This window comes from Mytilus californianus, unplaced genomic scaffold, assembly GCF_021869535.1.
Source record: "Mytilus californianus isolate M0D057914Y unplaced genomic scaffold, xbMytCali1.0.p SCAF_8, whole genome shotgun sequence".
Classification (NCBI taxonomy): Eukaryota; Metazoa; Mollusca; class Bivalvia; order Mytilida; family Mytilidae; genus Mytilus; species Mytilus californianus.
Genome location: NW_026262734.1, coordinates 22,876,672 through 22,937,619, shown reverse-complemented (window position 1 = coordinate 22,937,619; position 60,948 = coordinate 22,876,672). Strand labels below are relative to the sequence as shown.

The 60,948-nt window shown below is 32.1% G+C and overlaps 2 protein-coding genes across 2 annotated transcripts; one reads left to right on the top strand and one right to left on the bottom strand.

Moving 5' to 3' along the window:
• Positions 1-384: 384 nt before the first annotated feature.
• LOC127711537 (putative zinc finger protein 727) lies at positions 385-13,883 on the bottom strand. Its single transcript, XM_052217617.1, has 7 exons — positions 12,372-13,883; positions 11,398-11,610; positions 7,483-7,616; positions 6,863-6,936; positions 6,612-6,698; positions 5,403-5,479; positions 385-3,264 (listed from the first exon to the last, which is right to left on the bottom strand). The coding sequence occupies exons 1-7, from the start codon at positions 13,812-13,814 to the stop codon at positions 3,076-3,078; spliced, it is 2,217 nt and encodes a 738-aa protein (XP_052073577.1). The 5' UTR covers positions 13,815-13,883; the 3' UTR covers positions 385-3,075.
• Positions 13,884-23,351: 9,468 nt separating this feature from the next.
• LOC127711538 (cytochrome P450 2B4-like) lies at positions 23,352-30,652 on the top strand. Its single transcript, XM_052217618.1, has 4 exons — positions 23,352-23,754; positions 26,559-27,068; positions 27,745-28,182; positions 29,247-30,652. Exons 1-4 carry the CDS (start codon positions 23,421-23,423, stop codon positions 29,429-29,431), a joined length of 1,467 nt encoding a protein of 488 aa, XP_052073578.1. The 5' UTR covers positions 23,352-23,420; the 3' UTR covers positions 29,432-30,652.
• The last annotated feature ends 30,296 nt before the right edge of the window (positions 30,653-60,948 follow it).

Below are 60,948 nucleotides of genomic sequence, written 5' to 3'. Positions count from 1 at the left end.
CATTTGTATACCATAATACGTCCCGTCAAAATTTTGACGAGCGTATAAAAAGTTGTTAAGGAATGTGAGAATCAATTACACAGTATATCATGTGTCCATGAATCCAAATAAAAAAATTCAGGAATCTCTTTGTGGCACTTGAGAAAAATGTGACGAAAATTTCATAAATATAAAAATAAGAAGATGTGGTATGATTGCCAATGAGATGACTCTCCACCAGATAGAAGTCAACAACTATAGGTCACTGTACAGCATTTAACCATGAGCAAACCCATACTGAATAGTCAGCTATAATTTAAGGCCATTTATATGTTTTAAATATACAATGTATAAGCATTCTGTTTACAGGATGTTGATGAAGGATGAATTTTTCTGATAAACAAATAAGAGTCATAATCTTTCTCTGCAATAGATTACATTTTATTTAACTACACATTGCTCAACATCATACATAACATAAGAAAATAAAAATATATGTATAAATAAGAAAATAAACATATACATATAAATATTAAATAAATAAAATTTTCAAGCAAATGGTATGCATTATAGTACATATAATTCTAAATAAATAAAATTATTCATAAACATAAATGATCAATACTACTCATTCATACATCCCATCAACTGTTTAATCCTTGGGATATTACAACACATAAAAGTATTCAAATAGATCTTACATTAGGAGCACATGGAGTACACCAACAAATATTTAAAATGCATATTACATTCCACTTAAAATTACTACTCTCATGCATATTTGATCCACTGTATGGAAGCCAGAAACTAAGAAAAAGAATTAACAAATATGCTCTACAGAGTAAATAACTGATAAACATTAATTTGTCCTTTCAATTTTTTGGGAAGACTACCAGATTGCAGATGTTTCATTACACATGTATTAGGAACATACACCCTAAATGTTATTCTAATTTCTAGCTTGTAATTATTGAACTGGAGATTTATACATTTTTAACAGCAATGAAGTGATCCAGATTATGATGAAATCTATTCTACAGTCTTAGAGAAGTGATTGCAAATATTAATAAATATAATTATGACCAATTTTTTAAGCACTTCTCAGGAACCAAAATTGCAGACAAAAATTGTATTTGCAACCATTCTTCATTTTGAAAAACTGATATACATTTGTCTTATTAAATTCAATTCAGAAACATGTGAGAAAAGAAAGAAATAGCAGATCTTTCACTTCTATGGGTACACAGTCACTACACAACTACCTTAATTTTCGAATTCAAATTGATTATATTAATATTATGTTGTTATAATAATTACTGAGACCTCTTTTTGTCAAATCAGAATCACCGAAAAGGTACATGCATATATAGCTAATTTCTCATGAATAGATTACTCCCAGTGAAAAAGTGTAAACATGTGGAATGTTCTTAAATATGTGACAACTTCACAACAGACTTTCTCCATCGAATAATGATAGGTTATTCAGAGATAACACCATTATTTATAAAACATCTGAAATAAAGCCCAAAATCATTAGACCAGCAATTTTTGTTCTTCCCTCAATCAAACCCCTGCTTCTATGAAATCATGGTACCATCCCCTGAACTATGTCCAGCACTGAGAACACTCAACCAACTAGGCTATATAAAAATATAGCTTTCGTTAGTCAAAAAATGTCGGCTTTATCGAAGGTTGTAGCAAAGTACATGACGTATTGTGGCAAATAGATGGTATACCTTGCAGATCAGCTGTATTTATCAGTCAGAAATGATGATAATTTTAATTATCATGCACTCCTATAAATATTTTTTTTTATTATATTCATCAAAGAAAAGAAACCTTTGTGAAATGCTGCTATATTCCACAGAATCATGGACCCTTACACCAAGTTATATAATTGAATGTCATTCTATATCTGAGATTTGAAGAAAAAATGTAATCAGAGTCAGAGAAGGGTCAAATGAAGGCCAGTTTCCCTAGATGTATGGATCCTTACACCATGTTTGTCTCTCTTTTAAAACATGCCTGAGGTTTGAATTCCAATATAATATACTCCACTAGATGTACCATAACAAAAACAAGAATGTGTCCATAGTACATGGATGCCCCACTCGCACTATCATTTTCTATGTTCAGTGGACCGTGAAATTGGGGTCAAAACTCTAATTTGGCATTAAAATTAGAAAGATCATATCATAGGGAACATGTGTACTAAGTTTCAAGTTGATTGGACTTCAACTGCATCAAAAACTACCTTGACCAAAAACTTTAACCTGAAGCGGGACAGACGGAAGGACAGACGGACGAACGAACGGACGAACGGAGGCACAGACTAAAAAACATAATGCCCTTAAATGGGGCATAAAAATATATGATTGTAGCTAACATAGCATATGGAAACTTGTCTTAGATGTGAAACTTTATGCAAGTTATGACACTTAATATACTTAACCCAAGCAATTGAACCTGTAATATGGTCATATTACCCTCATCTTTAGGCACATGGTCAACCTCTCCAAGATGCATCTGTATACCTTATTAGATGGCTGTGTGTCTTTAGGTTTATGAGATCTAGCTGTGTAAGCCCATGTGAATGTGGTCATGGATGAAAGGAGCACTCAAATGATTCCCTCAACAATGTTAAGGCAAAAAACTAAAATTGCATGATTATATGATTGATCACATTTTTTAATCATCTGAATGAAGACTTTATGAAAATGAAAATAAAAGCTGTGATTTTATAATGCAATTTTAATGTGACCTTGTTTTTAGATTTCTGAAGATTGCCTTTTGGGTCTCAAGACCTACCCTATACTAATTCTGTGATCAATCAAACACATAACATATATATGAACTCTGCAACATTAATAAAATCATAATATTGAATTCTAAATGAACAGCCTATAGATTCATCAAAACCTTTCTTATTCAGAAATCCATGCAATTATGAAATGTCGTCACTATATCAACTTTCAGATGTGTTGCTATACTAGACTCTGAAGAAATGTCTGAACCATAAAAACTTATATATATGTTTTCCTTAACATAATGGAATCAAGGAACAACTCTCTAACATCTTTCATGACCATTATTGTTTTATATTTCTTTCATACTATTATGTGCTTGTCTGTATTCAGTATAACCTTTGCCAGATTCCATCATTTTATCATAAAGAGTCTTTGTTGTAACGATATCAATCTTATGTTTGTGTTTCATGTGTGACTTCAAGTTGCCTTTCAGTTTACATCTATATTCACATATCTCACAGGCAAATGGTTTTACATCCTATAATAGACATCAAAATACAATCAATACCAAAGGGATCTTCATCAATATTTCATATAAAATCACTTTGCACCATGTAGACTCTGAACCACAACCTAGTACTGTAAATTAAGAAATTATTGTGAGGTTTTTATAAATGTAAATAATGTGAGTTGGTGAGTATCGCAATTCTCATTCTGATATCAAATACATATATCTTTATGCAGATTTTCAAGAAATCGCAATAATTAATCTCAAATTTTTGTCCATTCAGCAAAATTCACAATAATAAATGCACACAATAATTTCTGAATTTACAGTAAGGGCTATTCCACTAAAATGTATGTTGGAGGGTAGGAAGGGAAGTTTAATTATTGAATGTGGGTCATGGGTATTTTTTCAGTATTCGTCTATTACCATTATGCAAAATTATCTACAAAATGGTTCTTGGTTGTAGGGATATTTTGAAAGTCCCTTCCTACCCTCCCACATACATTTTAATGGAGTAGCCCTAACTATAAATTGAGATTTGGACATATATTTAGAATAAGTATAAGAAACTAAGAATTAGTTGTCGTTTGTTTCTGTATATCATATTTGATTTTCATTCATTATTTTGTACATAATCATGCTGTTAGTTTTTTCGTTTGAAATGTTTTACATTTGTCATTTCGGGGCCTTTTATAGCTTACTATGCTGTATGGGTTCTGCTCCTTGCTGAAGGCCATACGCTGACCTATAGGTGTTAACTTCTATGTCATTTGGTCTCTGGTAGAGAGTTGCCTCACTGGCAATCACACCACATCTTATTTTTATATTATTTATATACATTATGACCATCTTTCAGAAGTTTCCTTTTAGATAGAACTCCTGTATGGGACAAGAAGTGATTTATTATATAAATAAGCTGTTGATTCAGAGATATGTCTCACCTGTCGGCATACAATTCAGAAAAAGACAATCTATGGACAGCAAAATTGCTTATTATTTCAAAGTCAATGGACCATGATCTTGTGGGCAGGGCCTATAAATGATCGACAAACTGAAATGCAGACAGTTATGTAACTTCATAGAAAATACCATTGTCTATTGTAAGTAGTTCCTATGAATCAAACTTCAGCAGAAAACTTAACATTGAAAATTGCTATTAATTCAAAATCACTGAACCATGTCCTAGGAGGCAGGGCCTCAAAATAGTCGTCAAACTGATATGTACTGATAGTAATGCAACTTTTTATAAAATATCATTGATCTATCACAAGTAGTTCCTATCAAACTGACTTAAGCAGAAAACTTAACATTGAAAATTGCCAATTAATTTAAAGTTACTGGACCATGACCTAGGGGGCAGGGCCACAAAATAGTCGTCAAACTGATATGTACTGATAGTAATGCAACTTTATAGAAAATATCATTGACCTACCACAAGTAGTTCCCATCAAACTAACTTAAGCAGAAAACTTAACATTGAAAATTGCTAATTAATTCATAGTCGCTGAACCTTGACCTAGGGGGCAGGGCCTCAAACTGATATGAACTGATAGTAATGCAACTTTGTATTAAATATCAATGATCTATCACAAGTAGTGTCTATCAAACTAACTCAAGCAGAAAACTTAACATTGAAAATTGCTAATTAATTCAAAGTCGCTGAACTTTGACCTAGTGGGCAGGGCCTCAAAATAGTCGTCAAACTGATATGTACTGATAGTAATGCAACTTTGAATCAAATATCAATGATCTATCACAAGTAGTTCCGATTAAACTAACTTAAGCAGAAAACTTAACAATTGTTGATGCTGTCGTCATTGTTGCCATTGCCGGAAAAGCAATCACTATGTCTCGCAGGCGATACAAAAATTGTGAGAGGTCAATGTTTGGACTTATTTTCACGGATGATTTAATGGAATTAGCTTCAACCAAGTCATTTAGATTTCTATTTGAATTGAATCAAATTTTGTTATTACAGTACCCTTTTTTCTATGAGTTTTGCTCCACACAATGACTTGTAGTTGTTACACATTTCAGGCATTTGGTCTTTAGAAGGGGATATTTGCAATCAAACCATATATCTCCCCTTTATTTAGAGATACCACTATTTTAATACAAACAAAAGAAAATGATATTACACATTCTGTGATCCTATTGATGTAACTTACTGAATGACGGGAAGCATAATGGTCCCTATAATTTGTTCCAATATAATCACATAATTCACATTTCCTTTTTTCTTCATCTGAAAAATAAATATTCTTAAACTACATCCGAATCTTAGGCAAAACAAAACAAAACCCCTAGCACAGCTATACACTGGCAGTAATTTTCTCTCCAAAATTGTTTAATTCATATATCAAGTACTGGTAGCCACAATTACATAAGACATTATCTTTCTAGATTCTTTCAAGGTATATTCTACTTGTGAAAAAGATCATAAATGCACAAGTTTTAAACATTGAATGGAAGAGTCATACATATTCATCTTTAGATGTTTTCAACTATTATTCTTTATACAGCAAAGTAAACATGGAAATACATCTTTGTTAGTTTGTATGGTAGCTTGATTAAACTCATTATATGGATGGCCTCAGGACCAAATGTGACTTACAACCCATTAAATGGTTTAAGAAAACATCTTTGAAAAAGCATTAAATGGATAATAAGTGATGTGGAAATCTCTCACTATTTTTTTTATTCTGGTTACCTAAAGCAATTACAGTTAAGAACTTATATTCTTTTAAAGGTCAGGGTGCAATAAGGGCCTTATTTTTACTTAATTTTTTACTGAAATTTGGACCTTTAATTAAAAGGTTTCCATTTATGTTTGTTTTTAGGTTGAGGTAATGCAAAATTAAAAACAAGTAGTTATTATAATAAGTACCATGATGTAACAATAAATGCAGTTGTGACGTCATGAAAAGGACCTTCTACAGGTTTTTTGTGAAAATAAATAGATTTTAGACATAGATTTTGGATCCGCAAATACAGGGCGCACATGCATACAATTTCCAAAATATTAACTTACCACAATGTTTGTCTATATGAGCAACACATTTCATGTAAATATATTTGTGGTACATACTGGCATGTGCTCAATATTTCACGCTAACTAATAGGTGTTAAACTTTGCAAATTTTGCCGTTTTCTTTTCTAATTTGAATTTTGCTATCTTTCAATTGTAAATATTTGTAATATTTCAAAGATATTTCTGTTTAAACTTTTCACAAACTTAAAGATTATTTTCAAGCTAAAATCACCTACTTTTGTAATAGTAATTGTTGTAGGGTGAAAGGAGCCCTAAGCCTACCTCCTCCTTTGATTAGATGTTTTATAGTGAACATTATTTACCAAATATAACTCCATATACTTACCAGAATGACATCGCTTTATGTGGGACTTCAATTGCCATTTAGTTCTAAAGCCCTTGCAACATTCTGAACATATATGCTCCTTTTCTCCTGGAATAAAATCGGAGAATGACTTCATACATTGAACAAAAATATTCACACCATAAAAATTCTATACAATACATTAAAATTGACAAATCAGCAAAGACCAAGGGAAGTAACTCAAACTTTATTGAGTTATACAAACTTGACATTTTTTCTATCTTTAGACTTACCAGTATGTGTTTTCTTGTGACCAACAAAAGCTAATCTAAATACTGTATTATAATCACAATCTTCACATTGATACCTGAAATCACAATATGATAATACATGTAGCAAGTAAAGTGGTCAAAATGAAATAAATATTTCATCAATTTTTTTAAATAAAACTTGAAATGTTAAACATGTTAAAAGTATTTTGAAATCATTTACAAAAATTCACATTTTTTGCATTGAATTCAAAATTATACATGTATAACAAGTTTTTTGCAGTTTATACATTCATTTTATTTTCTTTTAAATTAATTTTAGCTTTTCATTTTTCAATAGGTAAACATCAACATGTTTCTTACTGTGTAAGAATTTCCCAGATATTCCATACTAAACTGATAATCAAATAATTTTTACGGTTGATACACACAATTAATATGTTTTCAACTAATGAAAGCCCCATTCGAGTTATTGTGTTCTGAGACCTCTTTATGTCAGTTTTCTCTCTATTTCTCATGCAAATAACATAGCCACATTAACAAAGCCCTAACGCTAAAATTGACTATTTTTTTTATGGAAAAGAATATTATGTCAGTGTTTCATCAATAGTTAGATTTTTTATTTCACATATACATTTACTCACACTTTGATATTAGGTGGTAAAGGAATACCATGTCTTGTGTAGAGATGATTAGCAGCTGTCAGCTTCTCTCCATTGCATGTAAAGGGACATAAATGACACTGAAACCTTTCTTCATGATTAACACGAATATGTTTCTGATAAAAAAAGAAACACAAAATTACCATATGTCAGTGACATCTATTGCTATATATGTTATTTTTGAAAGTTTTGATATTTTAATGCAGCTGATTTTCTAGTCATGTACAATGATGTAAGTTAAATACTATAGCTTGAACTAGCAAAAACTTTATTATTATGGAATATTTAACGTTATTAAGAGTTGTAAGAATTTGATCCAGAACTTCAAAAAACTACAATCACATGTCATATCCACTACATCTCCATTTCCAACCAGTGCCACAACCAACGACTAATTTCACAAAATATCTTATGTTAAAATATACTTGTAAGTCATTAACATTTCAGTATAACTTTTAATAACAATTTTTTTAAAAAGAGCCACTGAGTGGGGTCGATGTTTTTAGATGATCCCCAATGCAGATCCTATGGAGGGGCACATGCAATTCAATAGTAATTTTGTTTTCAATATTTTTACAAAATCTTGTTCAATTTGAGATATGACATAATCCACCTGAGCTGTAGTGTAAGTGGAGAGATTTGATCTTGAATAGACATCAACATAACTTGAACCTAGGATAAGGTCCATACCAAATTAGAACAAGAGTGCACACGCTGAAATATCTCGCCTACTATACTAACCATTGTTTTTATGTTGATAGTCCTACATCATGTACATATAAAGTTTTACTACAAGTATCACATTAACATTTATGATCAAAGAAAATGAGGTCAAGGTCAGATAAACCAAGTCAGAAATACATGTACACCTTTAATACAATCCCTCCAAACACAGAATATAGATGACCTATTGCTTATAGTATAAAAGAAACAGACCAAACCATGGAAATTCTATACTGACCAATGAACCATGAAAATGAAGTCAAGGTCATTTGAACCTGCCAGACAGACATGTACACCTTAAAATCATTCCATGCATCAAATATAGTTGACCTATTGCTTAAGGTATCTAAAAAAAAAGTTAATCAGGAAAACTGAACATTGACCAATCAACCATGAAAATGAGGTGAAGGTCAGATGATACCTGCCAGACAGACATATACACCTTACAATCATTCCATACACCAAATATAGTTGATCTATTGCTTAAAGTTTAAGAAAAACAGACCAAAACACAAAAACTTTACATAAGCAATGAACCATGAAAATGAGGTCAAGGTCAAATAAAACCTGCCAGACTGACATGTACATCATTAAATATTTCCATACACCAAATATAGTTGACCTAATGCAAATAGTATTAGAAAAACAGACCAAAACACAAAAACTTAACATTTAGCAATGAACCGTGAAAATGAGGTCAAGGTCAAATAAAACATGCCAGACTGACATGTACATCGTAAAATATTTCAATACACCAAATATAGTTGACCTACTGCATACAGTATAAGAAAAACAGACCAAAACACAAAAACTTAACATTTAGCAATGAACCGTAAAAATGAGGTCAAGGTCAAATAAAACATGCCAGACTGACATGTACATCGTAAAATATTTCAATACACCAAATATAGTTGACCTACTGCATACAGTATTAGAAAAACAGACCAAAACACAAAAACTTAACATTTAGCAATGAACCGTAAAAATGAGGTCAAGGTAAAATAAAACATGCCAGACTGACATGTACATCGTAAAATATTTCAATACACCAAATATAGTTGACCTACTGCATTCAGTATTAGAAAAACAGACCAAAACACAAACTAGAGGCTCTCAAGAGCCTGTGTCGCTCACCTGTATTTACTGATGCTTTGGAAATCATGTAAAATAAGGTTAAAATCATAATTAATAGTGTTAGATATTAGATATTATAATGATATCTAAGATAATAACAAAAAACTGCAAAATTTTTGTAAAATTACTAACTCGGGGGCAGCAACCCAACAACGGGATGTCGGATTCGTCTGAAAATTTCAGGGCAGATAAATCTAAATCTGATGAACATTTTTGCCACCTGTTAGATTTGCTCTAAATGCTTTAGTTTCAGAGATATAAACCAAAAACTTAATTTTACCCCTATGTTCTTTTTTTAACCAAGTCGGCCATGATGGTTGGAACTTGGAAGGCGGGGTCATCGAACAAATTTTTTAAACTAGATACCCTAATAATGATTATGGCCAAGTATGGTTAAATTTGTCTCATTAGTTTCAGAGAAGAAGATTTTTGTAAAAGATTACAAAAATTTACAAAAAATTGTTAAAAATTGACTATTAAGGGCAATAACTCCTAAAGGGGTCGACTGACAATTTTGGTCATGACAACTTATTTGTAGATCTTACTTTGCTGAACATTATTGCTGTTTACAGTTTATCTCTATCTATAATAATATTCAAGATAATAACCAAAAACTGCAAAATTTCCTTAAAATTACCAATTCAGGGGCAGCAACCCAACAACAGGTTGTCATATTTGTCTGAAAATTTCAGGGCAGATAGATCTTGACCTGATAATTAGTTTTACCCTTGTCAGATTTACTCTAAATGCTTTGGTTTCAGAGATATAAGCCAAAATCTACATTTTACCCCTATGTTCTATTTTTAACCATGGCTGCCATCTTGGTTGGTTGGCGGGGTCATCGGACACATTTTTTAAACTAGATACCCTAATGATGATTGTGGCCAAGTTTGGTTAAATTTGGCCCAGTGGTTTCAGAGGAGAAGATTTTTGTAAAAAGCTAACGACGGACGACGGATGCAAGTGATGAGAAAAGCTCACTTGGCCCTTTGGGCCAGGTGAGCTAAAAACTAAACTATGACCACTGAACCATGAAAATGAGGTCAAGGTCAGATGACACCTGCCAGTCGGACATGCACACCTTACAATCATTACATACACAAAATATAGTAGACCTATTGCTTATAGTATCTGAGATATGGACTTGACCACGAAAACTTAACCTTGTTCACTGTTCCATGAAATGAGGTCGAGGTCAAGTGAAAACTGTCTGACAGGCATGAGGACCTTGCAAGGCATGCACATACCAAATATATATAGTTATCCTATTACTCATAATAAGAGAAAAGTTAACATTACAAAAAATCTTAACTTTTTTTTCAAGTAGTCACTGAACCATGAAAATGAGGTCAAGGACAATGGACATAAGACAGACGGAAACTTCATATCATAAGGCATATATATACAAAGTATGAAGCATCCAGGTCTTCTACCTTCTGAAATATTTAGCTTTTTAAGAAGTTAGTTAACGCCGCCGCCGGATCACTATCCCTATGTCGAGCTTTCTGCAACAAAAAACAATGTAGGTCTCAATTTTTTCTGGTATGATTGCAATCTTATTAGTTTTGAGTTTAATTGGAATTTTAGAAGTACCATTAGCATGATTAGGCTTGCTGTTTTAGATAAAGGTCAGCCAAAAGTAGTCCTAAAACCTGTAGTTTTCATGATGGACCTATCTCTTTAGATCTTAGGATTGGTAGAGAAATGACAGTCACTGTTTAAGAAAGTAAAACAATTTTGTATATCTCTTCTTCCATTAATCACAATTAGAAACGTAAGACTTGATCTTTTCATAGTTAAAGATATAAAGATATATATCTGCAACTTTAAATATGAAGCACAGCATTAACCACAATTGTTTGTAGGTTATCTCTTATTGATTCATTGGACTGTTGTGTCACACATGTACAAATTGCATCTAGATTAGCCATGATACTTTCGTTTCAACAATGACAACATTTATAGTTTATATGATAGACACGTTTATAACTGCCATATCAGTTCACTAAATACACATTTTATAGTATATGTTGTATTTACCTGTAACCAATCTTTCCAGGAAAACTCTTTTCCACATATATGACATTTATGTTTTTCTTCTGGTTTGGTATGTAAATGTCTGATATGTTTTGTCAAAGAAAATTTGCATGCCACTTTTAACCCACAAATGTCACAAATAACTTGGGTCTTTTTGTCACATACTTGGATCAAATGAGAAAGCAGGTGCTTCTTCAAACCTTTATAATTACAACCCTGAAATTTTTATAGTATTCATATTTATATCTGTTTAGATACAAGTGTTATACTGACATGACTGTAATAGATATATTTGGGAGGTAAAGGTATTCCTTAGGCCAAATTAAAAAAAAATTAGGGTTCCCTACCATCATGATCAACATGACCAATAGTATATTTTATGGCTACTCAAGTTTTAACAGTACTAAATTAAAATGCAACGAAATTTCATTTCTCCCCTTATAAATATTCAAATTAATCCCACCCTATTTTAGTATGGAGAAAATCCAAAACTTATATATATTTTTTCTGGCCTTAAACACATATAACTTCATACAAAAATAGGAATAGATATAAAAAATTACTTATGACACGTATGATCATGAAGATTGAAACAGTATAGTTTACTTAAATTTGTTCACAATTTGTTCTTTTTCCCAATTATTTGCTAATTAATTATTCATATCATTTTTATATACATATATTCTTGGATGCACTTACAGCTTAAAATCGGAAATTAGCCATCATACATTTATGATGTTATTTTCAAATTTTCCAGCTGTGTACAATTCTAAAGATCATGAAATGGTGTATTTTTATATGAATACAAGTTGTTAATTTCTGTGCCATTTGGTCTCTTGAGGAGAGTTGTCTCATTGGCAATCATACCACATCTTCTTATTTTTATATGTACTGAAAATAAAACATTCAAAAGTTGTAGCAGTAAGAAACTAGTTTTGTAACATTCTTTTAAATATAATTACACAATACCTACATACCTCCCGTGGACATTCCTTCAATGGATACTTTACTGGATCAAGCATTAACTTGTGTTGTCCATACATGTGTTCAGCCAACAAACTTTCGTAAGCCCCAGTCCAGTTACAGACTGAACATTTCTGTGGATGAGTGTCTTTGTTGTGATTATAATAGCTTGATTCTGTAAAAAACTTCAGGTTACATTTCTTACACGTTCTGAGCTTATACTTCCCTTTACCTATTTCATTTTCAATGAGTTTCTTTTTGAGTTTTCTAGCTTTTATTGAGTTTTTGACATCAGGAACTGATTCCTGAATTTGCATATCATGTTGACTGCAAACCTTTTCAGGATTAGAATCTTTTTCATCACTAATTTTTAACACATTTTGTTCTGAATCAAACATTTGGCTTTTTATTGCCTTCTTCTTCTTTTCAAGCTTTTGATCTTGAGAATTGGTATCATTGTCGTTTTGGTCATTTAGTCTGATCTTCAATTTTTTCTGACATTTGACCGACTGATTTGCTGTAGTAATTTTCTTTCTTTTCTCCGGTGAATTTCTGCAATCCTTCCCATCTGATTTATTGCTACATAATACTTTATCATCAGCTGCACTATCACAAATTTTAGAATTCTGTAAATTGCTACTGTCTATCAAAAACATTTCTCCACAGCCTTTATTCTCACAGTTAACGACGAGTTGTAACTGATTTTTATTTTTTGCAGAGGTCAAAATATTGACCCCATCAGAATGATCCTCAAAAAAAGCCTTCGACTCATTCATCTGTTCTTCATCTTTACTTTCTTCCATTATAAATCTATTTTTAGTATCATGATACGCCTGTATTTTTGTAAAATTACTACAATGAGCCAGATTACTATCAATGGAGCTGTCTTCCAGAACATTATTCAAAGGAATTTTCATACTTTCTGCTTCTTGAATAGCATCCTTTTCAGTTTTGAAAGTTTCTATTGTTTCACCTTTATTCACATCTTCACCTACCTGAATATCATTTGTTCTCAAGTTATCTCCCTTATCCTCCAGCTGCAATACATCTGGTTCTATCTTTGAAGGAAAATCATCATGCTTTGTCATAAAAAGTTCTAACTGTTTAGTTACAGCAGTTAAACCAAAATGCTTACAAATATCTACAAATTCATTGAGAAATCTTCTACTGATGAAAATATCGCTCGTATATAAATACCTAACCAATGCATTCACAACTTCAACATTATATGCTGAGCAGTCTATCCTGGACTGGCCATCATTCAAAATATCATGCTGAAGTTTGATACTTTCTGATGAAACCACCACAAGTTTATGAATATTAACAACTTCCTGTTTTGTTTCTATGGTAATATCACACAGAAGCTTTCTGTTTTGAAGGTCAAACATTGATTGAAGGACAAAGTCTTTCCTGCCATATCCATTACTCTGATACTGCATGCAGATTTCATCCATCATTTGTCCATTTTTAAACAAACCCTTTGGTCATGTTGGTAGTCATGTGCTTTATTACATCCTTTATTGTCTGAAATTAGAATAACTACCATGACTACCAAACTTCAAAAGTTTGACTTAATATATGGTCATACAAAGAAAATCTAATGTTTGAAGACGATTTTTGCAAATCTAACCAATGAAAACAGGCCTTTTCTGTATATATATATATATATGCTCACCAAGAAATTACATTGCTTTTATTTCAATTATTTAACACTGCTTTTGTCTCTTAGCCAGCTATAGTAAAATGTGTTTTTTTTAGCTTGCTTTGATTTATGCATGTTGCTTATCTATTATTTTATGCATGTGTTTTATTTATATGTGTGCTTTGTATTCTGTCAAATGTGCTTATAATTTGGTATTTGTTTTTTAAATATCAAGTCGGTTAAAAGCTCTACAGAGCTCATGTTTGGTAATATTATTATTATGTTAATTTCGGTCACTTATTTTATCTTGCGCCTTGATGGTTATTTCAAAATCCTTTTCAGTTTCAGTCTATCTAAGATACTTTGTAGTCTTTAAGATAGACAGCATAACGCTAATATTGCTAGAAAATAATTGTTTCATGTCAATAACTCGCTATTTATCAGGAAATAAAGGGTAGTCTGATAAATTTGATAACTATAGTTAGTACATAGAAGGTTAACGATGGTTAAACTTGACAAAATGAGCTTTTCACAACCGTCAGATTTTCTCCAACTTTTATGATTTTCTATATCATGTATATATATTTTTGTAATGGACGTGATTTGGATAGTCTCCCTTTATAAAAATAAGGAGATGTATTATGATTGCCAATGAGACAACTATACACCATACTGTATTAGTCGGCTATAAAAGGCCCCGACATGAAAAATATGAAACAACTCAATTGAGAAAACTAACGGCCTAATTTATAACAAAACAATTTACGAAAAACAAATATGACAGACATGAACCAACTTTAATAGTTTCAAAGTAGTATTTTCTTAATTAAATGTTTATTTTATGTTTGATTTTGACTGAAACACACTAGAACACAAAGTAGCTTTATTAATTTGACTATAAAAGTATTCTAATTGCAAGTCACTTCATATATCTGATGAATATTCATTTATTCAACATTTCTTCAATACCATATTTTTTAATATATCTATAAAAGTTATAAGTTTTTCTCTAAACTTTGATCAGGAGCTGCTCTAATGGAGAGAAGTTCACATTCCACATGTATGTTACCAATGTTTTTTCAAATGATTGGGCAGAGCTTATGTTTTAATTAGCATAAGGACAGTCTATTTGAAGATGTGTCTGATAAGGATGATTCCCATTATAATTATTATTACTGATTTCTAATCACCTATCAGTGTCACCAAACAGATAATCATAGAGCTCAGAGTGTATGATATGGGATGAATAAAATATTTTAAAATTTAAAAATTTATAAAAAATAAAGGAAATCAATAAGATAGAGTACCATTTGCAACCATGTGCCCCCTCCCCCTCCCAACAAAAAAAAAATGCATTCGGAATGAAAGGAAGAAAAAAAGTATATCAAAACGTTATAGAATAACGACATATGCATATTTTGCAACTGCCGTCGTCATAGTTATATAATACTTTCATATCCACAATTTCCAAAATGTGACAACTTTTACATGTTTTTGACAAGAAAATCAAAGTCTGTCTCTCACAATTTACTTTGCGAATACACATATAATGTTTAAGTATTTTAACCAGATCAATGACCATAACTGCACACTTCATTGATGAGTTTATCCCAAAACACCTGTCTATAGATGAACTGGTCTATGATCAGCGATGAAGCGAATCGGTTAAACCCTGCCCAGTGAAGTGAAATAAATCAATTAACATATGAGCCGGCAATGTACCACTGCCACTCTTCTCTAATATACAGCTCGTAGGAATCCACTGATTCCACTCGAGTTAATTATCAGCAACTACATTGGCATTAGTTTTATACTATTTTCTAAATTCTAAAACACTGTAGCGCGAAGTATAAAAATACAATTGCATTTACTTTTTAAACTTAGTTTTTGAATTACTATTCTTATTTGATTTAATTTGACTTGAAATACTTTTCTTTTTTATTTTGTATGCCAACTATTACCATGATTACTATTCAATGACATTTCATTTTTGAACTTAACTTTTGAAATGCTACTCTTTGTTATTTCATTTGACTATTTTTTACCTGATTATTGTACATTTGTAAATACATAGTTGAGTTCTAATTGATTTATGTCTCTGTTCAGCCAAAATCTGATATAAGGTATCCCGATGATCAAATAGGGATGAAGTACTGGCCACTTCACGTCCCGGGAGGTGTTGACACCAACCCCCTCCTGTTACATTTCTATGATTAGGAAGTTATTTGCATATTATGCTGATAATCTATCTTTATCAATGTTCAAATGATGATGAACCTTATTTTGATTAATTAGCATGATCAGCAGGAACTTGAAGATTAAAAAAATAACTATCAGACTAAAAAAAAAATTTCTGTTGTCAATATATTTATCCAAGATTTATTCCAAACATACACATGACAGAATTATTAATATTGCCACAACATTATTCTTTCAGTGTAAAAAAAATAATATAATGAACAAAAGCAAAATGAATGAATACTGATAAATAATATTACAAAAGCTATACATACACAACTACACTATTTTTATTGCAGCTGACTCTGCCACAATGCCCTGTTTTGTAACAAAATCTCGAAAGAACAATCTCTTTGTTAATTGTAGTCTCAGGTCATGCATTTCTCAGACCAGGCCTAGGGTTCACCACAGAATGAAAATCAAGTCACTGCGATTTCTCTTATTTCAATGTTTTGTGTCTATTGTTTTTTTTTGGAAGTTGCTTTTGTGCCTCGTACCGATCTTTTGAGTTATTAAGCTATGATACTACTTTTTATAGTTTGTTCTTATGATATGCTGTTACATTGCTGTCCCAGGTTAGAGGGGAGGGTTTGAGTGCTCACAAACATGTTTAGCCCCGCCACATGATTCTGTATGTCCCTGTCCCAAATTAAGAGCCACAGTAGTTGTTGGTTCATGCCCGTCAAATTTGTTTTTTCGTAAATGGTTTTGTAATAAATTAGGCCTTTAGTTTTCTCGTTTGAATCGTTTCACATTGTTCATGTTGGGGCCTTTTATAGCCAAATATACTGTATGGGTTTTTCTCATTGTTGAAGGCTGTATGGTGGCCTATAGTTGCTCATACTACCACTTAATTTTCACACTGGTGGATAGATATGTCATTGGCAATCATACCACATCTCCTCATTTTTACATCAATCACAGGTAGCTGTGGAACCTACCTTAGCTCTTACTGTCCTTGTTATGATTCTTTACCATTTGTGGACCTTAATATAAAAATAAGAAGATGTGGTATGATTGCCAATGAGACAACTCTCCACAAGAGACCAAATGACACAGAAATTAACAACTATAGGTCACAGTACGGCCTTCAACAATGAGTAAAACACATACCGCATAGTCAGCTATTAATGGTCCGAAATGACAAATGGACAATGTAAAACAATTTAATTCAAACGAGAAAACTAACAGCCTGATTTATGTACAAAATAATGAACGAAAAACAAATATGATATACAGCAACAAATGACAACCACTGAATTACAGGCTCCTGACTTGGGACAGGCACATATAGAATGTGGCGGGGTTGAACTAGTTAGATGCAGGCGCCAAACCCTCCCCCTATTGCCCTAACCTGGGACAGTGGTGCAACAGCACAAAACAAGAACATCCTATACAAAACAATAAACGAAAAACAAATATGATAAAGTGTAACAAACTACAACAACTCAATTACAGGCTCCTGACTTGGGACAGGCACATATAGAATGTGGCGGGGTTAAACTAGTTTGAAGGCGCCAACCCTCCCCCTAAAACTCAGTTACAAGGTATATTGTACAAGACCCCAATTTGGACATCAGCTAAGTTATGTGAAATTGTTATATTTTGAATATTTAATCACCTTGAGGGTCCTAATCCAAATAAAAATTAAAATAGTCCTTCAAGACGTTAAACTGGAATCCGCTTGAATTACGATACACTCAAACAACTGGTACGGCCCAATCTTGTAGGGCAAAATTTTGTCCTGGAGATTTTAATGAGATTTGACTGTACTTTGTTACATAGCAACGTACAATATCTGAAAATGTAAACAAACAGAACAATTTGTTTCTTGATGCATAAAGCATAAAACTAATGCATAAAATAAATTCCTATTCTAAATTTAAATAAACTAATGCATTATAAAAAGAAAATAGATATTGAAAAAAGGCATCAATTTGAAATCAAATAAAATTCCGCTCAACTCCATGAATGACAGTTTGAGCACATAAACGTCATGGTAAACGTGACGTCATACAAAATGAAAACTTTCTAACTGAAGGCTTAATTACGATATATAGTATGTCCACTGTCATGGTGGATATGTAGGACTCTAATGTGCGATAGTACTCTAAAGTGCGATGGTCACGCTAAAGTGCGATGGTATACGCTAAAGTGAGATGGTGTCAAACGCTAAAGTGTGATGGTATGACACGCTAAAATGCGATGGTATAGCAGGCTAAAGTGCGATGGTGTAATAGGAATGGGGTTCAGGCAATGGTTTTCGTTTGTTTCTGTGTTCCTATTATTGTAGTTTTTCGTTTATTATTATGTTTATTAATCAAGCCGTTGCCTTTGTCTTCTTATTTGTTTTACACTGGACATTGTGTGACCCTATGTATGTATAATATATAGATTGCTATGCGGCATAGGGTAAGGCTCCACGTTAAAGGCCATAGTTATTAGTTGCATATATCAACGACATTTGGTCTTGGGTATATATGTGTCTCATTTTTTTTATTCAAAGTACAATAGTTGTCAAAAAAGTGTAATGGGTACATTGCAGTTGCTAGTATATACGTTCAAGTAAGAATACTTTGCAGTGATAGCCAATGCTCCGCATTAAAGGCCATGCGATAACCTATAGTTGCTTACATTAGTGACATTTGGTCTATCTGGTCTAACTGGCTATTGACGTATATCCATATCTTTAACAGAAATGACGAACCATTGTAAAAAAATGTTTTATAGTCTAAGAATGATTTCATTAGAAAGTACAAAAGTAGACTTTATTTCACGCAAGTTCATAACATGGAATTACAAACATAGAAGGTGCTGCTAAATCAAAATTGGACGAATTTAATTCCTCAACATCCAAGTGAGCCAGCTCCAGAATCTCCTTTTCCTCTTAATTTAAATTATATTTTGTAACCTTAACATGAATAGTAGAAATACTAAAATTATTTCAGTATAAATGATCAAATGGTCATGCATATGATCGTCTTGTACATGCATGTGATATTTGCCACTGTACGTTCAACAAGCAAAAATTAGTTTACATTACTTTGATTTATTGATTTATTTTACGGAACTACTGGAAAATATGATTTTCAAAGTGTTTCATACACAGCGTCACTTTTACGGTAATCAGCTTTATCATTTTTGTTGATTTCCACTGTTATCGGAAAAACGCACTTTAGCGTACGTATTGACAATGATTGAGGCATCGGACTTTAGGGTGTTCCATAAAATAGCACAAACCATCGTACTTTAGCGTATCAAACCATCGCACTTTAGCGTAGACTATCGCACTTTAGCATGAACATCGCATTTTAGCGTCCCCATCGCACTTTAGAGTCCTACAGATATGACAGTAATTAAATTTTAACCAATGAAAAAATTGTTCCATAAAATTGATGGTTTGAAAAAAAGAATATTCTTTCAATCTTTATAAGTTGATTTGTGATAACATTTCTAGGGTTGTGAGCATAAAGTAAAATTTCATGTTTACAATGGGAATTGCGGTATAATAGCCATGATTTGATTGGATGATGGAAAAAGTCTCACGACTAATCATATTCTACAATAGATCGGATCTCACCGGCTGTCTATGAACAAAGTGTAGTAGTCAGCCAAGAACCAGCTTATCAAGGCGTTATAATTATTTGGAACATGATAAAATGGCAACAAAAATTCATGAATCTTTAATCTTATGGTGGTCAGGCATGGGGCGAATTACATTGCAATGTAATGCATTATATTACAATTACTTTGACAAAACCATGCATTAAATTACAATTACAATTACATGCATTTATCAAAGGAATGCATTATATTACAATTACTTTTGCAAAGTAATGCATTGAATTACACATTACATTTGTAAATTTTATTATCAAGTGAAAAGAAAAAATCAAACATTTTGAAAACAACATGAAGTCACAAAAGATTCTAGCATATGCCGAGTAACTGTTCCATGTATTGAATTTAAGTATACATGTAAAAAGTCTATTCAATACGACTATTACATTTTAACATCATAAGGGTTTCGAAGGTTTCATGATGAATAATATTTCTGACTACCCGACTGTTTCACAAAAACTATCAAAGTAGATTGCTCTTCTATCTTTGGTTTAAATATTTAAAGGTTTACATCTCCGTGTTTTCTCCAAAAAGAAATTACATTATTACAGAGATGAAGTTTAATACTTATTTTAACTTAATGTTAACCTTACTTTTATAAATATGCTTTTTTTTTTTAATTTCAATAAAAATATTTACTGAGAATTTCTTTCCTGATTATATAATAAACATAGAGCTTAATTTATGACCAAAGTGTCAAAATGGTGAAAAGATTGATTGTAAAACAAACAAATTAGTGTTTTATGAAAATGTTCAATTATCTGTTATTTAATCATGTGATCTTTTGACAGTAATGGAACACTTTTACAGTAATGCTTTTCAAATATCAATCTTTTCATGCAGGAAAATGTATAAAATAAAATGTAATAATTAAAAAAAAAAACTCTATCTGATACACAGTGTTGTGTTATTCATTTAGAATTGTAATTTGGTCATTCAAGTATTTATACCACTTTATTTTTTTTCTTTTCAAGTTCTACCTGGGACATAGGCTTAATCACCGAATTCCCTCTAGTGATTTATGTAAAGTGTGAAAAATAAATAAAATAGAAAATCAATATTTAAATGATTATGTTCTTAGTTAATCAAAAATCTTAAATTCTGCTTTATTTTAATCTCCGACAATCTGTTAAAGATATATAGTATGTGAAAAAAGTAATGCCATGTAATGCAATGTATTAATGCATGAAATTACACAACTTTTTGCTAAAGTAATGCATTAAATTACAATTACATGTAATGCAAAAATTGCTGCATTACACATTACATGCAATTACTTGGAAAAATGTAATGCATTACCATGCATTACAATTACAAATTTGCATTACCCCATGCCTGATCATGCTGATGGTGGTGCACTAATTTTACCATTTTTTTTTTAGATTAAGGAATAATCTTTTTCACATTAATCCTGACTTCAGGGTATATAGGCAATCTTTGTTTGTTTTTTTCTGTCAGTTTACCTTTTATATAATTGTTTTTTCATGCATAACAATAATTTGGAACTATCAGTACAAGGGACAGAAACGAGATTATGTAGTGCATTCTTATCCTTATCTGACCTCCTGATTTAAAGGACTCTATTCTCCTGCATGTGCATCAAATGTGAATTAGGCCTACCAGTGTTATTAAATATCTCTTTAGTCGATGATTGATCTATATACTAAGAATGAAAAAGTCAAATAGTCAAGAGTTTGCATAATTCTGTCATTTACTGCCATTTCATGACTGTTAAGTGTTTAAATCATGAAAAGTATATAGTACATCTGAGACTACTATAACACTGTGTTATAGTAGTCTCAGAGTACATGTAGTATGTGTCCAACCTGAAAACACCATTGTTTTATTAAAATACATTTGAAATACATTATACTTTTAATTCTAAGGGAGCTACCATTTGATTTTTATGGGGGGGGGGGGCTAGGATGAAATTTGAAAAAAATAGGCAGGACAGGAGTTTTGAGTAAAAAAAAAGGCAGGATGAGATTTTTTGCAAAAAAAAAAAGGCAGGATGACAATTTATGTAAAAAAAAAAGTCAGGATAAACTAAAAAAAATAGGCAGGACCGAATAGAGTGAAAAATAAAAAGGCAGGACCGAATAGAGGGAAAAATAAAAAGGCAGGACAAAATTTTTCATCCTAGCCCCCCATAAAAATCAAATGGTAGCTCCCTAATAATCTGAGATAGTTTGAAATATATTGATTCTAGGAACAATTTGGCCCCAAATACTACCTTCTCCCCCTATTATTGATTTTTCAAAATTTATAACTTGATTAATTGTGGTGGATATAACATGTATCTTTTTTCAGGCGCTGATCTGAATTTTTTTTTCAGAAATCGAAAACGATATAAACGTTGTTGCGTTTGGATCTGAAGAGAGTACACAGTTCCCCTTTACATTATGAATACTACAGCCAGGCTTTGTTCAAGAGAAGGCGAAAGCCGGATACCAAAGGATATTCAAGCTCATAAGTCGAAAACAAACTGACAATGCCATAGGGGGGAAAAACGAAAAATGACCAAAAGACAAACAACAGTACACAAAACAAAACATAGAAAACTAAAAACTGAGCAACACGAACCCCATTATAAACCTGGGGCGAATTCGGTTTTGTTCAAGTAATCTTATAGAATGTTTACAGCAATCCTTGAACTGTGAAAGGATATCATTCGGAATTAGCAGAATTTCAAGTTAATGAATAATGCTAGTTGTTTTTCTACAATGTTCTTAACATGTTCTTAAATAATCGGTTTTGAACTAATAAAAATCGATAAGAAAGGTTCACTTCTTCACATGACAGGCCGATGTGACAGGAATATATCTTCCAGCTTGTCTGGCAAAACAGCCGTTGGACGTCAGAGTAATCTCGGACTAGATGTACATTTGTCATGTTTCAAATTGTATAGAAAGCATATAAAATTGGCGAAAACTTTCTTTAAATTGTCAAAACACCAAACCCAATACATAGATTTTTCTTACAAATTGATATATTGTAGATACAACGTTTCCGATATTATTCCGATATAAAATAATTCATAATAAGGTTAACGACTTCGTTTTGGGTGTATTATCAAATCTGCTACGTATATAGTTGGTAGTTGAAAAATTGACAAATCACTTAAGTCTTATCGAATTAAGAGCTCATTAATTATGTATCTTAACAAAATACCATTTAGTGAATTAGAGACTGATGACCGTTCTGGATCACCTGTGCTCACTATCGTTTTCGGTGGAAGTAATTAGTTCATGTTGCTAAATCATTTGTTTCTTTAACTTCTTGATTTTTCATTGTTAACTTTTTTATAAACATTCTAACAGTGTAAAAAAGGGGGGAATCGGCGTAAACAATTAGACGACATTGAACTGCATAAACTTAACCCATTTATCAAACAACAAGAAAATACATTGTTAACTAATTCAGATAACGTATTAAAGAGTTTTACATTGCACTTGTCGAGCTTTGATAAACAAAAATGACCCCAGGTAAATTAAAAAATGTGTATGTCATATAGATATGATTTCAGTTTATGTTCTAAATTTATACAAACCTTGAATAAATCATGGTAGTAGGTGTCGGTACTATTTTGGTGGGATTGATAGTATTTCTGGTGACTTATTTGTTGATGCGATGTCGGAGACCTTCTGATCTGCCACCAGGACCCACACCACTTCCCGTTTTGGGTAACCTCAAAGTAATTTGGGGCAAAAATTTACTAGATGTTGCAGCAACGTTACAAAAGAAGTATGGCGATATATTTAGCCTGTCTATTGGGCCATATTGGATGGTGTTTATAAACCGATACGATGCACTAAGAGATGTTTTTGTGAAACATGGGAATACATTTTCAGATAGACCGGATGTCTGGTACCTGCGAGAAGTGAAGAAGAAGAAAGGTAAGGTGTGCATGGTGGAACCTAAATATTGTAGTCCATTTGAATTTTTTAAGCCACGCTAAAATCATTAGTTAACGATAAGTTTTTTCCCATACATTTCGTTTTGTATCCATAAGACCTTTGAATTTTTATTTTAAATTTGCAATTATGCAAGAAAAGAATGCCCCATATGGTTTCCCTGTTTATAAGTTCAAAACATACGGAGAAGATACCATTGGACAATCATAACCATAATTCGGGAAATACACATACAACACCATGGCCAAACGGTAAACGAACGAGCGGCAGTTGGCCTCAAAATGATACGTAGAAAAATTAGGTTGAGAAAAACGAAACCCCACCAAAAACCTTTGTTGAACTCGAGCGCTCTTGAGGGGTAAATAGTTACTGCACCAGTTATGACATCTGTCGTGTTGATCATGGCATATACAAATTAAATTGTTGACAAGTCGCATTCCGTGATATCAAGAATGAGGAAAAGATTGCGGCTACGAAAAGTAGAACGTATTCAAGGTCACCATTGGCATAGATATCAAACAAAATCTTGATGGCTACAATAGTTAAAACAGACTGGAAATTATAATGAACACTTCTTCTTGCACAAGCTCAAGAATATGAGCAATAATATCAAATTGTCAATCATCCTGCCATCTTAGATTTACTTTTTAATTTTATTTTTAAAACCATACTTTTTAATTAAGGAATGACTGTAATATTTTTTCTGTCTATGAAGAAATAACATAAAAAATGTGGTGCACACTGAATAACTCGCGTAGCGGGTTATACGCGGGTTATTTAAAAGTGTGCACCATATTTTTTAGGTTATTTTGAATAGACAGAAAAAATATTACAGTCATTCCTTATAATTTAATTCTAAAAAGGAGTAAATCATGATAAAAACGTTGATGACGTCACGGTCACATGACAACGTTATGTCTATGAGCTGATAGATTAAACACTTTCAGCCAATCAGAAGACATGTTACATCCAAAATTAAATTATTGCAAAATAAAAAAAAAAAAAACACTAGTAAAATAAAATGTATCCGTGAAGAAAATTATGATACATTATTGATATAAAAATTAAATAGTTCCAGATTTAATTGTTCGAAATACTAAGGATTTTCTACCCCAGTAATTTTATTTTTTGTATCCATAAGAAAGTTATTCTAAACATTTGCAATTATACAAGAAAAGAATTTCCTATATGGTCTCCATGCTTATAGGTTTAAAAGATATGGAGAAGATACCATTGAGAAATCATAACCATAATTCGAAACAAACACATACAGCATCACGGCTAAATGGAAAACGAAGTAGTGACAGTTGGCCTCAAAACAATACACAGAAAAAATAGGTTGAAAAAAACGAACCCCCCAAAAACTGTTGTTGAACTCAAGTGTTCTTGAGGGGTAAATAGTTACTGCACCAGTTATGAAATCTGTCGTGTTGGTCATGGTTATTACAAATTTAATTGGTGACAAGTCGCATTCCGTGGTATCAAGATTTAGGAAAAGATTGCAACTACGAGAAGTGGAACGTATTCATGGTCACCATTGACATAGATATCAAACCAAATCTTGATGGCTATAATGATTGAAATAGACTGGAATTTATAATGAACACTTTTTCTTGGACAAGCTCAAGCATATGAGCAATACTATCAAATTGTCAATCATCCTGCCATCTTAGATTTATTTTTTTTATTTATTTTTAAAACCATACTTTTTATTGCAAAATAAAAAATACTAGTAAAATAAAATGTATCCGTGAAGACAATTATGATATATTATAGAATAGATATAAAAATAACATGAATAAAACAGTTCCAGATTTAATTGTTCGAAATACTAAGGATTTTCTACCCCAGGAATAAATTACCTTAGCCGTTTTTTGCAAAGCCTTTCAAATTTTTGGTCCTCAACGCTCTTCATCTTCGTACTTGTTTTTTTTTTTTTAACTTTTTTGATTCGAGCGTCACTGATCAGTCTTTTGTAGACGAAACGCGCGTCTGGTGTGCAAAATTATAAGTCCGATATTTTTCATGATTTTTTTGAATGGACACGTACTAAAATTATACAATTATAACATTATTACGAGGTTACACTCACTTAAAAAAAAAACTACTTATTGATCACGTTTCAGCAAAAATGAGACAATCTTAGCAAAATATTCATTTACAAATACACAAATAACTATTGATCGAAGGATGGTACTTTTTTCAAAGTTATTTGCAGTATGCGTATTTCAGATAACAATACGCGATCACAGCCTTGTTCGATGTTGCACCTAAAATAGGATCAACCAGCGTTTGCACTGACCGTTTTAATCAAAATTATATGATAATTAAAGAACTGCATGGTAAAACCTGAACCATATTATGATCACCTGATAGTTATACTATCTCATGCTATCACAGGATAGACGAAACAAATCTAAAATAATCCGGATCAAATAATTATTCATATTTTAAGAGAGTCTGAAATGTCAATCTCCCACTGCTTATTTTATTTATTGCAAGTGTTTCACATAAAGTATGGCATTTTCGAAACTGTAATATATATAATCTTTTTTTGTTTGTTATTTTTTGTTTTTTGTTGTATATTTTTTTGCATTGTTTCTGTGTCTAACTGAAAAGGGGCATTACAGCTTAGTGTAAAGTTTACGATTAAGTCTTATTAAGAATTCTGCAACGGGAATGAATAAGAGCACTATGTACCAAGAAACATATAACGTTAGTTATAGAATCGGTTCGGTTATTTGGAATCCAAACATTTCAAGTATGGATTGGTTTTATATTAACAGGTCTTGCTGCAGGTTATCCATGGAAAGAACAGAGAGCTTTCACACTAAACCTCCTAAGAGGATTTGGATTTGGTACGAGGACAATGGAGTCCATTATTACAGAAGAATGTGAAAAGTTTAGTGAACTGTTAGCAAAAACTGAGGGGAAAGAATTTGCGATCAGTGGAGTAGTAAATAAAGCTGTCTCTAACGTTATTTGTTCCATTGTTTTAGGAAAACGGTTCAGCTACGATGACAAAGAATTTGACAAATTCGTAAAAATCATAACCGAAACAGTAGTCAACGAATATACGCCGAAGGTAAACATCTTGCCGGCACTACTTCATATACCGAAAGTGAAAATGAGGTGTGATAATTGCATTGAACAAAATAATTTGATTAGAGCTTGGTTTCAAAAACAAATAGATGAACACAAAGAAACGCTAAAAGAGGATCACTGGAGAGATTTTATTGATGCTTACTTAGTTCAAATAAAGAAGATGAAGAGAGAATCCGATACACAATTTACAGGTTTGTTTTTTGATCGATTTAAGCAGTTTCCAGATTTTAAAAACTTCACCAAGATTAAGGGCACTTTAGTGTACTCTACATCGATAAGGTCAAATTTTGCAACCATTTTGGCAATTTAAAAAAAATATAGCCATGACATCGGAAGAGATTATAATTATTTAAAAAAAAGTAAAAAACAACAAAAAAAAACCCAGTTTGATCTCTTTGTCTTACTTATACTTTAGATAGAAGTTGTATTTATCTTGCCAGTTTTAGTTTTCAATTTACAGAAATATTACACCTCTAAAAGATATATTTTCCTCTATTGTTTTGGTCTACAAAAACATCGTTCTTTTTATAATTTCAAACTTGTAATGGAGATTGAAATAATTGCAGCACTTTAACATGTATATATTTGTAAAATGAAGTAAATGCTCTTTAAAATAAAAAGATAAGATCTTGTAAATATCATCAATTTTGGAGACGGATGTTTCTGATGGACATAATTTATAAAATATAATAAATAGAATTTCGAAAAATATCTGAAGAGAGTCCTAACAATACATTTGATAAAGATCTAGAATGAGTGTAGATTTAAAGACTTGGCACACTAATAGAAGAAGCATACCCTTTAACATAAAAGACATGAAAAGAAATACTCAATAGATAATTCCGGTTATTTTAAATATAATTTCAGAGGAAAATCTTAAATACGTAATACTAGATCTGTTCAGCGGTGGAACTGAAACTACTTCGTCGACTATTGGATGGGCGGTCTTGTGTCTTGTGAACCACTCTGAAATTCAAGAAAAGATTCGAACTGAAATGCAGAAAACCGTATCCAGCGGACCTCCATCTCTGTCTGATAGACATAATCTTCCTTACTGTGAAGCAGTTATCCATGAAGTTATGAGAATGGAACCAATTTTACCGATGTCCATATCCCATACTGCATCAGAAGATACCGTCGTCAACGGTTACCGGATTCCTAAGGGTGCTATTGTTGTTCCAAATTTATATTCTGTAATGCATGATGAGAAAGTATTTCCTGATTCCCACAGGTTTGATCCTGGGAGATTTCTAGACGGTAACGGAAAGTTCCATGCGCCAGAAAAGTTTTTGCCGTTTTCATTAGGTAAGTTATGTATAATCAGTGTGTTAACTTAAAATTAAAAGATATACGAAGGAAACGCAGTCTTTGTATTGTTTTCATGACAATGCATACATATTTTAGATTTTCTGATGTTTCAGACTTTTAATCATACACACAGTTTTTCACATCCAGACACATTTAGATTTATTTCAATATAAGAATGCCATTCTGGATCTTTACAGGGAATATGATCTCATATTCTCTGCCAGTATTGTACATCCACTGTCTGATTGAGCTCATATTTTATGTGAAGCACGAATAGCAATTATTTTATACTCAGTAGTGTATAACGATTTTAACATGTCTGACCATTTTGATTTTCATGTCAATTACTATTTATTGTATTAATAACACACTGCTGTGATGGTGATAGAGCAGATTTTTACCACGCGAAAACATTGTCAACATTGGTTTCGTCCTTTTTGTTTTCAAAGGGTAAAAATCTGCTCTATCACTCTTGCACCTATAAGCTATTTAATTTATTATACGAAATGTTATGTAATAATTGTAATTGAAAGTAACAAACTATATATTCAATGTCGTGTAAACATGCAAACAGCAACCCGTATTTGATAAAGCACAAGCATGCTGAAGTGTTTTCGCAAAGGGTAATACAATATAAGCCAGGGATAGACAATAATAAGAGAAGAGTGTCTCCTTCCTAATATGAATCAAACCTAATCTGCATTTTAACGTATATAATATAATAAGCTCAGATAAACTACTAAGAATGATCCTGATTGGTCTGTTATACTTAAGAATTAATAACATAAAAGGTACCAATTTTTCTGCACCAGATGCGAATTCCGACAATCGATGTCTGTTCAGTGATGCTCGATGCCAAATTATTGAAAATCCAAAGCAAAAAGAAGAAGAGATATAAACCAAAAAGCGCTGACTGTTCATCAAAGAAAATACCAGTTTATTATAAATGAATGAGTGTCTGGTGTACACACTGTTAATCCTGGTATCTATGATGAGTTTGTTGATAGTCGTGTAGGTTGAATAAATGTTGATGATCTTGTTTTTTGCTTGTTTGTTTGTAGGTAAAAGAGTATGTCCAGGTGAAGGCTTAGCACGGAATGAGCTGTTCCTGTTCTTTACCTCTTTACTTTGGAATTTTAAGATCCTACCTCCAGAAGGCCAATCACCTCCACCGATCGTAGGTAAACTTGGTGTGACATATGGACCTCTTCCATATAAAGTTAGATTTGTAAAATACAGAGACTAACATTTAGGAATAGAATATTTATACGAGAGTAACGAAGTACAATACATTACACATATCTTATTGGCAAAAACTCATTAACAACAAATCTTTAAGGTGTAATACCACCATTGATTTTCCCCAATTAGTCTTTGTTAAATTTGCACTTTTCAAAAAAATTGTGTAGAATTTATCTTTGTTTCAAATAAAGAAATACTTGGCATGCGTAAAGTTTTATCCTGTCCAGTGCTATAGAAAAAATGTCACATAACATTTCATTGCATATGAGAAAATAACCATCGCTGGAAGTTAACCAATCACATTTACCCCCTTATTTAACCTGTGTACAAGCTTTAGTAACTATGTAACCTCAAATTTCCAAAATATGCTATAGAAACCCCAAATACAAAAATAATGGTGTGTTGAAATACCCAAGATATATGTTTATGACCCAGAAATGTTTTACTGCAATAAAATGTAAGATTAATTACCTACAACTGTCAAATTCAAGGGAATATTTTTTTTCGACATATTTTTATACAACCAGATGTGACGTACCATTATTTGGTGGTATTACACCTATATAACTATTGCATATATAGTTATATTAACAGACATGCACTAATAAAAAGTTACATATTAATATGTCATATCATTAAACTATTCCTTATATTTATACACTCTGATATGAAAGAGGAAGAAATAATGCGGAGCTATTGTTTACAAATAGAGTTATTATTTCAACAGTGTTAATGTCACGCTGTGTTTTAAATAGAACGTTTATTTTATTTTTATATATTTCTCGTTTTGAGGTATGTCAAAAGTCATTGTTTTCAAATCATATTTTTTATACTATTATTAACAAAACTATGACGTACTAAATCTTTAATTACTTTAACAAAATGTTTTAGTGATCATATTACCAGATAAAATTTTACATAATAGAAAAGAAATGATATGATATGGGGTATCCACATCAGTATTTTCACAGTAAAAAAAAACACACACACAAAATCAACGCAAAAAGCAAAGAAACAGCGCTTTTATTGCTGTTCTTCACTTGTAATTACAGTTAAGCACATAAAAAAAACTCTCACCCTCACTTCAAGTTTAAACGACCTTTAGCACCGTTTGAGTGGAATATGTCTATCTATCATATTGTTTCATGTGGCACAGTATATTGTTTGTTAAAACTAGTTATTTTACAAAGATATACCTTGATCATTAAAAAAATGACTGTTTAAAGTACAGTAGCTTATTTTATATGCAAGAAGATAGGTACATATGTACTATGATGTGAATTGGAAATCTGATCATACGACAGAGTTTTAGCGAGATGGTGCAAATGGTAACATTCCCAATGAAAATATGTCACCCTATCTTGCACTCATTATTATGACTTGGGAGCCATCCTCTCTATTTCTCCTACATTCTGCATCGTATGTGCGAATTCTAATTACAATGTTTGTGTCTTTGGTTTTTCTGGATAGTGATCGAACCCATCATCTCCACACTAGAGGCAAGCAATATACCGCAAATCACCAAGATTGTTATTGCGTTTTTAGTACTTTTAGATTGATTTCTTTTCAATGAATAAATTTCATCTTACATTTTGTACAGATATAAATTAAATGTATTGCGATTGACCTTTTGAAAAATAGATCACAAATAAATTTTTCATTTGAATAAAAGAAAATATTCATTTAATAAAATTAATACTATTTTATTACTCATTTTTAATGAAAAAAAACCTCACATACTTGAAAAACAAAGTACATTCAAATCTGTTTAACTGGATATCACAGAGAAGTAGCAATGTTGCCAATAATTAATCAGGATATTCTATATTGTTTTCAAATGCTTCCTCTACATTGTTTGCCATTTCATCTTTACCCATTTCTTTTAAAGCTCCAAATAGGTTGTGAACTAGTTTTTCATTTGGTCGTGCTGATCTCCAGGTTTTAAGTATTTCCTTTAATTGTCCATCAGTTTCCAGCTGTTCTATTTTGTTCTTCAAAACATGTAAACTCGTGCCCAACTGATAGCATTCTTCCATGGTCAAACTAGCTGTGATACGGTTTAGTGACGTCTTTCGGAGTACTGGAATTGTACCTACAAAATATTGTGACAGAAAAGCGTCTGTAATGTGTCTATTTATTATGCAAATTCATCTGAAAGCAACTATAAAACCAAGTCTTCGAAATGGTAAAATTGAAGTTATCTTTTTGAAAGTTTTACGGACGTCACATAAACAAGAAATATGGTATGATTGCCAATAAGACAACTCTCAACCAGAGAACAAATGACCATAGAATTTAAAAACTATAGGCCATCGTCATGTATATACGATTATTTGTGTTGCACATGCGTTTCTATTGCCTTATAAGTTTTCTGTGAAGTGTTCTGTGGACAATTGTCTTAATTTCCGTTGCTTTTCATTTGGCCACATAGTTTTTCCTCTTTCTATGATATTTGGTTTATAGTCCTATTTTATTGTTGTCCTTTTAACAAGAAGTATCTGATAAGTTATGGTTCTATACTTAAATAGACTTTGAATGGACACTTTCAATAATTTGTGTCAGAAATTTCTCGACATTCGAATTAGTTACAACTGTGTAGTGTACCGACGAATTAAAATCTCATATTTTCTCTATGTGAATTACAATCGCTTGCATGTGGAGTGTTTATCTTCTAGATCTTGCATTTCCTATCACGATTTCATTGATAGAGAATTGGTGCTTTCAAGGAAGCTATTAAAGCTAGAGTTTCAAGTGGTGAAGTTGAATTCAAATCATTCGAAAATCTAATTCATCACCACGAGTTAAATGCCCATTACGGAATATCTGTTTCCCAAATGACGACAGATAATCCCGTCCTCCTATCCTCCAATGAAACCTGAATTAGACTTTTTATGATTTTTATGAGTAACACGACGGGCGCCACATGTGGAAGCAGGATCTCATGACCTTCTGGAACACTTGCGACCACCCTAGTTTTTTGTGGGGTTTATGTTGCTCATCTTCGATTTTCTTATGTTTTTGTTTACTGTTGTTTGTTGTTTGGTCTTTACAACTTGTATACTATCATTTTATGCTTTACGCTTTTAAGACACATTCATGAAAACAGTTCTAATTCATAACGTGTTGTTTTCATCTTTTAAGTATCATGTTATGCTATATACTAAAGTTTAGATCAAAATGATGATCTCCTAAGGGTAAGCTCACCCGGACTAGCATGATATATATTAATATAATCGGTGTGATTAAATAACTTACATTGATGGTCGTCCATGGCTACACCTACTTCGTCCTGTTTTATATCTAGAAGAACGAAAAGATTCCGTAATGTTAAAAAGTATTCAAAAAGAAAACAAAAGGTACATCAACCAAACGATACAGACGAACAACTAACGTTAAAACGTGAATATAAACCGTGTACAATGCTATTTTATAAAAATCTCCTACTGAATTACATCTTAATGAACATTTACATGTATACAGCTCGGTTTAATGGCTTAATTTATGAAATAGACATTTTGAAAGACAATATTAGTGTTGAACAAAATGAAAAACAGGTCATAAAACGTCTAATGTAAGACCCGGTTTGTTAGAATTGAAATTTACTGTAATTTGTAATTGTCTCATTTGGGAATCATACTGCATTTCCTTTTTTGTTATAGTAAATAGATTCTTCCGACAAGCAATTCTTACTTACATGTAGCACTGTTTACGTTAAATGAAGATATGATTGATTCGAATGAGATAATTATCAAATAGAGATCAACCAGAGGTCAACCACAGTATATGAAGCAACTAATTGTCACAGCAAGGGTCTTCAACAAAAAGCAAAACCCGTATACAGTACAGTCATGCCGCAATAGCGAACCACAAAATGGCAAAATAACCAAACAGTTTAAACGATAGAAAACAACGAGAAAAAAAGACAATGACCTGATTTATGGCAGCACACTAATCGACAACACAAAAATAACAGACAACAACTAATGAAATCATTGCTTAGTTTCTTATGTAACCTATTCTGACATCGGACTCTGTCTTTTTTAAACTGAGTTTTACTGTGTGTACTGCTGTGTGTTTGCTTATTCTACATTGGCTACAGGTGTAGGGTGAGGGTTGATATCTCACAAAACATGTTTAACCCAGTCGCATATTGCGGCTGTAATAAGTCAGGAGCCTCTGGCCTTTTTTAGTCTTGTTTGTTTTTTTAAAATTTTAGTTCATTTATATGTTATGGAGTTTAGTGTGACGTTAATTTTCACTGAACTAGTACACATTTTTGTTTATGGGCCAGCTGAAGCCCGCCTTCTGGTGCGGGAGTTTCTCGTTGTGTTGAAAACCCGTTGGTTGCCTTCGATTGTTTTCTGCTCTTTGGTTGGGTTATTGTTTTTTTGACACATTCGCTACTTCCACTCTCAATTTTATCAATATAAGCTTTGGATAGGTAGTGCCGTACATTTAAAGTGGTTGGTTTAATATGTCTTTGAGCTCTCCTCTAACATGGAATAGTGGTGTATCAATCGAACATAAGAACAAACTGTAAACATCTGTGTAAAAATGAGTTACCCATCAAATCGGCACGAAGTACAAAAAACAAACTAACATATAGACAAAAGACCGACTAAAGAGTACTCGCAGTCTGAAAGTTCAAAACCTATAAAAATAATAAATGAATCATACTATCTAGACTTAAAAATCATTCATTACATCGATTTACTAATTTCCAATTTAGTTATTGATAATTGGTTAATGATATACATTCTGATTGTTATGTAAAGTCTCGAAAACAAGTTGAGTAGCCTTTGGTGTCTTGTCTTGTTATTCCCCCCCCCCCCCCAAAAGCCATCTATATATGGATTTGCAGGAGGAGTGCTATTATTTTTATAATTTTCTTTTATACCCTAAGTTTTCATGGAAGTGCTACTATTTTGTTCGTCTTTTTATTTGACAGACAACTGTAATGAATATTTGGAATTATCTAAACTATATGAATTACCTGGGACAGTTGAGTCAATTGGTAGTGATACAACAAGCTCAAAATCAGTATCATATGCTATCGGTATTTCAGGTTCAAAATATTCCACAGATTTGTGACAGCAGTTGGTAAACATACGGTTGTTTGTGTTTGTACCAGACGATGCGTATGGCTGCTGTTGAAGCTGGTTTATTATTTCATGACGTTTTTCAATGTGAACTTCTCCTTCTAATGGTGATTCTGACGTGTCATTCATTAGGTGAAAAGATCGATAATTCCCTGTCTTGAATTGTCTTGGATTCAATGGGAGAAAGGGGTCCTGGTGTTTTAGGCTGTCTGTTTGTATGTTTCCGGTAAGTGTTATCTATGTAATACAGACGACAAATATTTTTAATATACTGAAAAGAATTAATCTCTACTGTGATCAGTCAAAATACAATACAATGTTATAAATAACTGCGCTGTTTGTGACCAACATACCGGTAGCTAACAAGAAAGTTTATACAGTTTAAAAGCAAACCTGTATAAAACAAAAACATGTCACTGCTATCGTAAAAAATAGAAAGTTCACAATTATGATGCTGAAGCGATCGTTTTGTCGTCAAATTATAAACTAAAGCAATCATCATTGTCAATTTCCGGATGCAAGCAAGACATTACTGAGACCATATATATTTCTCATCTTGCCATTGTCGAACTTTGTGATTATATTGTCTTGCCACTTTTAGCATGTGAAGCAAGGCAAGACTTAGTGTGTGTACGTTGCATATTTACCTGACATGTCTGTCCCTCTTTCATCACACAATCTTTGTATTTAACTGACATTGTGCAGAATCCTTTGTCTTTCCATTTCTTTCTTCTACTTTTCCCTCTATTTTTCAATGCATATTCTATAATTAAAGATAGTTTCCCGTCCGATGCTTTTTTTAACATAGCAAAACATTCCACTCGTACCTCCTTCTTGATTGCGTTGGTCGCCTGCCTTTTTGATTTACTCATATGTTGCTTGGAACAAGCTATATACCTATAAGGTAAATAAAAGGTTTAAAATGAAATGTCCTCTTTTTTCACGAATGGGACCTATCGAATTAGACTGATCAACGGGTATTTACGTACAAGAACAATACAAAGGGTGCAACATAAGGTTTTTTTTTATCTTTTCATCGGTTTATTTTTTTTTTGCCATGGAATTAATATAATGACAGTTTGTTTTCGACTCATGAATTTAGATGTCCTTTTGATATCTTTTGTCTCTAACTTATAAGTCAATGCCCTTTATTTTAATGCCTATATCTTATTTGGCTCAAATGTAAAATGAAGACAGTCAACTTCATAGGCAGTATGTTCTGATCATATAGATGAATACTTTAAAAGGCGAATCACATTTAGCCATGTTGAATATAGTTCTGCCTAAATTATTGCTGGAGACTGAATATTGTGGAGTTTTAAAACAATATACAGGCAATGAGGTCTGATTGTAAAGGAATCGAAAGGAGATGAAAGAAGATGAGGTACATGTATAACCTTACACAGATAAATGGTTGACATCAAATGTAATAAACTTGCCATGAAGTTCAACATTGCTGCATATCTCCCATTCATTTTCTTCAGATTCCTCTTTATCAGACATTAATATAATAATATCATCATTGTTTTGATCTGAAGAATGCACTGATAATGTAAGTTTAACAGGTTTTAGCGGCTGACTGTGATTCAGCATTGTCAAATCAATTGCATTTGTGAATAAGACAGGATCTACAACTTCATTCTCTCATGATTCCATGCCTTTGTTTCTGAAATCTAATTGTTAGAAATTAAAATATGAAAGACAGTTATCATTTAACCCATCATTGAACATATTCGGTCTTTGTTCTCTTTTAATAGTAACAGTTTCTATAGACGCTTTATCATGCGAATCACCTGATGAAAGGAGACATTAAAAAGGGATAATCAAAAACTGTAAGTCTAATAAAAAAAGACTACATCATGGTAAATTGAAACAAAAACCAAAAACACCAGCAACAGTCCACAAAACACCAAACAGAAAACTTCAAATTGGATTACACCAAATTCCCGTGGAAAACTAATTTCCATTGGCCTAACAAGAAGACCTCGTCTCATTGCGTGTAAAATGTCGATAGAACATCAAACGATTGACCATTGACTTGTTGATTTGAAGTAGACATGACCCCAGTATTTATTGACTAAAATTTTGCAAGTAGACTCATAAGTTTTAAAATATCACCATGGCTTTTCAGTTTTATCTATTTGAAACATAACATTTGTAATCAAATGCTTATGAATATACTAGTCATCAGATTCACTATAAGACATAAAATGTGTTGTCAGGGGACCCTTGTCGTCCATCCAATACAGTAAATATAGACCGAATATGCTTATCACACAAACACAGAAGTGAGCACGTCATATCAGTAATACAAATAAATGAATTTCAAATATATGATTAAGTCCTTATCCTGAAACAGAGTGCGCTCTGTCTGCTATTGATTCTATATTCCACAGAATGTAAAAACATTCCGCCTCACAAATAAGTTAAAAACATACATTTACTTGCAGTTGGCCAGCTGAATCGAAAGCACCCTCTGGTATTGCGATTTCTGCTTCCCTTTCCATTTGCGGGTGTATACAGAGTGATTCGTTAGTCACATTAAATATTTCCGGTACCACCTTGGAAACAATGGTAAACTTGACATCAGACAATAGACTGAATTGCACGGAGATAACTGTTTCCTTCAAAAAATATATTTTGAAAGTGATAAAACATTATTTTAATTAGTCTTCTATTCAAAGCTTCTTTGAAATAAAAACACTTACCAATTATATTATTCGATCCTTTCATTTACAAAAATAGTCATGACAGTATTCTATGCTGAAAATAAAAGGTTTGAACATTAAAAAAAACATGAAAGATGAAGGATGACCGGTGCTCGAGGAAAATATCTTGATAGTTTAATGAAATATCTTTTTGAAAGTGTTTGATTTGCTTTTGACGAATGTTCGTTTTTCCTCATCGTCGTCAACATTGAAAACAAAGATTTGTTTTATTAAATCCATTTAAAACCAGGTTTAATACACCATTTTCTAAATATGGAAATACTTGTAACAAGTCAGGAATATGACAGTTGTTTTCCATTCGTTTGATGTGTTTGAGCTTTTGATTTTGCCCTTTGATAAGGGACATTCCGATTTGCATTTTCCTTGGAGCTCGGTATTTTTGTTATTTTACTTTTTTCAGACTTTGGAAAATATAACGATCAAATGGCATTCAACAACATCTTATAAACCTCAAGTTTATAAACAGTGATATATACTTCCAAGTTAAACCGGGGTAAGACATGGGATGTGTCATATCATCGACACTTTTCATCATAGTTATAGACTGGATAATGAGACAAACAACTGCTGATATACCAAGAGTCATTAGATAGGGAACCTTCAATACCTTGAAAGAACTCAATTTTACTGACGATATAGCATAAATGTCTCACACACACCAACATATACAAGATAAGACTATAGTACTACAAAAATATTCAGGACAAATAGGGTTGAAAATCAACACAAAGAAAACAAAAATCATGACGCTAAATGTAAAGAACCAAGGGTCAGTTTTACTGAATGGAAAAAATTACCACATGTTGACACCTTCACATACCTTGGCAGCACTGTACTACAAATGTCGGAGCATAAACTGGCATCAAAAGGCAATTATCTAAGACCTGGTCAGCTGTTAACAACCTGCAGGCTGCATTGAGATAGGGGCAATATACCATCCTGCCCAAACTCAAGCTTTACAGCAGCTGTGTCTTCCCTGTACGTTTGTATGAATCAGAATATTGGAGGATGACAGATCACGACCAAAACAAACCGTCTGTATTCCATACCAAAAGCCTCAGAAGGATTCTGCGAATCTTTTGGCCACAAACAATTCAGGAACCAGAACCTTCTTACCAGATGCCAACATGACGATATCGCCGCAACTATAAAGAGAAGACGCTGGAGGTCTATTGGACATGTCCTACGGAAAGAGAATGCGGAAATCACTAAGACAGCACTACGCTGGACCTCAGAAGGTAAAAGAAAGAAAGGAAGACCCTAAATAATCTGGAGGTGAACTGTAGAGGCAGAGGCTAGTCAACATCAACAGACATTGGGCACACTACAGAAAACTGCCAACGTTCGACAAAAGTGTAAAACCTTCGTTACTGCACTACACGCCGATGGGGTACAGGACAGTAAGTAAGTAAATAAGCCTTAGCTATGGCGAGACCTCCTTGATATTCGGTATACATTTGATTTCAACCAAAACATTTGAATTGTGGATATATATATATGATATTTGTTTGTATATATATATATATATGCAGTTTTGATGTCCTTGTTGAATTCAAAGAATTCAAAATATAAATTTTTGGAGTTCCGATTAGGTGTGGGTATGATTATTTGTGTAGTCGAATAAGCATCCATCCCTTTAGTATCATAGAGAATTTGAAGATTGACATTTTTTCAACATAAAAATGTGGCATTGTTTTATCAAGTATAATAGGGAAGAAGAACGGTATTAAATGTCACTTATCAATGGTACAATATTGCATTTTCATGAAGATTGCAAATTCAATTATACGTCTTCATTCATGCTTCAGTAATATTGATTCCTTTTAGGCGTTTCAATAATAAAGTGCTAATGCTGGACCGTTTAAAGACCGTATGCTGACACATTTGCATTCTTCACGCCTTTTTAGCTAGAATATCAGGTTCGATCATTAAATATCTATTTGATAGATTGCATTTTGAATAAATTTATATGTGTTAAGTTTTCCAAATGAGTGATGCTTTCATAAGGAAGCACTTCTCCATAAGTATTCCAATTTTGTTTTGTTTAAGCATTAAAGCAAGTTTTCTTATTTATGTTTTTAACAATTGACTCAAGAGCAAATGGCCAGGAACAAGAACATACTTGTCAATATTTAGTTTTGAATGGGGTTCCAAAGTTTTTGTCTGAATTTTGGTTTCTGTCGTTGCAAATAATTGAAATTGTTAACCTTCTTTTTGTAATTCTTATAAGTCTTATTGGCTATATACCTCCTCACGTTTTGAGGTCTTATACAGTCTTGGATTTTTAAGGTTGAAGCGTTCCTGATGAAGGTAAATTCATAAAAAGCGCACATAATTTTCAATAAGTATTCACCATCTCCCCTTCTTTTTTCTGCAATTCACTGGAATATGGCAGTTGTTTTTCACTTATTCCGCTGATAGCTGGAATTCCCTTTTAGAATTTGCCTTGGAGTTAAGTATTTTTGTTATACTTTTTCACTGTTGTCCATAGTGCACAAACGCTCAAAGGTAACTTATTTGTGAATTTAATGATTAGCCCATTATCATCAACCCAATGAAACGTGTATTAAAAGACAAAAAAATATTAAATAACATCACCAAAAAAGTTCATATCAAATCAGTGTATCAGATTTCATTATGTTTTAATGCTATGTTTTTATATGCTTAGTTGCTTACATCGTTAGCAATGCATTCGCTCATATTTAGTTTGATAAACAAAACTATGAACGTGTTTTTGACATCACAACTGACATTGCAAAAATACTGTGATCGAGTCGTATCAACCTCTTTATTTTGGTGTTTAAAAGCATAATTTTTAAAGGATTGAAAATTTGATAATATTTGATAGATCTTTCAAATGTATGAATCGAGCGCCGCTTATAATTCTCATGTAGACGATACGATTGTGTGGCGTACAACTTTATATGTCTCGTATCTTTGATGAGTGTTTACAACTACTAGGTCGATGCCATTGCTTGTGGACATTTCCCAAATGTCAGTTCTATAGTGTTGACATGACATATAATTGTTACGTTAATTAGTTTTGTAAATTTACTGTAAGTTTATACAACCGTTGAATTATCCGAAACACTTGGGTTCCCAGCCCCAGGCATAGATAACCACACCTTATAATTTACAATCACTTGAACTATGGGTTAATACAACATCAAATGTAATTGGTTTATGTTAATGGAAGCATAATTAGTATATGATTTTGACTTTATGGAGAAGGTTTTTTGTTCAACTTGCATGTACTGAGAACATGGAAGTTCCAACTACACAATTTATCAGGATATTAACCATGAAAAAAACCCTTCTTGCTTGTATTTTGTGTAGAGATGTGCATCTGGTGCAGTAAATTTGGTACCGTTTATGTAATTATTCTATATTTTGACCTCAAAATCTCAAAATGAATATTCGTTTAATTTCAAAATCATGTGCGCATACATACCAATTAAATTAATGCCAAAATCATCATATTTCGACATACTTCAAATTTTTAAACAAACGTTTGCTTTTAATGCACTTGTTTAATGCGCTAACACTTTTAGTCATATTAATTTTTCGGCAGAACAATTACATTGTATTTTTTATGGAAAAACACTGGGATTAAATTATAAAATAATACAGGTTCAGATACTAGATTGTAGGTTTCGATCAGATTATACGACAAAATGAAACTGTGTAAAACAAATTCCAAATATGAAAAGGATACTTTGACATAGATCATTCAAAAAGTTTTAAACACTCTTCTTCTTCAAAAAAAGGACCATTACTTAAAATTTAAGACGTGCAAATACTTGTCATGAGTGGTAATATAATAGGCATCGTTTAAGCCACACAAAAATAAGACTACTTTTGAAAGTTGAACAAGAAAAGCCCATATCTTAAAGTGAACTATTTCCGGTCTCTACTAGTAATATAAATGTATGTATCTACCCGTGGTTAATTGCAGCCAATCTGTCATTTTGATCCAGAATTTGCTTCAATATTATTTGATCTTGTTTATTCAATGAATTGATATCACCAGATAGAAGAACCCAGTCTTGTAGTGCGACCTCAGCCCCAAAGTAGCACAACAGCTTTACTAAATTTAAGTCCTTCCTCTTCATAGCCATGTCTTAACCACTTTGTCCTTTCTGGAATGATACAGGAATGAACAAATCTTTTATTATATTAAAATGCACATTTTTTTTTAAAGCCCCATAACAATAGAAAGAAAGAAACAAAACCTCATAAAAACGGAATTATTTCAGTACACATGATAAAGGCAGGGTTTCAGAAAATAAATACATTTTCGATATTAAAAGAAGCGTTATTTTTATATTGTATATTGACATTAAACAGCTATGCAAGAAGCGCATGGCTTCTCGGTAAACAAATCATATATTGTTGATATTGAATAAACATTTAATAAATTTCTTGTAAGTTGTTGTTTGTCTGCATTTGTATGTTAATTTTTCGAAAGAGGTGTATGTGTGTGTGTATGTGGTATTTTATTTTATGGAACAAAACCAACATGGTTAAAATCGTAAGGATTCGTGAAGGCATACTTGAGTTATCCTAAGACAAAATAATTAATGTCTAGCTTTTGCATTTGCAGTTCTTAAATCTGGAACGACTAATGTAAAATCCTAAAATTCGCCAGAGAGATTACTGCCATTCGTCTTGATATTATAAAAAAAAATCAGGCAACTTGCTTTTTGATGAGGAGCTACATGTATTGTTACTTTTAGAAAAATAGCAACATATTAGGTGATTCGGTTTAAGCAAAAATAAGTTATCACCATTCTTATAAAATATTTATAAGAAATGAATTCTGAAACGAAGAATAGTCATCAAAATTGGAGGACAACCAGGTTTTCTAGAACTTGTCAGGTCCGACACACACACTATGTCTGACAGGGATTAATCAGGCGTCCCTTAATCTGACAACAAATGACATATTAATCACATTAGTCAGAGAAAAACAACTTTTATTCGCCACACCACCAGCGATTGAAGTTTTGAATTGAAAGTTGAAAAGCATTGACACAAATTATTTTTCGTTTTTTTCGCAGCGATTGATCGAATTTTAGATGGCTCGAATTTATTCAAGATTCACATCCAACTAACCTAAAGTTGCCCTTTCAAGTAGTTCAGAAAATGATTATTTGGTAAAATATCGACAGATCTTATTTCCCAATACAACTGTTTCCACTACTGTTATATTTCAGTGATGTTCGCTCGAACTGAATTAAATATTCCTTGTCACTTAATTAAACTGATACGAATGACGCAGATAATTTAACAAAGGCAAAGACAAAGACAACATATACTTGGCAAGTTAATATTAAGAAATTGTCACATTTGGAGATATTAGTTGATGGTTCAATATTAAATAAATTATATAGGTAAAAGACAAAACAATATGTAAAAGACTACGGCAAAAATGATACTCAACATAAAATAACTACAAAGGAGAAAGTCCGGTAAGGGCTAATTTCGGCCTAAAATTCGAAGAACATTTGATGAAAGATTTTTGACATTTTTTAAACACTTAAGTGTCTACTTCAGTCGATTCAATTAGTTTATGTTAAAGATTTGAACTGATTTGGTCATTAAAGACGCTCAAATTCAAGCTTGAATATGAAAAATCTATCAAATATGCCATAAAACCTCAATTGGTAGATAGTTTTCGTCTAAAATGGAAGTGGCCGCATTCTTGTTCAGTCTCAACATTTATATATGTTATGTTATGTATTATCATTAAATACAACATATATTTGAATATTGAGACTGAACACAAGTGCGGCCACTTCCATTTTAGACCAAAACCGTCTTAAAAGTAGTACAAATGCTAAAATTGTAAAGATTTTAGTATTTCTGCATGAAATAATGATGCTAGTATCTGATGCATGTCAATGTATGGTCAAAACAGCCTATATGTATGTAACAACAGTATTCTATTTAAATAGCTAAAAGTGACATTTTTAACTACTTTGTAAAAGCGCTATATTTCGGGGCCAAAAAGTGTTCTTACCGGGTCTACTGCTTTGAATAACCTTTATCACTGATAGTACCATCCGTCTGGCTTACGCATTGGTACTGGTATGATTTAAAGGAAACGTTTATTTACTCAGTCAAGCTTGGAACAATGTTTAAGATGTTTTAGTTAGAAAATATCAGTTTTCATGCTCCTTATAATTTTTAAATTTGTCTTTTCAAACTTCTGGTCACGAAAGTACCAACATGAGTGTATTTTAGAAATGCTACTGACATTTTTTGAAACTGAATATTCTTCTAATTGTACATAGTTAGTACCAATTTGTTTTATTTCTCCGTTTGCAAAATAATTTAGCATGAGGTTATTCATTGCGGTAATGACAACTTAATGTCTGTTTTTCCTGTCATTATGGTCCTACAAATAAAGTACGTGTATTGCAATAGTGAACTTACCGCATCTAATATATTGATATTGGCGCCATATGCTACTAGTGAAACAAAAGTCTCCGTGTTGTCATTCAGCAAAGCTCTATGTACAGCGGTTTGTCCACCCTGAAGAAAATGTAAGAGACTTTTCGAAGTCCCATTCTTGAAGGATTAAACGAAATACTAGTAAATAAAAATGTTTCCGATTGAACAATACATGCATCCTCCATGCATTTTCAATTTTTGATAAATTTCAATATACTGCAAAAGTAATTTTTATCATATTTTAATGGTTCTTTTTGGTATTTGGAAAATTTAGTGTTAATATCAGATCTTTGATTGTGGTATTTGGAGAATTTAGTGGTAATATCAGATCTTTGATTGTGGTTATTTGGAGAATTTAGTGTTGATATCAAATCTTTCATTTGTGAAAAATCTTTCAAACTTTTCTATAGAGTCAGGCTGATTTACAGCTAATGTACTAAAATAAATGACAAACGTGATGAATTGTTAGCCTCCCAGTTCTCAACAGTAACATACCCCTGCTCCATCTTTTGGCGTTACATGTCTCAATTAATTTGAAACGCTCGTACATGTTCACTATGTGGAATTCATTAACAGGAGTGTGCTGCTTTCAGAAAAACTGCTCCAACAGATTAGGGAGGTAGGACGACTGCAACGACACTACATACGTTTACAGTCACCATTACGAATTGGTTGACCGATACGATGTGTTTGTGCCTAAACTCACTGACGACATGTTTTGTGCCTAAACTCACTGACGACATGTTTTCGCAGTTTAAGTTGTTCTTTAGATACCAATAAAGTCGTCTGATCTGTAATTTTACCGATTTTGTCCTTTTCCCGATTTTGACATTTTTAATGCATGTTAATTCGCATTGCGATGCTTGCATAGTAGGAGAAGATTACTATCTCGACGCATCAGGTTTTGGTCAGTTTCGAGTTCATGCGATTTCCCCAGTTTCTGTTTGCTACATTGATTTGTCTCTTCATCATAAATTCCTGAGGTATGAATATTTAAAATTGAGAATGGAAACGGGGAATGTGTCAAAGAGACAACAACCCGACCAAAAAGCAGAAAACAGCCAAAGGCCACCAATGGGTCTTCCTTGTAAACTTCTGTTGCCTAAATATAGCATTATCATCTGTCTATTATTGAAGAATATTGTCCTAGATAATTGTTTTTGATTAATTGTGTTGTTGGTGCTGTCTTATTAACCCTATAAGTGTCATTTATTATTTTGTTCATATTTTTAAAAGTTTAAACCTTTTTTTTGCACAAAGAGGGTGATTGTTTGATTATTATCGAACATTTCATACATATTGAATACCAGAAACCTTAGAGACTACATATATAAACTGAGGTTATTTTGGACAGGTTAGGAAAACTACTCAGGTAAAGGCAGCCTACTGATCCTGAACGATTTCTTCTTTCGTTTTATGAGTCTTTCGATTCCTTAAAACAAACCTGTCCTTGGTTATCAATTATGGATGTGTTTTTCTCTAAAATCCTTACTACCACCTCTGTAAATCCTTTTGAACATGCATAATGGAGAGCTGTATTACAAATATAAAGTTGCATATATTATACGATGTTTACATATTTTCAATAAAAATATACAATTAAGGCCACTTTTAGAAAACTGTCAAAAGAATTACCGCATTTCCCTGAATATTTTCTGAATTATCACTCTATTTCAATGAAATCAACAATTTCATTTTAAAATGTCATTGCGCAACTCACAATTCAAAGAAAATTGCATATTTTTGATGTTGAATAATAATTTCAAGCTCTTGAAAACTATAGGTTTTGAGAATGAAATTTTAAAATTCCTTAGTTTCACCAAATTTCAGGTATCGCTTGATTGAATATTCATTTAGAAAAAAAGAAAAAAAAAGTCGTCTTAGCTCGCTGCACTTTTTGTACATATAGGTACAAATAACAAGTATTTATTTTGGAGGGGCCTTAAAGTATATTTTATGATATTGTACGTATATTGTTTTATATCTAAATTAAATATTCATGATTTTATTTATATTTTTTTTTTAATTTCCAGCCTTTTCTTTGAGTACAACGATATTAGAAAGATACCAAGAGACAATCCGTTTGAAATATACCTTAGGTTTATTTAAACTGTAATCGTTTTGTAAAATTGCAGAATATTTACATTAAGCTTACTCATAATATACACATGAAAACTATATATTTTCCTTGAGACAGCAACTTTTGCATGTGTATTTTAGATCCTTTTTTGTTTATATCATTACGAGGAAAATTACTGATTACACGTAGAAACCGTTCTCAACCGACTTTCATTGTTTCTGTTCACTATGCTCTCGGGCATTAGACAATATTTGCAGTTTACATTTTAGAATACAACTTATAACTAAAATTTGTTATTCCCATACGGATCATAGAATACGTTAAAACAGTCAAACATTTCTAACCTTTAAGCATATTGTTTTTCTATTTTGTTAAAATAAATGTAAGTACACAACGTAGATGTTTTTCCAAGTTCTACAAGTTCATGTTATCTCAACATATTAATTTTGAACTCGAACACCACAAGCGTTTTGTTGCTATATCAATCGTTAGCTGATATAAACAAATCCTGACAAGAAAAATTAAGACACAATATGTGATTTCATATGTAATGCTGAATGTTTCCATTAATAGATTAAACATCGCAATAAAAATAATTCTAGTTTCCATTTGCCTCTCTTCCCGTCAATTCCTCTCTTCACTTATACAGCGCACACTAAAAAGAAATGACGTCACTAAACCGAGTAGTGCTTTGTCGTATATTGTTCCTTGGTATTGGCGTTGAAATGGCTTATTCATATGTTTTGTTTTACTGATTGATTGATTGATGAGTTCAAAATCCCATTTTATGACATAAATGATTACCTGCGACTACTTCCTCTTTTTTCATTATGTACACAGGCATTAGACAACGTTTACAGTTTACAATTTGAAATACCACTAATAACTCAAATTTTACTCCCTTACTTGTCATGGAAATACATTGAACAGTCACAATGGTGTGACGTCCATTTTCATTGAACTAGTACATATTTTGTTTAGGGGCCAGCATAGGAACATAATGTATTGAGAAATTGTTATAAGATCAAGTTCGAGATCTCATAATTAGAGTACCTATTAAATGGTATGCGTAATACATTAACGCCTTTCAAAGTACTAGAAAACAATCTCTTAAATATATATAAACACGTAATATTATTTATATAACTCTACTAGCTTGTATGCTAAAAAAGGTTTTTTAATATATTTGAAGCGTTTTAAATAAATATTTCAATCATTAAAGCGCATCAAGGGAATTTGGTGCAAAATAAAATGCATCTTGATTTTAAATACCAGTAAGTTTTATGTTTGAATTCATTATGTACTGTTGTATCATGTCCATGGTCAATATGTTAAAAACTAAATTTACAAGAAACTGCATTAAATAGAAAAACGCGACCAGTACCAGTACCAAAAGCTAAGCACATACAAACATATCTCTCTCTCTCTCTCTCTCTCTCTCTCTCTCTCTCTCTCTCTCTCTCTCTCTTGCCAGTAAAGGAAATGCAAATTTCAATTGAAATCATGATTAAGGTGGTACATAACACTACAGGGAGATAACTCTGTAAAAATCAGCTGAACGTTTTTATCAAGTTCTATTGTTAGGGAATTATTAAGCTTCTCAATGATCAAAATTAGTGTCAAACTGTTATATATCCAATAAAATTTTTCCGATAAAGTGTGTGGTTCAAGTTTTTTGAAATTTATATATTTTTGTCAAAGGGTTGAAGTTAATATTTGTCAAAATTTTTATGAAAATTAAACGAGCAAAATTATTTAAGTCAAGGTGTTTGATACCACCTTAACTATGCCCCAGACAAATTTATTAAATTTTCGTTATTAACACGATATATATCATCTTAAAATTATGAATTAATTGTAATTACTTTACAACACATAAAAGATAGAGCGTGAAAGGGATGGCCAAACAAGTTTTCAAGTCATATTATGCAGTTTTAGAGGTTCATTTGAACATATTAACAATCAATGTCAATAGCGTTACATGTACGTCACATTTTACTACACATTACATCTAACGGTAAAACAATTAGATTGTGCCGTGATTTAATTAACCATGTAATTAGAAATCTTTCGTTTTTTATGCAGTCACAAATGAATTTACCTGATCTACAAATGTCAAATCTGTGCCATTATCTATCAGATCTAATGCAGCAGTGTTTCTATTCTTCTGTAAATGGTTTAGTAATTCCATACCAAGGTCTACTGGTATTCTGTAGATATAAACTTCGTTGTGTTACTATGTTTACCTTTCATACCTCAGGAATCTTATATCACAACATACCTCGAGTGAAATATCTGAATAATACCATTACGGGGGTATATCAATCATTTTGACTTTAAATAGAGAAGATCAATAGAAAGCTTCCAGTTTAATAGAAATGAGTATGCGTATCTACATAGTTCAGTTAAATAAACAAAATAAATGTTTAGATTAAACCTACTACTTTTAGTGGCTGTAAAACGTATATATTAAATGAAAAACGCGTTTTAGTCAGTCAAAAGAATATTTCAGATAACCACCAATGACATCTACAAAACAACAGCAATTTGCGCCGATAATTCGCCATTTAAATGAATTAGATACAATCATCATTCATCAGAAACGTGAGTATTGAATATATAGTTCTAATTCAAAATATTTTTATTCGAATAATTTTTAATTCGATAATAAGAAAAACTAATTGGTAAACAAATACAGTAGAATTAAGTGAATAAAAATGAATACAAAATACATAAAGCACACCTTTGTATAAGATAACATTGTACTAAAGTACTGCTATTGGATTTGAGTTATAAAAACTGAAAAAAAAAAAAGAATAAAACTAGGAACAAAAGACGAAAGACGAACCTGAAACAACCAGTCGCAAAGTTTCATAAAACAATATACTACACCCTAACAGTAAATCAAAACCCTTTTTTTCTGGTGATGCTTGTATACATTATTTTGACAGTATTTAATGCTTTTATTCAGTGTTAGGCTCATTATATAGAGCTTGGAATGTGGCCTCATACCAATGACTCCTTTTGCAACGTTAACTGACCTCTTGACTGTGTGTGTGTTTTTTTTTTCATTTGTCGTCTGATGGTTGAGTTTAAAAAGAAAGAAGATGTTGTATGCTTGCAAATGAGACAACTCTTGTAGAAGGAAAACAACTATTATGAACTGTAGGCCACTGTATGGTCGCCAACAATGAGCAAAACCACACCGCATAGAAAGCTATAAATTGCATCGAAATGACAAATATAAAACTATTCAAAAGAGAAAACTACGGCCTGATTTATGTACAAAATAATAAAAGATAAACAAATATGATATACAGGAACAAACAACAACCACCGAATAAAAGGCTTCTGACTTGGGGCAGGAACAAACAAAAGCCGTGATTACATCGACTGAACACCAAAAAATATTGATAAATTGAAATATGTGTTCCACAATTCTTCATATAATTTAACATAAGATTGACCCTTTGAATAACAATTGTAAAATGAAAATAACAAGCAATTCGGTAGTTATCGACATCGACCCGGTGATTGGAAATAAAAAAAATACTTTATAAATGTATCAACTGTCCTTCCGTTTGACTTTTGTGGTTTCCTTAGCGTTACAGGACCTTTTGTGTCGTTTTGATGTGAAGGGAATTTTCTTTGATGTACCTATAACTTAAGCCTTCTATTAATTTTGATTAAGTTTGTACTATAGTTAAAAGAACAAAATGAAATATAAATATAATTGTATTGTGTTTAAGGATACACGATATGGAAAATATTCTGTTCCTTGACCTAGATAAAACAATATATCGTAAAAGATACATTAGTATAATAAATCACGTTAACTTTAGCTTCAACATAGCAGTATCTAAGGACAAGGTATTAATGTTTGATCAATTATGATATTTTAAAATCAATAATCAATAAATGTTATTTACAATAAACCCTCCAAATTTGCATTTGGAACAATATGTATTGGGATTTTTGTCATTAAAAATAATATAACATTTAAAATTGGCAATTTACTGCACTAGATGCACAATTATACCTCAAATAAAAGTGTTTGAAAATTCCAAAACCTAATAAACGTTGACGTGCTGATATGACCGTAATAGTGATAAATCTTGGATTGTTCAATAATTGGCATGTAACTGTAGGCGATAACAGATATGAGTCAATGAGACAGCAAACAAACCACACTAACAACAGCGTTGTTTGGTACCTTTTTAAAAATTGTTCTCAATAAATGTAAGCATGTACTTTGTTTGTTAAGTTTTTGCCAATTGATACGGGACTTTCCGTTTTGAATTTTCGTTGAATTTTGATTGTTATTTTACTTTTTATAGTATTACTTATGTTTTATCAATTGATCGTACTGAATTATTGCAGCACAAATGACAGATCTATCATAATATCTATTGATGAAGAATTAAGAAATAAATATATAAATATATACATGAACAATTTTTTATATATGTCATTATATTAATGTAATAAATCTGACGGTAGATCGGTTGTCTTCCGCCAACTTGGATTGTGAAAATAGCAGAAAACAATCGGACTAGATCTTGAATGAAAAGGGCAAATTTCGGGAGAAAAATGTAATTCGTTCATGTCATTTGTTAAAATTTTCAACTAAATGATTACATGTATTGTTTATAACATATTTACGACTGTCTCTCCCAAATACAAAATATTTTGTTTTGGATTCATTTTTTTTTTAACTTTAACATATAAGATAACTCAGATAATGTTACTTTATAAAAGAATGTGTTAATAATTTTCCTATCTCGTTTTGTAGCAATAAAACGAGTTCCGTAACCACAATGTTTCTATTTATTTTATTATCGCACTTTATAAGAGCTATCTTCTCATATTTATCTTAAAATTCTATCGTTTAGTTTTTTGTTATCACACACAATTGGGTTTTCCATGGATAATTTAGACTAAATCTGACAATATTGCACAACCTGTAGCTTGAAAAGAAGCCCACTGACCAATCTGTTTTCTTAATCTAAAAATGCATGACATAAACTACATTTTGACAATTATTGAAAAATTCTGTCAATTTTAATTTAGACCCTCATCCACCTTGAGATGACCATCCCTAACTTAAACTGCCATAAAACTAGAATAGTGTCGGGCTCCTATCAGGGAATTTTGAATGTGTGGTTGCATGGGTGTTTTATAATTACAAAGTCTAAATGATATTTTTGGTTCTGAAACGTCATGAGTCGTCATTTATACTGTAATATTTCAACTTTACTGCAACATCTGGCATTAACATCCAATTCTCAAAATAGCATTAATTATTTAGAGTGACAAGATACATGACTTTACGCTGGTACATACCAAATACATGGTGTTATGTGTACCTTATGTATTTATCATATTAGGCTCTTGTAACTTTTGGTTCTACACACCACGATTGATGGCAATGTCATACACTCAGTGTCAGCAAAAAAATGTTTTTTCTATTTCAATGCATTACGTTTATCTTTACACACTCAGCTGATAACATAAGAGGTATGATACTTATTTTTATCTGGTCATAAAATTAGAATAAAAGTAAAGTTATTTCCCATTTAATGTTACTTTGCTATCAATAAATATCATTTAATAATGACATTTACACAATGTCGTAATGATACGTATGTCGAAAATGACGAAGAATAACCTAAAATTTCCGATTTAAAAAAAAAAGATCTCAGCCATAACAATAAGAACAGGAATAAATGTTTTCAGATGAATATTGAATAGTATTTTTATTTATAAATGATACCTGAATTGTCAAATCTATTAATGCTTAAAAATGATAAATAGTATGTGTTGCCAGTCCTTCTTGGACATACGGCTTTGGATTGACCCCATGGTATCTATATCCGTTTTAAGTCAGATATAGGTTTGACAGATTTTAATGTTCTCAAAGATTTAAATGATAATGATAGTTAGTCAAGTATAATTATTTCAATGTTTCATTTTATTTTCGTTTATACTTTAGGGAGATCTAAAGACACACAGTCAGGTTAGTATTATATTGTTACATGACATTTCGAATGCTTTTGATCCGAGAAGTAGAATTTAAAATCTTTTTCATATATTAATAGTACAACCAATACATTTATATGAGGTAACATTTACTTGGAATGTATTTTTAATTTTGCAAATCAATGTCTGTCATTTGTCTTTGGTAGTTTTTTGTTCTTTTTCATGACATTGTCAGTTTCTCGTCGACTCATGAGTGTTAAGTAACTTTCGGTATCGTCTGCCCCTTTTACAGTTTTTAAAGGATGAGGTATTTCTAATCCTAAGTTCCCACTGTCGTGAAATCCGTTTCGATTGTCACGATGGACCATTTGTAGCTGGTCATGGAATTTCTCTAAAATTTCAGGTTTGCATAAATGGTGATGCAAGTCAATACGTTCTGATACGATTAATTGCACTCGGATGCAATCTTTTCACGGTTTGTCAATTTCAGGTGTCAGAATCTGTCCAGTTCTGAGCTTCCATTTTGATACGATCATATACGTTTCGATGATATTGATTCGATTCAGTTCAAGATTGGGTCTCAATCTGACACAGTGATCACGATCGAGATACCCGAAGTGGGACGATTTGGTACGTGCTCATACGTTCCGATACGTTCACCAAGAACCGATATGCACCGTTGCGATAGGATACGATTGTGGGTGTTATGTGGTCACGATTTAAGCTACTAATAGATCCCGACGGGTGTATTCACAGCCCTACTGACCATGGACTTCATTGCTTTATGAAAATTTACAGAGAGTTTGTGGGAGATCCCAACGCATCTCAGTACAAAAAGCAAGATTGTATGCGACCTGTTGCGTTCTGTTACGATGCAATATGATCCCGATTGACAATTGTTAATCGTGGCAAAAGTTTGAACCGTTCAAAGGTTTCCTACGAATATCCCGATTGCCACCAGCGTTGTCGGTTTGAAGAGGTGAGGAACAGGACCATAGATTACGGTGTAAAAATATGGTGATAATAAAGGTCTGCAATGAACTGAATTTCCAGTGAACATTTTGTGTGAAATTTTGAGTTTTTAGCCCAAGAAGCCGTATATTACAAACGGTTTTTTAGGCTCTGAAAAATTGCAAAATAATGAATTTTACTTCGTACTCCAAACATTTCTAGTGAAACTATATGTCTTGACGTCGTTAGAAGCCATCACACCTACCCAAGTTTACGATATTGGTATAGGAATTGAAACAAATACCACCCTTACCATTTACCTGAAATGAATTCCGCATATTTCAGTATAAAATACTCAAGATTCAATAGTAACACTCATCAAAAATAGTCATGAAAAGACTAGGAATTGAGAAAAATTGTTTATTTGCTAAAAATTATAACAATATGACTATCAAATGCTAAGCATAAAACTGTAGCACAAGCCTCACCAGAAAAGATATCTACTAAGGAGGTGTATTTTGTGACTATCTACGAGCTGACATAAAATAAGTTTGGGCAAAGATAGTGGTTGTTTGCTGAAATTAGTATAATCGCCTCCATTTCTTTACGAAACAGGCAAAAGTTTCCATTCTGTATTTATTTTACAGATATAAAATATAATTATCATTTGACCAAAACTACATGTATTTCAAATTAAATGTAATAAAATTGACCGAACTTTGATATCATAAAATTGTAGTCGTAAAACTGCCACCATCAAATATTTATAGTCGAATATTTTTCGAATTCAAGATGACCATTGGGAGTTTCCTTACATGAGATTATGAAACATATCAAGTTTTATATTAGAGGAACTGCGAGCAAAGCTCACATAATTGTACTCCACACTTTTTAAAGCTAATGGATGCGCATTAGTAAAGTTAACCCAAAAAATATTTAAATCAAATCAAAACAGGATGTAAACAATTACATTTTAAGGATATTTAGAAAATGACATCTGATATATTCTGCACATGACATGATAAAAAATTTGAGGTGGTCAATAGCATATTTGTTAAAGATTGTGATAAAGTTTCGATAAATTGTAATACGGGCTAGACTTTAGCAGGTGTTGCGAATACAAAATGGGTACCCTCAAATAAAAAAATTGCAATTGGTAAAGAAACACCAATAATTATTGGATAAAAAACAATATAGGAGGTACAGAAAAGCATTATGTACATGAAAGGTTTAGATTTGACAAAGTTCCAATAAATTGTAAAATTGGATTTGTAGGAGGAGTTAGGGATACAAAACAGATATACTCCGAAAGGAAGCACTGATTAAATCAATGCTTTGGTAATGGAAACTTCAAAATATAATTTGGATTAAAAAAATTGGTTAAGATTCTGAGATCGTTTCTTGTTTTCCGGGGTCTATGATACAAATGTGTTTTACAGTCGTATAATGTGCAGATTTGACAAATTCAATGACATCCAATGGAAAGCCCTAAAAGTAATTCAGATGAAGAAATGAAATAGGTGATGCAAACTATTTATGCATGGGGATAGAAAAACATTCCCCATTGTCGAAGTTACTTAAATCCGCATCTTTTGATTTGAGCGTCACTGGTTATTCTTTCATAAACGTAACCCGCGTGTCCGTATATACAGGAGTGTGCTCCTTACGCAGAAACTGCTCAAACAGAGTTATGAGGAGGAAAGATAAAAAATGACATTCCGAAAATTTTATGGATATCATCACGAATTGGTTGATCTATACGATGTGTCTGTGTCGAAACTAACTAACGACATTTTTACCACGTCTTAGATTGTGGTTTACCATCAACGTCCTCTTTCTGCTAAGTACCGAACGTGACCTATTCCCGAATATGACTGTTTTGCCGAGTGTGAATTCGCATTGCTATACGACGTGTCTCGGTATTTATACATCCAACATTCATGTATTTAGTTATGATGTTTCTTTTGTAAGTACGGTTTGATATTGTGTTATGTATTATCGTTTGTGGTTTGAATTCTGTATTTTCGGTAAATTTCACATATGTTTTATTTGTCACTATAGTCGAGTTAATTTCCATTTTCCATGGATAAAGTATTGTGTTAGTCAAAATAATTATGACATCGTCACAGCATTAATCTAAAATAGCCTTTCAAGACCTTCATAATCATGATAATTATTTGGACTAGTATTGTAAAATAATTGTGAATTTTTGGATCTCGTTCTATATAATTGGATGAATTTCAAGATTATATATACTTCACAAAAATGCGTCACTTTTTGTGACGTTGATCCATTCATGTGACGCAGTTTGTGGTGTCCTGTGTTGTCGTTAATTCATGGGAGATGTCAGTTGCTATTCTCCGGTTTACATGTTGTAATGTACTATTATATTATTTATTCATGCATTTCTCTGTGCTGAGTGTTCTTGCGTTTGTTTTTACTGTATTCCTGTCACGTAGTTATGTCATCTTAGCGATATTTTTTTAACATTGCCATATAAGCGGGAGGTTTGGCTAGCCATAAAAATAGGTTAAACTCACCATTTGTTCTTAAAATGTCCTGTACCAAGTAAGGAATATGGCAGTTGTTATCAAATAGTCCGTTTCTGTGTATATTGGCGTTTGTTTTTGTTGCAGTTCAGTGTTTCTGTTGTTCCGTTGTTTTCCTCTTATAGTTGATGTGTTTCCCTCGGTTTTAGTTTGTAACCCGGATTTGTTTTCTCTTAATCGATTTATGACTTTTGAACAGCGGTATACTTCTGTTGCCTTTATTTATTATAAGCCTTGTATCTTTGTTGAATTTGTAGGGTAGATGGTTGTCTCATTGACAATCATATCACATTTCCTTAGTTTTAATAATATGCCATTAACACCCAATTTTCCTAATAACAAAAAGAATTAAAAGATAACATACGACAAACTTGCTTTCCGATAGGCCCTCCCTATCTTTTACTTCTATAGGAAATTACTTAAACTTGCATAAATGAAAATGCAATAAAAGAAAAGTTCTGGATAGTAACTCCAAAATACCGATTAATAAATAAGACACACACCTAAAGAACAAATATCTTAATCAAGAATGTTCGCAGTTTCTGAATGAAAGTTCAATGTAATTAATCTGCTAATAAGAAAGCATCCCGTTCTACACTCAATATTGGTTGCTGCGATACATAGATTATTTAATAAAATAACGTCATAAACATTGCAGATAAGACATGATCGTGTGCAACGCTTGAATTAATTATAAAGAAAGGGAAAACATTATTGTAAGTATTTCTTCAAATAATAGATTAGCGAATTGATGTTTATCTAAAAAATTACGAGTCGAAGTCATTAAACAACAATAGTGTAATGGTAACATTAATCAATAATTTTAAAGTTATTAAGCCAAAGACACAGTATACACACTTTGTTAATAGGGATGTGCTCGTTACACCAAAATTGCTCCAACAGAGTTATGAGGAAACATTATTAAAATCAACACTACATACATTTAACGGTCACTATCACGAATTGGTAACCGATTGGATATGTTGGTGTCTCAACTCACGAATAACGTCGGTACTGACATGCTTTATTACAAACCTTTTTAAAATGGTCCGTTTATAAATCTATAAATTATAAAATAACTAAGGTTTCAACACCATCAGGCAAAGTTGACCTTAGATAGATTTTGCTATTGCTATTTCCTTTTTGGTCGTATAGCTCTTCAAATGTTTCGGTTCTTATACAACTCTGGCTTGCAAATATTCGGCTTTGAGCGTTACCTATGTGGGTATATCTAGAAAAACCACGGACGCATGTAATTTATAAAGTGTTGCTTTCATTTGTTCACTGATATAATATGTCTGTTTGTCAACTCACTAGCGATATGTTTTCCCAGTCTTGTATCTTTAGATACCAGAATAGTGTTTTAATCTGTAATTTAACCGATCGTTTTTCAAGAAGGTATCCCGTTTCCGATTGTGACATTTCAACTGAGGGTGAATTCGCATTGCAGTTGATGAATGCATAGCAGGAGACGCTTGCCCTGTCGACGCACGAAGCCTCGCTCCTTTATGAGTTTAATTGTTTTTATTAGATATTTCTTGTTGCCTTAATTCATGTTAATTTGTCTTCTTACTCGATCTTTTAAATATGAATAAAGTAAACTACTGTTGACTTCAAAATCGAATCCGAGTATACTGTTATCATCATAGATATAAAAAAAATCATACTTGGTTGACGGCTGGTGAGACCAATCATTTCAATTATAATGGCTTGTTATTTGATGACAACAGCTTGAAGATCTTCAAAAACATACGGAAGACTTGTGTGAATTGAGGCCATTCTGTTAAATAATGTAAGGAAATAGATACTTCATAAATAATGCATTTAATCAACTTTGTTCCTTTAATTACTACATTGTAGGGGTAGACAATTGTTTTGTCAAATAAATTGTGCTATGTTTTCAGTGAATTACAAAGTTGTACGATCTCAGGAAGACGGAAAAGATATAATTAGCGTTTTCTTTGTTGAATGCAATATAACTTAATCACTATGTAATGTGTGAATTTATTGAAGCATACAACTTTACAGCTGACAATGAAGCTATTGCAATATGGTAATGTTTAAGTTATCTCTTCCTATAGTTAATAGACGCCATGATTTGGTTTAACGGTATGAAACATCGGTGTAATTGATGACCAATGAATATGTGTCACTTGTCATAACCACCACGTCCTTTTCCCTTCGATTGTGTCATTACCAAATGTGATGTATCATCGGTTTTTACTTGCATGAGCAGCACAAGGGTATAATATGTAGACCGGGAACTGCCTATTCTTCTGGAGTACCCCGGTTTTGTGGCGGGGTTCGTGTTGCTAAAGTTGTAGTTTTCTGTGTAATGCTTATTTTTGTCTTACAGGGATGTGTTCTATACACAAAGAATGCTCCAAAAGATTTATGAAGAAGAGCGGCTGAAATTGTGCCGATGTCTCAAACCACTAGCGACATGTATTCGCGGTATTATATCTTTTGCTACCAGTATATAGACGTCTGATCTTTATTTATACCGCTTATGTCCTTTTCCTTGTTGTAACATTTTGAAATTTTGTGATGAATGCATTGCATGAGACGCTCACATTATCAGCGCATCCTGTATCGTTTCTTCTGAAATTCCCTCCATTTTGGGAATTTGTTTTGGTACCTTGATTTGTCTCTTCTTCATCGGTTAATGAACAATGAAAAGTCGAATAAAAACAGATAGTTCAATGACCAAACGAAAAACACATAAAAAAAACCGTATACAAATCATTAAAAAGAAAATTTAAGACTGACTAACACGTTCTCTGCCAAAACAAAAACGCAAGAACTGCATATGTTCTTCTTCAGCATACTTTAATAGTTCATGATGAAAAAACCTGACATGACGTTCAAGAGGGAACATTCTATAGATCAATGTTTAATTGAATAAAATAAAGGCTTTATTTATACGGACATTTAAATACTAGGAATAATAAAATAGAATATATTTTTAAAAACTTGTTTATTTATAGGCGGTATTGTGAGCAATGAAGAATTAGACACCACGCACGAACAAGGAGGCCTGCCTATTTATCTGAAAGATGAACATGAGGGATTGTTACTGGATGTTAGACTATCTGAACTCAGCTGCTGAAGAAGGATTTAAAAGATATACAGCCCGAATGGTGTGAAACTAGGAAATGCAAAAAAGGGTTTGTAGCCTCTTTTCCATAATGCGTTGAACAACAATCAATTATAATTAAAATGAAAGACATTATACACAAGTATGTTGACAAAATATCTAAAGTTCATCATACATTCATCAAAACTAGCTAGTTTATGCATGAACTGTAAAGCATACATATTAATGACCCTGATTAACAAAGTTTACGCATATGAACAATTGCAAGATTATTTAGCTAAAATATTACTGCAATTATTGAATAACTACATCCAAAATCTCTTTTTATTTACATTTATTAAGCAGCATTTGAAAATAGAATTCAAGTACTTCATTTTTTAATAACAATCTTGTGATTAGTATACTCATAAGGCCTAAACGATCCCTTTGAAAGTGACGTAAGGGATTTGCATATCCTTTTGTAGTAAAAAAGAAACTGAAGACTTAATAGATACTCTGTTAAGAATTCTAGCATTTTTTTCCAAAAAAATTGATTCCTACATAAATCATTGAAAAAAACGAGGAGAAAATAATCTTTTTATACTTTATTTAATCATTAACCATTTTATTGATAATTGTTTTTTTGGTAATATAGCTCATCAACTGTTAAGGTTCTTATACATCCTTAGCTTTCAAATATTCGGCTTTTAGCGTTCCTGATGAAGGTAAACCAAAAAAGCGCTTCGGACGCATGACATTTATAACGTGTTGTTGAATTTTTTATTGACTTATATAAAAATAAGGAGATGTTGTATGATTGCCAATGAGACAACTATCCACCAAAGTACAAATGAAGTGGATGTCAGCAATTATAGGCAACCGTACGGCCTTCAACAATGAGAAAAACCAATACCGTATAGTCGGCAATAAAATGCTCCGACATAACAAATATGAAACAATTCAATTGAGAAAACTAACAGTCTGATTATAACAAAACAATTTACAAAAAACAACGACAGACTATGAACGAACGACAACCACTGAATTACAGGCTCCTGACTTTGGAAAGGCACATAAAGAATGTGGCAGGTTTTAAGTTAATCTAAATATTGATGGCACTAGTAAATGTTCACAACTTTTGTAAAAACGTGTAATGTATATTTTTTTCTACCATTTTTGTCTTTGTTATGCTGAATTGTTTAATATTTTAATATCCAGAATAAAGCTAAGCATTTTGAAGTAGTTCAACTTGCAACTGATTTAAAATAGTATCAAAAAGACACTTAAACACCCTCTCAATTCATATCTGAGACTATTGTACCGTGAAGTAAAATTTTCGACCGTATGCATTATCTGACGATAAACAGCCAAAATATACTTTTGAAAAAGATTAGCAAGAAATGGTATTCGATTTAACCATTCGCATTAAAGTGGGATAATCTTTTCTTATGCTTGTAGATTTATCTATGCCAAACGGTACAATAATGACTTTGTAACGGCGGAAAAGCTTATTATTTTTAAAAGTTTTAAACGGGTTTTTCAGTATAATTGCTTTCTCTCTTTTGACTGGCAATGCGTTTTTTTTCTTCCTATAAATGTGAGAATCTAGATAGAATATTATACCCCCTTTATTTAAAAGTGTGGCTGTTCTATAGAAAATGAAAACATTTGTAAATGTGATAGTGAAAACAGTAAACAAATGGCACGAAGAGAGTACAAAATCGTTATGAACAAGTAACATAAAATCAGCCATTATAGTATGCTTTCAAATACAATGAGAACAACAAGATGCTTTAGCTTTTTCATAATCCTACACATAAAGTTTGGCTTTTTTTTTTAAAGTGTATTGAAAAGTTTTCCGTTATCATATTTAACGTTAACTACGTGTGTTTGTACATTTTGTATTTCAGTTTCATGAATAAAGGAAATTATTTTGTCTGCGTAGAAATTTTAGATACTATGACGGAAGGTAAAGTGTGCAGTAAATTCCTAATTGGCAACAGCACACGATTACTATCAAATGAATAAAATATTTTAACAAACTGAAGTTTGCATATTGATCATGGTTAAAAATTACGTTTCACATGCCAATGTGTTTAGCCGTGAAGCACATTTCATTGACACTTGGTATCGTCCGGGTTGTTTCTTAAAGAGAAGATTTACCATGCTGAAAAAAATAGAAATACCTCATATAGGTTTTTAATACTTGGTAAATTGAAATCGTCACGTTTGACCTAGATCCTAGGCCACTGTCATTCTCCTGTGTCAACTTCTAGAAAACGATCCAGATAAGAAACAGGCCTTCTACTTTAACTGGTATTTGCTTCACTTAGATGCAATCATTCGGTAAAATCGCGAGGGAAAGACAACTTTAATATATTTGAACTTGGATAAAAATTCTTGGATTTGTGTTTTTTGTCCCTTCATCACTGAAAAGGTATTGAATGAATTCTGCTTCATATGAATACAAAAATAATTAGGCGATATCCGTATGGTACTTGCGAAACATAATCACTTCTAAATGAGAACATGTAGTCTATTTGTCAATTGAGCATGCGAAGTAGTGGCGTAGAATGTGGAAATATCAAAAGTACTCATGGTA

Bases quoted from the DNA above. Each gene is read 5' to 3' on its own strand.
- LOC127711537 (XM_052217617.1), bottom strand. From the start codon at position 13,814: ATGATGGATGAAATCTGCATGCAGTATCAGAGTAATGGATATGGCAGG. The intron at 11,611-12,371 runs GTATGTAGGTAT...TAAAAATTTCAG, and splicing joins TGAAGGAATGTCCACGGGAG to GGTTGTAATTATAAAGGTTT. The intron at 6,699-6,862 runs GTAAGTCTAAAG...ATTTTATTCCAG, and splicing joins TCACAAGAAAACACATACTG to GAGAAAAGGAGCATATATGT.
- LOC127711538 (XM_052217618.1), top strand. From the start codon at position 23,421: ATGGTAGTAGGTGTCGGTACTATTTTGGTGGGATTGATAGTATTTCTG. The intron at 23,755-26,558 runs GTAAGGTGTGCA...TTATATTAACAG, and splicing joins AGAAGTGAAGAAGAAGAAAG to GTCTTGCTGCAGGTTATCCA. The intron at 28,183-29,246 runs GTAAGTTATGTA...GTTTGTTTGTAG, and splicing joins GTTTTTGCCGTTTTCATTAG to GTAAAAGAGTATGTCCAGGT.